We start from the raw sequence: 70913 nt of genomic DNA on the forward strand, positions 1-70913 counted from the left end.
ACACAAGATAATGACCTCTGTGCACAAAAAAATATATATTGGGGACTTCAAGAGCTCCGTAGAAATTATTATAACCATTCAATGTATCCTATTTATTCAATTCAGACTGACTGCAAGCACTGATGAGCGGTCATTGTATTGTAGCCACTAGTGCAATTCAATGTTTCCTTCAGCATCAATTAATCCTATTTGTATAACGCCAATGTATAACAAATGTTATCTCAAGACACTTTACAAAAAGAGCAGGTAAATACCCTTTGTTATATAATCTACAAAGACCCAACATTAATCCATCATGAGCACTAAAAGCAACATTTAGCACAGTTATAGCATAGACTGTAAAAAGTGGCAAGGAAAAAGTAACGACGTCTAAACCTCGAGCTGAACCATGAACTCATACAGTACAGGAGTGGAGATGAAAGTGAGGCATTGACCTATTTCTCTATTGCTTTTTTTTCAAAATGTGTTGAATAGAAGTACTCGGGGATCAGGACGTGAATCGAAATTGAGTTAAAATCATGTTACAAAATGAACTCCCCGTAGGAAGAACCATTCATTTATTGCGCGCTCGAGTGTGGCGGTGAGGGGTTGTCTTGGAGATAGACGATCTTTGGTGAATACAGTTCACACAGCAGCACGAGCAGTGCAGCAAGAAACATGTCGGAGACCGCGGCTAAACGTGAAGCTAACTGGGTTGAATCTGAAAACTCATCCCGCAAAGTTAAGAGGGCGAAAGCCGACGAGGATAATGGACAAGAAGAAGTTGGAAAGGAATCTGAAGCGGAAAATATTCTGCATGGTTTTAAAACGTGCAAGGTCCTGAGTGATTCTGCTCGGGAGAAAAACATCTTCATCCATGGAAAGGTAAGGTTAAGTTATTTTTAATGTTTCGTACTACGCTATTTGAAAGCACTAAGACAGCTTCACTCATATGAATGTTGTTAAGAGCAATTAAAGTGGCGAAAGGGGGGAAGTTTCTATTGTTGTTACCGTTCAAGGTAGGGAAGGAACTGCATAACAGGGACTTCCGGTTTGATCTTTCAAAATAATAGTCTATCTATAGTGATATAAAATGTGAAGTGTCTTTTCTTAGAAATCAGTTCGACAATGTTTTGCTCACAGTGAGACTGGCGTATGAATATGTGGGTTATCACCGCCTGTAGGCAGACATTAAACATGTCCTCAACAGTTTGCTGATAAAGAGGCTGTGGTTATCCTGGAGAAGACCCCCATCAGAGAGGACACCCTGGCGGACCTCTTCAGTGGTTCAGTGCTGAAGCTGGAGATGAAAAACGACATTTACAGCACATATCGATTACAGGCTCCCCATCATCTTAATGGTACGGTAAAAAAACAAAAAACAGATTGAAGATAATATGAATCCAGCAGCCACTTTGGTGAACTGAAGGCTAGTTATTTAACTTGTTTTATTTGTTTTTATTTACAGAGATAAAGACTACAGTAGTGTGTCCAGCTACAGAGAAGCATATCAAGAAATACCAGCGTCAGGAGAGTTTTCTTGTGGAGGAGACTGGGGAGGACTATGAGTCCATCACTCTGCCCTACATTCAGCAGCAGAGTTTCAGTCTGCAGGTCAGTCTCTTTTTTTCCTTCTTGTTTCTATTTAGTGTTTTTTTTAGCAGAGAACTTGAGCTAGATGGTAGACGTTTCTATGTAAAGAAACCATCAGAGGTAACTTACTTACACACATTCATACGCTGTTGACGAAGCAGTAGGAATCAACTTGGGGTTAAGTGTCTTGCCCAAGGACACATCAGACATTTGGCTGCAGAAGCTGGGGATCGAACCCCTGACCTTCTGGTTTAAGGAGGACCGACTCTACCAACTGAGCCACAGCCGCCCTCAAACATGTATTTGTGGTGTAAAAGATCAATCTTAAAGCTAATATCCATCTGTAGTCTATGCAGGGCCACTAGTGATATGCAGGTTACAGGAAAAAAAAAAGTAAGGTTTAGTAAATCAAAACCTTACTCATACCACATCTTATTAGTTCAAAGTGTGCAGAGCTTATTGTCCTTACAATTTTACATTTAAAATGTTGAATATTTATTTATTTAAAGTATGACTTTTAGTTTCGAGTGGCAGAAGCTCAGTCTGTAGGGACTTGGTTTGGTAACCAGTGGGTCACTAGTATAAATCCCATTATGAACCTAGTCTGGCAATTAGGCTGGTAACTGGAGAGGTGCCAGTTCACTTCCTGGGCACTTCCACTCAGCAAGGCCCCGAACCCCCAACGACTCAGTGCTCTTGTCCGTGTGCAAGCCCTCACTCTGTCATCTCTCCATTAACGAGTGTCTGTTTGTGCATGTGTGTGCATTTATGCCTATGATTGTAAAGCATGTATCAACAACATTTAATGCCTTTTGTGCTTGTTTTACCCACAGTGGGTATACAACATCCTGGAAAAGAATGCAGAGGCTGACAGGATCGTTTTTGAAGATCCTGACCCAAAGGTTGGCTTTGTCCTCCTCCCAGATTTCAAATGGGACCAAAAACAGGTGAGAGTCGATAAATAATTACCACAAGAGAAACCACAGCAAGGGTTTTTGCAGATATCTGATATGACAGTGTTTTCAAACTCAGTTTGCCAGATTGCTGATGCCAATATATGATCATAATTTATATCTTTTATATAAAGGGACGTCTTTTATATAAAGGGACAAATATTGACTTCATTTACATACAAGTCGAACTGACCATACATGAAAGTCGCTGCAGTTTGTTTTTCAATATTGGGTAACATAACATGCCATGTGTATTATCTGTCTTCTTCTTGCAGGTGGATGATTTATACCTGATTGCAATAGCACACTGTAGAGGTATTAGGAGTCTCAGAGACCTGAAGTCCGAGCATCTACCACTGCTGCAGAACATCTTTGAGAAAGGAAAGGTGAGGTTACAAGAATATTCAGGAGAGCAGAAAATGTCATTTTCATTCATCTTCAATCATAATAGTGGAGGTGAAGGTGTCAAATACATCAAAGCAGGTTAATGGCACACCACTATTCCCCTTGACTGTATACAACTGTGCACAGTAGCTTTGCAAACATGATGGCAATAAATAACTATGACTGGTTTGGCTTTTTATTGTTTTTTTGTATCTGTCTGAGAAAAGACGCGATCTGCATAAGATTAACTAATGCACAACTACTGCTAATTATGCCTTACTTTCAAATTCAGTAGTTGTTTTTCCATTATTAATAGAGTAAGGACAGAACATTACAGTAAACAAAGACAATGTGGACTTGCTGACAGTAATATCAATCACAGCAAAAAAATGACAATACCTGTTCATTGTTACTAAGGAGGCCATCATGCAGCGGTACAACCTTCCAGCCAGTAAGCTGAGAGTCTACCTGCACTACCAGCCATCCTACTACCACCTTCACGTTCACTTCACCAAGCTGGGCTACGAGGCACCGGGCTGCGGTGTAGAGCGGGCCCACCTTCTCGCAGACGTTATTCAAAACCTGCAGTCTGACTTCCAGTACTACAAAACTCGGACCCTGTATTTTCCCCTGAGGGCTGAAGACGGACTTCTCAGCAAGTTCAAGGAGTCGGGGAAGCTGTAGCATGCTGCACACAATTACTTGTTTAAATATTTTTGTAGTTTATGTAGTCTTGTGCTCCAGGTGATTTTATTATCATTCTCATATCAGTCCTTCGTCCCTTATGAAAAAGTATAGCATTGGATATAAATATGTTTTTTATATCTTTTCTTAATGGTATAGCTGAATTTTCCTGTCTGAATTAAACCTTATTGTTCTTCTACTCAACCTGTTGATGTGCCATTATTATGCAAAATTATATTATTATAAATGAAAATGGATTTTCGTCAAAACATTGTGATTGTCAGGTTTAGTGGTAGAATTGCATTTTTTATATTTCCAGTAATATAATGTGCAGAAGATGTGTTACTTGCTTTAAGTAACTAAGATTAAACACTAGATGGCAGCATTTGTAATACCATACTGATTTAATTATTGTTTTTCCATTACTGCCTAAATGCAAAATCAAAACAGACTCAAAAACATTGTCTCAGACATCTTTATTTGAGTAGGGTCAATTCATGACAAATGTTATCTCACAACACTTTATAAAAGAGCAGCACTAGACCATACTTATTGTATTATTAACAGAGGTCCCACAGGAATCCACCATTACCCATGCACTTTGCAATACGAAGAGTAGAGAAACAAATCCCCCAAAAAGGCTTTAGTTTTCCAGATACCCCTACCCGAGGTAGAACAAATCACAACCATATGTTTTCACAACTGTAACATGTTTAGTTTATGAAATGGATGGTTGTATAATTTTATTTTACTGCAAAATAACTTTTTGGGATCTTACCAAAAAAAACAAAAATAAACCGCAAGGTGCCAGAAATGGCTATCCAAAACAAAGATAAACAAAATGATTTATAATTTCATTTTTCAGAGCAGATGCCTTACTGCTTTCCCGCTTACAGCCTGTACCTATTGGGAAGATGAATTTAGTAAATTAATACCATGGAAACAATTCTTCACAACAAAATATAAAACAACAATTGACTCATAGCGCAGTCTTGGCTGTGAGGGCTGTTTCGTCATGAGCCTGGGATCCGGCTGAAGATTTCTGCCTAAGGACATAAGGCCATAAGGACGTTTTGTCTTACCACTGTAACTTTTGCTGCTTTGTTAAAGTGCTCATGATTGTTTGACAGATGTGAGAAACTGCCTGACTTCCTTGTATGATACACAGTGGCCCAGAGCATTTAGCTCGTTGATAATTGCCTTGCTCCCAAATTCATGATGTATCATAATGGCAAGCCCTAGTGTTATGTTGGTGTGCATCTTGCATCTTGCATCTTGCAGCATTGTGCCATGATGTCATGGCAGACTGCTTTTACGTAGGTTTTCCTTCAACGAAGGTTCCTCACATCTTTGGACGGTTTAATGTGCATTTTTATCCACACACCATAGAGTCATAGAGTTTGTTGGGTACATAATCCTGACAAGAACAAGAGGACAGATGTCCACTACTCGCATAGAAGCAGGAGTCTTGCCTTACCTCTTCCATGGTGTTCCTCAATACACCTGCTGCAAGGTGTAATATTTAAGTGTCAGACATTGTTGGGTCGCATTCTAAATGCACATCATCACTTTCTTTTTTGTCCTTTTCATTGAGTAGAGCAGCTTCCCTCATCACAAGGCCAATAGGTAAACTGGTTGACCCTACCATTTTACAAGCACAAGTTGGTCTTTGTCGTGATTGAGCAGCTTCTATTTTATCACATGAGTTGAGTGCATTTTCAGATTGCTCTTCAACTCTTTCTACAAGGGCACTCAGTGAGTTTACAGCTATATCATGGGAAGCATCAAAAGCATGTAGATCTTGATATGCCAGCATCCGCAGCAGAATTTTCGGCTTCAAAAATTTCGGCTTCAAAAAAAATGTTGACCGCGGACCTGTCAAAAATTTTCATTAAAAAAATGTTGACTGAGGGCCTATTAAAAAATGTCATAAAAAAATGTTGACCACGGACATGTTTAAAATTTTCATGAATAAAACATTGACCGCAGACCTGTGGAAAGTTTTCATGAACAAAATGTTGACCGCAGAAATAACAAACATTTTCATGAAAAAAATGTTGGCCGCGGACCCGTCTAAAATGTCTATGCAAAAAATGTTGTTCTCGCATCAGCCTTGGATTCAATTTTGACCTCAGCCCTTTCCTGCATGTCATCCCCACTCTCTCCTCCCAACATTTCCTGTGTCTTTTAAGCTCTACTACCTACTAAAAGTAAAAAGGATGTGTGTTAAGCCCATGTACACACTCTACACCAATGACTGCACCAGCCCGTCACCCAACACCGCAAACCGAGCTATGCTCATTGACAAAAACTTTGTCCTGGACTATCACAACACTAATGTAAACGTCACTCAGAGGTGTGAGGATAACCATCTCCATCTCAGTGCCCCTATGAAAAAGAAATTAATAATTGGTCCCCCCTCTCCCTCTCCCTCAGAACCCCCTTCTCATCAATACCCAAACAGTGGAAATAGTTGACAGTTTCAAATACTTTGGAGTGACACTAGACAATCAACTCAGTTTTGAACAGCACACCAGTGACATCCTAAAAAATAGCCATCAAAGACTGTCAGCCATCCGAAAACTGAAAGGACTTTATTGCCCCCCCCCAATCTCCTCCTGCTGCTATATCAAAGCATTATCCAGCCCATCCTAATGTACTGTTCCACCTGATTCTCCAACATGTTATCTGTTAAAAACACGGCCAAACTCATATACACAACAGCAGCCAGATTAATTTGTCTCCCCACACCCAACCTGGCAGAACTCAACAACAGGGCCATCACAGGCATTGCAACCTCAATAGAAGAGGACATCACACTTCCACTGAGTATCCACCTCACCCCACTTCCCTTAAGACGGAGGTCCAGAACACTGAGGTGAAGAAAGGCTAGCCTGGCTGACTCACTGTTGGACAGAAACTGGGCTATGAAAAGGAATTTTCCCAAGGGGACAAAAAAGTCTAATGTAATTTTGTTGCTATAGTTGACACTTTAAAATGGGTGGTGTTTGTTTGATTAACTGACTTAAATAATAATAAGTTAAAAATATATATATATATCTTTACAAAGTGTCTTGCCAATGTCTTTCCATGTGTTGTCTGGTTGGGTATAATAAATCCTCTTAGGGTATGGAACTGCAGCTTTTAAATATCTCATTGTCACTCATAGTGGCTTCCCATTTCTGATTGGTTAGAGTGGTGTGTTAGTTTTCTAAATTGAAAGACAGGCATAGATATGTAGTCATTGATGTCACTTATAAAAAGACAACTATTGAAATGTTTGTTTTAATTTTTATTCCATTTCCCCCCTCTTCCCTCCAAGTTTCTGTGACCCCCTATAGAACCCCCTGGCTATGCTCCGAGGGTCGGGAGGACCTTCACTTTGAAAAACACTGTAGGTTGAACAGCTTTGACATACTTGGTATAATATACAATGTGGCCAGTGCATACGAAACATGTGTGGTCTAGATTGGCCCTTTTTAGCAGTTCATTCCTTGTGCTCTTAAAGACGTTTATAACCAGTTGAAAGAGGAATCAAAGGTTTGAAAGAAAGCCTCAATAGAGCTAAGGGGTTTCCTTCATGGACAGAAAGGATATCTTAGATATAACAATATGTTATCTGCAATAGTTTGCTTGTGTGCACTTCTGAGATCATACCTTTATTTACTTCTAGCTAGTACATTTTTTTTCTCAGTCCAGTATTTACTTTTAAATCAGGTAGATTCTGACATCTATAGACCAGGACCTTTCATTTTCAGAAGATAAAAGTATGACGCTCACCTCTTTTAACTTAATGCCCTTGGTGGGCTATTGGAATTAAAGACCATTGATAATTACTGTATCTGGACAGAGCCATTTGGAGTTTGGTGGTTAAATAATAAAGGTGCAGCTTGCCTGCTACCATTAACTGTTTGATTTGGACAGATGTAAAGCATTTGTAATATGAACTTACTGTTTTTTTTTCAATAAATATGTAGATTGTAACAAATAACGTGTAAAATGTCTCAATATAATCACATATTTCATTATTTATTATGGAATTTAAGATACTTTCAGAACACTAGGAAAATCCTTTATTGAGGCAAGACATTTCAAGCTCTGAGTAATCTGATTATTAAAAGTAATCTGAGCTTCTTAACTGCAAAGGTCTGAAGTAAACAATCAGAATCAGAATCGGGGTTTTATTGCTAAGTTCATTTACACATACAAGGAATTTGTCTCGGTATATTGGTGCAAACACAGTTAACAAAGGAAATAAAGCAAAAATAGCAAGAACTTTAATAATGAAATATAAGAAACAATTACAAATATATATAATATACAATTAAAAAATGTGCAAATATAAGAAACAAAATGTGCAAATAAATAAAATATACAATTTAAAAATTTAAAAGTATAAGAAACAAAAAGTACAAAATGTGCAATGAAGGAGCTGTGCAGTTGACAATGAAACAAAGTGTGACAGTCAATAATTTATTAGCAGCACTTTGGGAAAGTTTAGGTTAATTTGGTTCCAAAAAGAAGAAGAATTTATTGTGCCTTTTGGTAGTGTAAGAGTTTAACTTTTTTGGATCCAGCCTACAACATAGGCCATAAGGTTCTAGCTAGATGGTTTGATGGTTTGCATTTTTTGTAGACATGAGGGTGAAAACTGAAGAACAAATACTAAATGTAGGCCTTGATGAACACAAATTGTTTATTCATTCTGTTTTTAATGCTACTCTAATGACCAAGCTTTATGTTCAGCATTTTGTTCTGACTATAGGCTAATTGAATGCAATAAAACAGCCTCAACACTAGGTGGCAGCATTAAGTCTCATAATATTCTCCCTTTAAACTATCTCCAGCAGGAACCAAATAACTTTTATTCCTTAACACCCGTCAGTAAACTTGAACTTCTGTTCGGCTTCCTTTACGAGAAGAAAGCCAAAAGTGTGTTTAAGTTCAGAAGATCATGTAACCGAGGCTTCGACTAACCTTGGAAAGTCTGCTGTTTTCAGCCTGAGTCAGTTTAGATACATCAGGAACAGAGGAATGCCAACTATGTTAGTTTGATTGTGACCCACAAGGCCAGAGTCCGCATTTAAACCCTGAAACTCCCTCTCTGCAGTAAAGTTAAAGAATCATTGTTTTAAGAGTGTATGTTTCCAGATGCCTTTGGGTTAATGTCCTTGTTAAGTTTAAACTAAACTGCAGGACTACATTGTAGGAGGATAAAATGTTAAGCTGTTCCATAATATTCATAAAAGCAGCTCACCAAGTCAAGGACCCTTGGTATTTTGTTTAATCTTAACAAAACAACAGGTTCATATTCATACTCAATAATGTTAGAGAGGTTAGCGAAGAGTTGGATGAATATATGATTGTCAGAAGATCATTTTGACATCAAGAACTCAAAGTTCAAACATTTCAATCAATCAAAAGCTAATGTTATCAACTTAATTAACCAGGCTGATGGAGTATTCCTCAGTTTATTATTCTTAGAGACAATATTCACAATGTTTCACGGAAGTATTGGACAACTATCACATAATAAGGGTGTGTTTTTTTTCTTTCTGTTATCTCAAACTTATAGTATACATAATTTGTTTCCTTGTCTAAAGATAGCTGTGGAAATGTTAAATGACCTTACGTTTATACAAAGTACCCTAATCTCAATGTGGTTCATCTTTCATAAGTTAAAATTCCAGAAATAAAGATCATAGCTCATCTGCTTAATGACGTTTCATAAGTTAAATGTCTGAACTGAAGAGGAAATTGAATCAGAAATACTCTTGGTGTTGTGGGTAATCCGTGCCATCAGAAATTGAGGCAATTCCGAGTCGCCTCTGAACGCAGCACCACAGAGCAGCGGACTCCCTGGCAAGACTGCGAAGAATAATCCAATAATAAATCCACTGACAACACCGATGTCTTGGCTGCAGGCTCTTAGGGATGAGTTCACCCTGAGACCGTTTGAGATTGAGCAGACACAGTAAGTTTTCCTCCCGTGTTCATGTTGCGCTTTAAACTTCAGCTCTTTGACAACATCTACTTTTGTGTTAATTGTGATGTTTGACAGGGGATCGATACGTGATCTACTCTTTGTCCTGCAATGCTTTTGGCTTTGTGTATTTTCTGTTTGAATCAGGGATTTATGGGGCGATGTAGGGAAGGTTTCTGAGCCTGTTTAAAGGGACAAACGATTTAACTCTGGATTCAGGGACTTTCCAATATGTAGACCTGAGACCAAGAAGTGTAAAACATTGAACTATAAAATGATCCATGCCTTTTACCATCACAAACTCAAGTCGACATAAATCAAGTTTTAAGAAGTTAGAACTCGAGATTTATTGTCTTTTAATGATATATGAGGTATTAGTTGTAAATCTGTGTTTGTTGTAAACTGGTTTTAAGAAATTTATTCATGAAAAAGCACCTGATTATAATAATCCTGAACTGCCTTGAATTTAGTGTTAAGTGATTTATTTAGGATATATTTGCACACTAGTTACTGTTTGCATGTTTAGTAGTTGAAATCTAAATTCTTAGGCCCCCTCCAACATTTCCCTAACAATGAGTATATCAGACTTATGATTTAGTGTGTTATTAATTTCATACATAAAATGTTTTTTATTGTACACATGGAAATGCATTTTAAAATATTCAAGATAAATATTCTTTACACATAAAATATGACTTGCTGTTGCTATAATATGTGTAAAGTCTGCAGGCTACCAGCCCTCATGCAATCTGTCGCTCTTTTTTAAATTATAACCTTTTCAATCTGAAGATATATTCACCATTCCTCTTCATCCTTTCAAACTATAGGATCATGCACACACAGTGTCAAAGTGTCAGAGGCACAGGGTGTTTTTTTTTTTTTTTTAAAGCAGCTGCAGTCAATTGTGTCACAACCACCAAACAATGCCATCATTATTCCTTACAATACAGTGTAACATCACATTTGACAACGGTTTAGATAGCTCGCTTTAGCAGCATATTGTTAGCCAGCGAGCCCATAATTACATTACATGGATTTCGCTGACTCAGCAGATCAGGAAAGTAAGTTCCAAGGTTCCTTAAAAAACACAATAGTAACACACTGGCGTCCAGCTGCTGCCAGTGTCCAGGTTATGTTGTAATGCAGGTGTATGATGATGTGTAAACCTGTGACTCAGGGTATTTCACAATGGTCATGACAAAAGTGTTGTAGTCCACACACACACCGAGACCAAGACATACCCGAGACCAGAGTGCTCCAAGACCAAGACCAGACCTAACACTTAACCCCAAGTTGCTCCTGCTGCTTCGTCAGTGGAGTATAATTGTGTATGAACGGGATTAATGACTTCTGATTTTTTCACTTTAGCAGCTTCTACCATCAAGACTTAAAACGCTATGCAAGTTGATTTACTAGATCACATTTGTCAGTCTCTTTCTCTATTTCAAAGCTCCTTGCTGGTTGAACATGAGCGCAGATGGCAGGAGGTAGGAAGTGGCGCTGGCACTAAGGGAACGAGAATGTTTTGCGAGAGAGATTTTTTGCTTTGGATTTAACATGGACTCAGAAAGTTGCATTATTATTCCGTTTAAATTCATCTACTTGTGTGCCTGCTCTTGCTTCAATAAGCACAATAAGAAACACACACTAGTTTCTCCTACTTTCTGTTTTAACCGCCCCTGTTACGCCTAGCCGTCAATGTAATGTTAAGGAGCGGTAATGGTGGGGTGTAGTCGTTGTGCTGTTAGCAGACATAGGGGGTAGAAACGGAGGCGTAACTGAGATGAAACCACATCCCTGTAACACAGTGTGTGTGTTTGTGTGTGTGCTTGTGTGTGTGTTTTTGTTTGTGTTGTGGCATGTGTGTGTGTGTGTGCTTGTGCTGTTTCTTAACAAGTTGTGCCTCACCTTTCTGCAGCGCTGTAACGCTTTGTAAATCAAATGCTGGAACATCAATATTACAACACATTGCTGGTTCAATGTAAAAGTACATAGGCAGGGTGACGGCAGAGCTTTGTTACGGGGGCTGCGACAGAATTTCAATGTAAAAAAAGGCTCGAGTAAGCGAGCCGAGTTCAAGATAGGTTCGTTTTATCAGCCGATCAACCTTAGCTGTGACCTAAGAAGGCAAAATGAGAAGAGATCCCAGCATTTGGAAGACTATGTTGTGTGTAAACTCTCTCACACACACACACATGACCCAGTGCAGCAGGCTTAGGGCAGAAGAATGATTACAAGGCTATTTACATTACAACAAAAAGGGACTGGAAAAAAGGGCCGAGAGAATGCACAAAGGGACAGAGAGCGAGAGAGAGAGAGAGAGAGAGAGAGAGAGCGAGGGAAGATGGTTTCCAGATGTGAGCTGGAATTCAGAGTACCACAGAGCACCTCCTCCCACTTTCTGTGCTGTGTGAGATCGGGTTCAGCTCATGCATGTTGTACTTTAGAGTATGGGAGACAGGGAGAGGCTACAAAAAGACGAGGAAAAGGGCACCGCAGGGGTGAGCGAGAGGAGATCGACATCTGAATCCAGATAGCTGTCTTTACCTCGGCTGTCTTTAAGTGGACTGAACTGTATGTGTTCATTATGTTTCAGTAGATGAAGACTTCTGAATTCAGAAAAAAGGCTGACTCAGTGCAAGGCAAGGCGAGGTATTGACTTTGACTGGATGTAATATAGGCCTTCCTATTTTTATTTATTGAATTTGTATTTTACCCGTATTTTAACAGGAAGTCCCACTGAGATCTCTTTTGAAAGACAGACCTTGCCAGTGAAGCAGCCAAACAATCATTGACACGTGAGAAGACAGCATAACACAGCGTAGAAAAATCACAACAACCACCAAAAACATATAAACAACCACATTGAAAAATCTGAAACATTTTAAAAATGTGTATTCAAATACACAAGTGACCCCATGCCTTTGTCCCCACCTCCTTAAAGACACTGGTGGCTCAGTGGTTAGTGCGCGCGCCTATGTATGGAGGCTATTGTCCTCTAAGCGGGCGGCCCAGGTTCAAATCCGGCCTATGGCTCCTTTCCTGCATGTCATTCCCTACTCTCTCTCTCCCTGATCTATCCACTGTCCTATCTCTCCATTAAAGGCACAAAAAGCCCAAAAAGAAATCTAAAAAAAAGAAAAAGAAAGAGTGTCTAACTGTAGCTCTAACTATGTGATTGTTCAGTACACACTTTTATTGTCAAACATTAACATGTCTTCCAGTTATCACTGTCTCTCTGACTTTTCCCATGACTTCCTCGCTCTCCCAGCCCCTTTCTCGTTTGTTATCATGTAGTCCAGACACAGGGCAGTTTCAGGAAATACCAACATCCACTTTTTTTTCTAAGAAGAGAAACTGACCAACATTCCTCTGAGGTCTATCAACAGAGAGCTGAACACATGCACACACACACACACACACACACACACACACACACACACACACACACACACACACACACACACACACACACACACACACACACACACACACACACACACACACACACACACACACACACACACACACACACACAATCGATCCCTCTCAATCTCTCTGTTAGCTATATTGACATCATCAGTCACATGGTATGAGAAGTAGGATAGGAATGTTATTTCAGTGTGACCAAGTAATCATTGATCAGGATCAGTGATTTAAAAAAAAATGTATAAAGAAAAATTCAACCTTAACAGTGTTTCCAGCGGCTGTGGCTCAGTTGGTAGAGTCGGTCGGTTTCTCAACCGGGAGGTCAGAGGTTTCAATCCCTAGCTCCTGTAGCAACATGTCCGAGGTGTCCTTATGCAAGACACTTAACCCCAAGTTGCTCCCGCTGTTTCGTCATAGTGGTGTTGAACTCAAAATCTAAGTAATGGAGGTATAACTTGTAAGGGATCGTGTATTAGTGGAATGAGCAACACAGCTAAACGTGTAGGTAGTGCCCAAAAGAAATGTGCCAAAACCCACTACCCACACGTTTAGCTGTGTTGCTCATTCCACTAATACAACAATATACCAACAATATATAATACAACACCGAGTAGTATTGTTAAAACGGCAAAATAATTGACCGAAATAACTTTTCCGACTTTTGAGGAGTTTATTATAGAACCACTGATTAGATAGGTTGTCTGTATCTGTCATTTAAATTATATTGAAAGACGGAAAGGCCTCCTAATCTTAGAACAGACAGAGTTGATCTCCTATAATGACATATTCTTGTTTTTAGAGGCTTCTAATTAAAAACAAGAACACTAGTAACTCCTAGTTATTTTGAGGGTATGACAGATCTATAGTGAATGCTTTACAAAATTCTGTTTCGTTTGCTCTTTCCCTGTAATCACCAGTCTGTGCTGTATTGCTCGATCATACCTGTGTGTCACTTCCTTCCCCGTAGCCTGGAAGCCAAACGTCAACTTAGTGTAATTGGATTGACCCAGATTTGGAGGAGAAGCACCAAACTTGATGTGTTTTACATTTCTATGATTTGTTTTTTTAAGCTTTCCAGAAAGACCTTGTGTTCGCAATCGCATTATAACTTTCTCTCTCATCTTTGTTATGTAGTTAACACCAATGATCCGTCCCTCTCTGAAATGAAGCCACTCTATGTCAGTTTAAGTGACTGATTTATTCAATTTCCAAGGTGTCTGACATCCTTCCTGCACTGAAGGAAGAGAGAGAGATTCAGGAAGCAAATTTGAACAAACCTGGTTTCTGAAATTAGCCACAGCCGAGGAAACACACTTTGAAGGGTCTGATGGTCACTGTGACTCGTGGTTTTTACTTACAGAGGCTTTTTTTCTTGCAGTTGCCTCAGCACTGAGATGATACTTATTTGTGTACTGGGATAGTATATTAGATGGCAGAGCAAATTTTTTTTAGAAGTAAATCTATGAGCCTTAACTTGAAATCTGACTCGTCATTTGATAAACACATTTAATTTTCTCTACTGAACAATTAAAACAAGTCAAATCGCAATGTTCTGAACAGCAACAATCCATCATTTCAGTCTGGTTTAGTATTGACTCATTATCCTGTTTGTGTCTGACAGGATATAGTTGCAGGGAGTCACTGGTTTAACCCTTACATCACCTTGCAGCCACACATAAATACTTAGAGCTGTAGTGACTGTTGGTAGATAAGCTTCCTACTTATTAGCGTGATTAGCTGCAACAGGCTGTTGCGGGTCCACTAGTCACCCTGTTCCGACAGAAAGAATGATTAACATGAGACTGTGTCTTCATGCAAGCATTTGATGATCAGTGACAGTTTGCAGTTGGCCAATTTAGCTTGAATATAAACTTCTATTTTATAGCTTTATATACAAAATGGGAAAATGTAATATTAGAGAAGTACTTATTGTTTGTTGTTTAACCTTTTATTTCAGCATCTATTTAAGCTTATAGTGGTGACACATACTGAGCATGATTTCTATTTGCAGATATAATATACCTATAGTCATATTAAAGAGGTTCCATTAAGAGCATCTGTTAACCAGGATGAAATGCTGTTTATTCTTTTTTGAAAATTACATAAAAGTTAAAGGAAGAATGTGCCACTTTTTGATCCAGTGGATGTTGCCCTTGAGCACCAGCATGGCGACACCTCAACCTTACTGAAGCCTCCGCTCTCCTCCAGCGGCACACCTCCAATCCCCACTCCACTCACATTCACACAAAGGACTTATCAGTTACAACGCACCGTAATTAAACAACGTTACTATTATTTAATCTATCTTGAATGTCTCAAAACCAGAAACCATGTTAGTAGTTTTAGTGTCAGAAATTGTTCCGTCTGTTCTCAAGATTCTTCTATGTGTGTACCGCATGTAATGTTGCTCAGCTAGGTGGGTATAAGGTTTCATTACATCCTAACATATGTTAAGTTGAAAAGTTAATGTATTTTCTCTTTTCTGTAGGAGTGTATCAATATTCAATCAATATTAGAGAATTACTTTTCAGATTGTTTGAAGATTTTATATTGTTTTACTTATTACCTACCCTGCCCTTGCACATTAAAAGTTTCCGACTGCTCAGTCTCTTTTTCATGTCCAGCCCCTCACTCTCACCCTGTCACTGTGGCTGTGTTTTACCAGCCACTTTATTTTACCTGGTAGCATTGTGTAACGATGTACAGTATAAATAATTATGGAGGCTTATAGTATTCAATCAGTAGGCTATATATAATACAATGAAGGGAAATGTTTCAACTACTGCACATGCTCTTTTTCTCCTTGTAAACAGGTTTATTTTAGTTTATTATGTTGAGGCTGGTTAGGTTTTCTTTCCAATGCAGCCATATGTCCTAATTTAGCTGCAACTAAACCTCTACTGAGAGCCAGGATTATAAACATATAGTTCATATGAGCGTATATGAGATGTTTTAAATGTCACTGTCTTCACTTTAGTAGACTGGAGAAAGATGTTTTTACAAGTCACTGTTTGTTCAGTTCTCAGTACGTTACAGCTCCAAAGTGAAACTGCAGTGGTTTGAAGTTTTGTTGCTGTCCTTTGTTTTGTTTTTTAAGACATCCGAAGTTGTGTTAATTTCTTACTGATGAAAACACTCCATGTCCTGAATCATAAGAAAGGTATTTTAAAAAACATCATAACTAGGGAGTTTTATTGTAAAGAACTTTCTGGAATTTAAATGTCTTTATAATTGTATTAACTGAAGTTTAGCATAGCTACAATTAGCAATGATTTTGTAACAGTATTTACAGATGCTGCTTTGACCACGAGTCACAGCCACAGCTGGCTTTTTTCAATCACCTTGGACTTAAGTCCAAGACGAGCAAGACATCCTTTTAAACACACCTTCAGCGAGTTGACCCGTTGTAATGGAGATGCTAATCCTTACTGCAGTGGGCTCAAGTGGCACCCAGCCAAGCTATTTCAGCACATAGCCTATCATTGTAAACACTGACATAAATACTGCCACCAGAAGGGGGCGGGGCTATGTGGTCATGAAGCTGCTCATAAAGTCGGAGGGGAACAAGCAGTAGACCTTGATTCAATTAACAGTATTTTACTCCACAAAGATAAGTTTAGCAAATTTACTCGACACAACTAAAAGTTGACCTATTATGTTGTGGTCCGTCGAAAATAGACTCACGGCGTATTTGGACCAGAGCAGAGCGTAGTGGTGCTGGTGGCCTAGACTTTAACCGGATTGAGAGGCTGCAGAACCAGACTGGGCCTCCGTACTGCAGGACACTTTGGATGGTGGAGCAGAAGAATATGTGTAAGATCGTCTCACTGGCTCCGAATGATCTGTTCTCTCTCTGTTGGACCTTGTCACAGAGGTAATCCACATGGTGTGTCCAGGAAAGAGCACTGCCTACACACACTCCCAGATATTTAAAAGATGAGCACTGTTCATCTAATATGCCTATCTTGAATGATGACTGGAGGAGGTGCATCCTGTGTGTTACCAACGATACCCTCCTCTGTTTTGATGGTATTTAATATCAGGGCATACTGTTCACACCACACGACCAGTCTGTCCACACTGTCCTGGTAGAGTTCTGGCTGCTCCTCCTCTGTCATCAGTGCTATTAATGCAGTATCATCTGAGAATTTGACGAGATGGTGATTTGGCACACTGGTAACACAGTCATTGGTGTAGATGGTGAACAACAATGGTGAGCTGACACATCCTTGTGGAGCGTCGCTACTCGTTGTGACCAGGGGGGAGTATGTGTCATTTACACCCACTGCTGTCTGTTGATGAGGAAGGAGTGGTACCAATGAATGAAATAAGGATTCATCTCCAACTGATGCATTTTTGGAGAGCAACATGTGTGGTTGAATTGTATTGAATGTGGATGAGCGGTCAATGAATAATACTCTAGCATAAGGTTTACTTTTTTGAGTGTCCAGATGCTTTGAGACAAGGTGCATGAGGGTGGCTACAGCATCTTCAGTGCTGGACCCCTACTAGTCAAACTGGTAGGGGTCCAAACTGTCCTGTACAGACTGAGAGACCATGTCAGGGATGATTTTTTGACTTCATTAAAACCGAGGTTAAAGCTACAGGCTGGAAGTCATTGAATTCCTTCGGGCATGCTTTCTTTGTGGTATTATGTGTGAGGTTTTGCAGGCGGTGGGGACAGTGTGTGTGTCCAGTGAGGTCTGGAACATGGGCTGCCACACTGGGGCAAGTTCCTTACTGTAGTTTTTCAACACAGAGGCACTGATGTTGTTGGGGCCAGTGGACTTACGTACGTTAATGCGTCGAAAGGCATTGGACACCTGACACACTGAGATTTCTACCCTGTCATCAGTCTGCACATGTACTGACCTCAACACATCACTGCAGCTCTCTCCAGTTTTAAGGACCTCAAACCTTGTGAAGAAAGTGTTCAGCTCTACAGCAGAGGCAAGCTCATCATTTGTTACAAATGACTTGTGTTGTTTTCTTGGCATACCTGCCATATTTTTCATGTTCTCCTACATTTTCCTGAGATTACCATCATTAAAAGCCTCTTCCAGGTGTCTCTTGTGTGCGTCTTTTGCCTTCTTGATTTTACCTCTCACTTCCTTGTCTCTCATTTGTAGTTCTGATGAGTCCTTTTTTTTAAAAGCTAATTTCCTCTGGTTCATTATATGTTTAATGTCTTTTGTTATGTAGGTTTTGTTGTTAGGGTACAATTTAACTGTTCTTGTGGGGATGATTGATGTAGTCTGTTGTCCCAGTACATGCAGAATCCAAAGACCTCTCTCAGCACCTCCCAGTTAGTGCAGTCAAAGCAGGCTCCCAAAGCATCCTTGCTCTCCTGGGTCCATTGTCTTAGCTCCTTGATCTGAGGTGTATTGCTTTTCAGTTTGGTTAGATACGTTGGGATGAGATACACCACATTATGGTCAGAGTTAGATATTGGTGGTTTGCTTCTGGATTGATATGCATTGCTGATGTTTATGTAGCACTTATCCAGTGTGTTTTCCTTCCTTGTTCCACATTTTACAACCTGTTGAAAACCTGGAAGCGTTTTCTCTAGGTTGCAGGAATTTAGGTCTCCAAGAACAATGGCAGGGGCATTTGGGAATTGTTGTTGTAAATTACAAACACACTCCGCTATTGAGGCAGCAGCACGCCATGCTTTGCCGCTGGGTGGGACATAAACAACAAATAACAGAATGTTGCCAAATTCCAGAGGGAGGTAAAAAGATCTTAATCCAATGCTCAGCAGTTCAAAGTAACTGTTACATATTACATGCTTGATTGAATTTTGACGGCACCACCGCTCATTTATATAAACACAGAAGCCTCCCCCCCTTGTTTTCCCGAGCCTTCGTTCCTGTCAGCACGAATAAGTGAGAATCCGTCTATTTCAAAAGGAGTCTTTTACATAACTAATCTATATTAAAAGTCTATCAGATATCACAAGTACAGCCCTTCACTTGAGTACATAGAAATCTGAGTGTGCAGTTGCTGCTATAGTCACAAGGACTGCTGGCTGGATGCCCGAGGCAGATGTTCAGATGAGACAGCTTTTGATTGAGTGAAAACAGCTATTAAGATACATTTTTTTTATCTGATGAAAAATCTTGTCTTGCTTTCTTTAACAGTCAATCATATGACTGTGAGCCTTTCCTGCGGAAAATGATTAAAAAACAGGCTGTTTCTTCTGTGTGCTGTTAATCACCTCATCTGACACCAGTATAAATACAATAAAAGCCAGAGGCACTCGATGTCAAACTATAGAAATATTCATCCTTAATGCTGTTGATCACGCTTGCTTTGTAGTAAAAGGAAACAATATTAATTCTAGTCTGTTTTATAAAAGCTCCAGAAACTCCTAACAGGAACTTTAAGGGTGCAGCAGTAGAAGAGAATATTATTCTTAAAGACTGTAAGCTCATTCTTCTCTAACAGCTCTCACATGACTTAGGTTTAGCCCTGCTTTTACTGTGCACAGCCGCACAACCAAGAGTATTGTTTTGTCAAAGCTTCACAAGGAGTCGTAAATGTATTTTAATCATGTTATGTAAAGGAGGGTGCATTACAAGAGGTCTTGAACTAGTCTCAGTTATACTGACTGTAACTGTGTCAAAAAACAACAACATTTAAGTGCTGGTGCTTTATTAAAAGTCAAATATAAAATCTCAATTTAAAGCTGTTGCACTCAATTGATTTCTTAGATCTTAGGCTCTGTCTCTGCTGCTGATTAATTGTTGTCATTCTCTGATACTTAGATCCCTTATTGATGTGGTTTACCAGTTTAGTGGGGCTTGTACGGGTGTAATTTGACAGAAGTGGTGTGAATTTGTTTTTATAGTTTCAAAAATCATAATCACGATTATTATGATTGGTTTTGAGATCACAAGTATTAAACAGGATTACTCATAGATTTTACAACATCAGCATCACATGCATTTATTGAATTTTAACACCCTTAACACTTCTTTCAACCGGAAGTTAAAGAGTTCGATCCACCACTCCTGCAGCTAGACACTTAACCCCAAGTTGCTCCCGCTGCTTCGTTGGCAGAGTTTGTATGTGTCTGAATGGGATTAGTTAGTAACCTCTGCCTTTAGTGTGTGAATGTGTAGGTGTGACCTGTGGTGTTGAAGCGCTTTGAGTAGTCACACGACTTGAAAAGAGCTTAAGTCCATTTACCATTCTGAAAAAGAGCAGTACATGAAGATAAATATGTAGAAACATATATACACTACCAGTCAAAAGTTTGGACAAATAACAGTAACAGTATTATCAATACTACAGTATTTTATGATATAGCTACTGTAAGCTGTTTCTAGGGCACACCTTATTAGAAGGGTGCCTGCTGGAGTCTCTCAGCAGGCACAGGGGGCTGACGGAGCTCAGCAGGCACAGGAACAGGAGACAGACAAGGCTTATCAGACACAGACACAAGGGGCTGATGGCATTCAGCAGGCACAGGGGGCCCGGAGTCGCTTAGCTGGCAAAGGCGGCAGACAGCGCTCCACCGGAACTGGTGGCAGACGGCGCTCTGCAGGAACAGGGAGCAGATGGTGCTCCACCGTAACTGGTGGCAGACGACGCTCTGCCGGGACTGGAAGCAGATGGCACTCCACCGTAATTGGTGGCAGAATGCGCTCTGCATAGACTGGAAGCAGATGGCGCTCCACCGTAACTGGTGGCAGACGGCGCTCTGCAGGAACAGAAACACTGGGGCACTGGGGAGCACAGGGGCAGAATCACTGGGGGGCTGGGAAGCGATGACTCTCCAGGCAGCGATGCCTCTGCCGCGCTTGGGAGCGATGACTCTGAGGCGTTGGGCAGAAAATGGCGTTGGGCCACTTCTCCTTCTTTAGCCTCCACAGCTACCAGAAAAAATGGCCAGGCGGGGACTAGTCAAAGGAGACTGCTCAATCTTAGCAGTGCTCCTGATTTCCAAGGAGGCCATGCGAAAAATGCCTTGGATATATTGTACCCTACCAAAAAAAATCCATTCTGTCCAAAGGTTCTGCTGGGTCCATTTTTGGTCATATCATTGGTCACGTTCCAGTGTGGAAAAAACATAGGAGGTTGACCCAATTGCAGAAAATCAAAGTCATTTATTTTAAACAAAAAGGCAAAACTGAAAAAATCCACAAGCCACAAGGAAACCACAGAGAAGATCTGACTCTGGGGAAAAATCTGACAAAGACTGACAACCAACAACCGACAGACTGAAACTTAACAATGATCGGACAAGAGGGAAGGAACACTGAGACTAAATAGACATGGGGAAATCAGACAAATGAGTGAGACAAATGACACAGGTGAACACAATGAGGGCAATCAGGTTTGGAGGGAAATCACAGAGGCATGAAGAAAATACAAGACAAGAAACACTGGGGAAAAGAACTACAATATAAAACACAATAGAAACTTTACAAAATAAAATAAACTTTACAAAATTAAAACAGGAAACACTAAAGACTAAACTAGGAAACATTAAGACAAAAACACACAAGGGAAACAAGCAACACTACGATAGACAGAAATAGACAGATATGAGAAATTAAATGTGTGTGTGTGTGTGCATATGTGTGTGTGTTGCTATCATTCTTTCCCATAGTAAAGGTCTGGGAAGTGTCCAAATGTAAATGTTTATCTTCACTCTGTTAGTCAATGCTCTTGCTCACTGTGGGTGGTAACAAGGTTATATCATCCGTCTAAAAAAGGCACATCTCCTAGTGTTCGGAATTCTTCTGTTTGCTAATCCATTATATAAACAGGTCAGTACACACTCACAGACTCTCACTCTGTCTAGTTCACAGGTACACACATTTGGTAAAACCAAAAAGAGCCGAAGCTTTGCCCGGAAGTTTTTTTCACTGCAGACCATACAAATCTGTAGAGGGATAATCTAAACTAAGGCAAAAATAATGAGCAATTGTGAGAAATAGTACATTGCAAAATGAAAAAAAAACAATGTAACTTGCTTTTCAATTCCACTGTTCATGACCATCAGAGGATGTTCTTAGCCCTGGATACAATCTGTGTGCACAAATGCAAGTCAGGTATCAAAAACAACAAAAACATATTTGACCTGAGATGGTGTAGGGCATAGGGCCTACCAGTGACCTTCAGTGAAACATATTTTTTAGGGGTCTCCTTTTAAATTTTGGTTGACAGGTTGCAAAACAAGTTCATATATGGGGAGAATTATTTTTTAATTATGACATAATACAGCACAGCCTGTAGTAGACCTGTTCACCTCAAAGTCCTCAGCACACTTCCTTCTTTTACTCTCCTTCAAGGAGTCGAGTTCATTAGGATGTGGGCCCCAATGCATCCATGGCCAGGTTACCCACTGTATGACTTAATCCTGAAAAACTTTAATAATTTATTGTTTATTAATCATAGAGACATATTCTAATGGAATTGTTGATCTTCAAGCTCCCTCGGTTCATTAACACTTTGGCTCAGCTTTGAACCAGGATGCAAACAGTATACTGGAAGTATTTAAAGTCACTCACATTTACACATGTCGTTGACAAAAAATATATATAGTTTGACAGTTTTGTTAAACAACAAGAACGGCTTGCTGAGCAGCCGTGTCATTGGCAAAAAAACAAATGAAAGATATTGAAAAACAAATGATATGCCATAGCCATCTGAAGTAGCAAACTGAATAGCAAATAATGGTGTGAGATGATTTATTTTATGATACACAATACCAGTAAGTTCAGAGGGATCCGTTCTCTAACAATGCAAGGGAGCGGCTGAATGTCATGCCCCTTAACTATATCATATGTTCCTCATTGGCTGATAGTTTGGATGTTTGTGTTACTCAGCCTTTTTGGTAAATTGTGACTGGACTTGAGCTTTATTTATTTTATTATTATACTTTTCATGTATAAATCAGAAAAAAAGTATGGCTTTCTATGTTGTTAATGGAATTTACTGGCCTTCAAGTATCCTGTACACATGCGTTTTAGGTGAACGTAATTCTGGTGTGTTTGTATTGATAGTTTTACCTATAGCTTGTGAGCTCATTTCTTTTTACATGTTGGCTGGTTCATGCAAGTCAGGATGGTTGTTGGCTTTCCCTCGTAGACATTATGGTGGACTGTAATAAGAAGACTTGTTATTTAAAGTTACCTGGTATGTGTTGAAAAGCCGTCAAGCCCTCACCAGAGGGACACATTGTCTACAGGTATAAAATTAGTTTTTCTGAATTGTGATTTGTCAACCATTCGCACCTCTCCAGAAGAACCCTCTCATCCAAATATGGTTATTTCTTGCTCTAGAAAACTAACATTGTTGTGGCCAAATGCTGATGTCTATGGTTCATATTCAAAGTTGAGAAACCAGTGGTTGCCATCCCGGATAACTATGATTGAAATAGCTTCAGTAGATTCTTAGGGACTACTATATTAGTAATGTACTGAACTTGCTATCTCTGTAATGCCCTTTGTTGTTTTTTTAGGTTTTTAAAACTAAACCATACCAAGCCACTTTTGAAGGTCAGAGTACAGGATCAGAGTGGATTTATAACAAGAAACTTTACAGACATGTTCTGGGGAGCTCTGAGACTTATTTAAACTTGTTGATAAGGTATATAATTTGTTGACCTTTTAATGGAAATAATTACACTATGCTTTGGTATGGTCCCTTTGTAAACCAGGGAACCTCAATACCCTATAGGCGCTCAGTTTGACATTTAGTGATAGGGCATAGAGGCTATGTAAGTTATATAAAGCAAATTACAGAGCCTGGGAAGTGCAATGAGGGAAAAAAAGTTTGTGCACCAATTTATGCACTCGTAGTTTTTGCTCTTAATGAGACGAGTTTAGCTCGGGAAATGATTCAGTAGCAAAATGTGTTTTTGTTATGTTGTCATTGCATAAAAGTTGTGTTGAGGCTGATCCTCACTCTCTCTCTCTCCCCGTTAACCAGGAGTGGCTGCATCTCCATGGCATCAGGACACCAGGATGTAACGACCAATCAGGACCCTGCAGAGGTCATGGAAGAGCTCTCAGGTAAAAGCTCCGACACATCCTCAGTTAATGTTTTCCTGTAACTTGAAAGAATAGAGGCACTTTGAATGTTAAAGGGAGACTTCAGCCATTTGCATTAACTTTCTATCATTAGAAACCTGGTAGTATTTTTGAATGGTCGCGCATCCCACTCTCATTTTCCCCTGAGATGGGAAATCTTTGTATTTCTGAGTCTGAAAAGGAGCTTCCAGTGACGCAAAATTTGTCATTTTGCATCATCGGAGGCTGTTGCGGTTAGCAGGGTGAAACTACAACGCTAGTTCCTCATATTTTCGACCACTGAAGCTACAGACCAATCACAGATCAGTGGGTGGGACCTCACTCCCAGAATCGAAACTAAACGTCCGCCATATTGCTTGGAAGCTATGCTAACAGGCTCTGTGGAGAAAGCTGATAAGAACACACAATAGCAAAAAAATTACGTTCCAACTTCAAACTGATATGGATGAAGGTGATTTTGAAGGTCTTGTGCTCGAATCAGATTTTCTTGGCTATCTCTACGAGCCGCAATATAGCAGCAAGGCAGCTGCTGCCGACAGGCGGGTATGCCTCAGCTGCTGTCCTAACCCAGCGGTGAGGACGAGGAGCCCGGGCCGGCTCGAGCTGGGGTGGACTGGTAGTGTCGGTGCTCTCACTTTTCGCCTATGGACACAGACATAGAGTCTGTTTTCTGCCAGGAATTTCCAAGATGCCAATTCCTTCTGGAAGAAATCTTGGAATCAGTTGAGGAAACGGCCGTATGTGTTGAAGTAAATATGTCTGTAAATAGAGCAGCCTATCTTCAGTAGGAGTGGCCTGCGCTGCTGTGCATTCTGGGAGTTGCTGTCTTTCATCCACATAAGCCAAAAATACACTTTCTGCCTTTTCTAGGTCAAGAAGGCACCAACTTCAAAATGTATTTCACATTTCTACTACATATATGACCCAATGTCAATACAGACTTATGTTTCAACGGGTGAAGTATCCCTTTAATAATGAGTGAAGGTAAACATGGTGTCCCTTTGACACATATCTGTGACACATATGTGTCAAAGCTGTGAGCTGACAAGGTTATCTAATGTGTTTGATGTGTGGAGATACTCTTTAAGGCTTTTGTATGGTATTGTGTATTTCACTTTTTCAATTGGGGAAAAACTGATATTGAAACAGGTTGGGTCGGTTGGGTCGTAATTATAGCCACGGTAAATTTTACACTACCCAGTTTTACATTCACTTTGTGTATTTTAGAAGCAGCTTTATTAAAACCTCTTGGTGCCAGGGCCTTTATTATGATGCCTATTTGTAGGTATTAAATACAATTTAATGTCTCTAACAATCTAATACAACGATTGTTTGTGATGTGGCCTTTTACAAATGACTAAGAAATGTAAGCAGTTTGGCTCTGATACAAGATTTGGATTTCAGGCACTTTAAGCTGTGGTTCAGCTCCAACTAGAGAGTGTGCTTTAAAGAAAGGAAAGAATCCTCAAGAGTGCTCTGCAGGGTGCAGGAGGAAAATAACCTTGTGAGTGTGAGGAGAATTTGTTATGTCACTTGTAAAGTATGCATATTGTCCATGAGGGTAAATTCTCAGTGTAGTTAGTCCACAGTTACTTTTCTCTTCTTATCACCTTCATCTCAACACTGTCTCTATGGGGATCAAGGGGGTTGTGGGTGGTATCGGCTAGTCTATGTTCTGTGTTACAAAAGTCCATTTTAAACCTCAGGTTAGCTCAAGTGGGGAGCTGGAGGGTCGTCGGTTCAGTCCAGTGCGGACCATAATATGGAAGTTGGTCTGGTAGCTGGAGAGGTGCCAGGACACTTCCTGAGCACTGCCGAGGTTGAGCAAGGCACCAAACCCCCAACTGCTCTGGTGCGCTCTCTGCATAGCAATGTGTAGCAGCCCCACTCTGACATCTTTCCACCAATGCATGTCCACGGGTCCTGTTTGTTCATGTGTGTGATTCGGACCTATGTGTGTGAGAAGCATGTCACTAAAAAAAATAAAACAACAAAGTGTAAACCTGAATTTCCCCTCGGGGATTAATAAAGTATATCAAAATCAAATCAAAATATGTCTTGCACAAGGGTGCTTGACTTGTAGACAGGAGGAGTCTTGAATCTAACCACCAGTTTTTGAGTCAGAAGATGACCCACTCTAACTCTGAGCAACTTTTGTGTTATTACTACTCCAGCCCAACAGTTGTGCTGGGCATGGCCTCTGTCAAATAATCCAATAAACTAAACTAAACTACTTTCAAGCCGATGAAGCTTAACTAGTCTCAAGAAGTAATAAGAAGTTTCTGTGATCTGGTAAATTCCCCCGAATTGCTGCTTCGTATCCATGTGTTTGAATGGGATTACTTACTTCTGATGGTCACTTTATATACTGCCATTAGTGTTTGAATGGGTTAATATGACATGCGGTGTAAAAGCGCTTTGAGTAGTCAGAAGACTAGAGAAGAGCTCTATGCTCAAGTCCAGTATCACATTTGTGTGCTAAGAGTACATCCAGGAGGAACCTTCTTTATGTTTTATCTACCACAGGGGCATCCAACAGGGCACTTTCGCAATGCTTTTTAAAAAAAACATTAAGACCCCTGTCTGAATCCACCAGTGCGGGATAAGGACTTACAGCTAAGCTGTGTGTGTATCTGTCTTTATGTAAAACTCTGTGTAAACACACACAAGTCTTTGTGTTGTAGTTATTAGTAATGATACACTCATTTGTGCTGTAAAGAGCTTTCTTTCATCGTATTTCTTCCTCTCTTCTCTGATTTGTAATCACAGGGAAGAAAAAGTCCAAGTTCCAGATGTTTAAAAACTTCTTTGCCAGGAAAAAGAAAAAGGAGCTGCCAGCCAGTGGTGCAGACGTGGGGCTCAGAGCCAGCCAATCAAGTGAAAATGTCAGCAAAGCATCTGAGAAAAACACACTCACTCGATCAGAGAGGGATAAGGGCTCTGGGTAAGATCCTGTACAAATATATACAGAGACACACATGTTAAACAATAAGGGAGGTTTTCATTAATAACCTTTACAAAAAAATGTAGTGTCAACATTGATGTTTATCCCTAAACGGTCCGATAATGGATCTGACTTACGTACCCATCTGAATTCTATGACAGTTGTTTTACTGTACAGGGCACATTTTAAAACATTTAACACATTTGTAAAAGGTGATCCAGGTTTATGACTTCAGAGTAGATCTATTTTTGTGCCCCCCAAAATTCTGTTCTTGTCAGAAAAAAAGGAAAAGGTCAATTATGTCACTTAAAACGAAGAGTCACATAATTTACACAAATTTGTTGGCAGATCATTTAGGAAGACACATTACAACTTTCACTTTCCTTAAGCCCAGTATTTGGTTTCTAGCTAATTTGTTTGGTAAATATTATTTACCAAACATTTTATGTTCTTCTGTACACTTAGATAAATAACACTTGGGGGGGAAAGGGAAACTGATAATTCAAAAAGGAAGATCAAGCTTTATCATCCATCTCCTATTCTTCCTCAGTCAAGCCTTGTGGCTTCCTGTTTATCGTTATGTTTCTGGAATTCGTCCATGGGTGTCCTAATTTCCAGTGTTTTTCCAAAATGTGTCACTTCCTGCCATGTCTAATCTCTACTCTCCCTCATATGTTTCTGTTTGACTGTTTTTATGCTCCCCAAAGAAGCAGAAGAAATAAAAGAAAAGGGCCTGTCAACATACATTTCTCTTTAATTACGTGATGTGATGTAGAGTCTTTGAAATATCACTTTTCGATTTGTTCATTTCTTTGACTTCATGTTTCCCAAAGATCAAAGATCAGCCTGGGCAGCAAGGCCTTGTCACACGACTCTGTCTTTGTTTCGGACTCATCAGAAGCCAACGAGCCTCTTGGGGCATCACAGGATAGCATTCACGTGAAAGTGAAATCACTACAGGTAAACGCAAATAAAAAACATACCTGGTCTTTTTGTGATACAGTTCAAACAGTAGATTCAAGTTTGTGTCAATGAATATCTAAGACTCTTAAGACGTTTGCACTTCTCCACATCCTGCATGTTTGGCTGTGTTTCCAGTTTTTGTTATTCTCCTTCAGGTTAAAGTATCCAAACACAGATGACACACTCACATGCATATTTTTATATGTTTTTCCTGTAGCTCCAGCTAAAACAAGCAATAAGACTGGGCTCTCCACCCTCCCTCATGTGTGTGAAGAAAACAGAAGACACAGGCACCATGTCTGAAGATGATGGCCTGCCCTGTAGTCCTCCAGAATATAGGACACTTCATACAGTCATGGTAATACATATTGTTGAATAGAGGCTCGTTCTGTAGGGCTGCACTGTGGTGCACTGGTTAGCGCTGTTGCCTTGCAGCAAGGAGCTTCCTGGTTTTGAATCCCCGTTTGACAAGGCCAAGACATGCTTGTTAGGTCAATTGGTGACTCTAAATTGCCCGTAGGTGTGAGTGAGGCTGGTTGTCTGTGTCTGTATGTTGTCTAATTCTGTAGTCCATCTGACTGCCTTTTTGCTGCAGATGATAAATACTGCTAACACTGTTATTCTCACCCTCTTCTCTTTATCTCGTCACATCTTGTAAGGTTCAAAGCCACAGCCTGAATAGCCTGGAGGGACTAGACAGTGATGATGACCAGGTAAAAAAAAATAACACTTAAAAGGCTATTCCACTTATTCAGCATTGCACTCCTCTAACTGTGTTGTATCAAACTGTTACTCTATGGAGCTGAATTTGTATTTCCAAAACAAGCTGGCAAAAAACCCAGAAAATGTGAACCATAACAAACTCTTCTGGCTCAGATGTGAGCAAAACAATGTCTACAAAGAAACTATAACATTGATTTGAACTTATAGGGACAATGGAACTGGTGGAAGTCTAATACACACTCTTCTTACCGTCTAACTTTCCAGAACTCTAAAAGTTGTGATTGGACAGAGAGTTTAGTGTTCGACTGGGTTCAGCAACAAAATTAAAGCTCTTACTAAAAGAGTCTCTAGGCCATTTCACCATCACTGTGAGACTCTGCTAGTGCTGAGTGCTCATACCAAATGCTTAAATGAATGCAATGGTGACGGTAGCATAATGTTCTGCAGAATGTTTACCATGTTTATCTTTTTAGAAAGTCACACAACAAGTAAAGCTGAGGCCGATCCAAATGTGATGGGCTTTTTTCTGTTTAGTGTACTTTAAGACTCCCAAACCCTGGAGGCCGGTTGCACCAGGTATGAGCTCTGTCCTCATTCAGGGTGTAAAGTCCACACTAAATCCTACGTTGAAACTTGTTAGTTTGTAACTTCAGTAGTTCCATTGTTTGTTTGCACCACAGGAACGTTATGATCATCTTAGCTAGTAGAGTGTAACGACCAAACTTACCAAAATATTGTCAGAGAAATTAAGTTTAACTTCATGTGGCCAATCAATGAAAAGCAGTTTTATCAACACAGTGTTGCCTCTCACAGTGCTTAATTATCTCTGAAGAGCCTAACGTCTGGAGATAACTCTCATTAACTGCCATGAACAAAAATCAGCAGTGAAAATATTTGTCAGATGTAACAAAACAATATGATTAGGTAATCATTCTTAATCTAGTGTAAAATAATGGTGACATCGAACAGTGAAATTATGAACTACAACATATAAGATAATTGAACAATACTTTATTATTTGGCGGTTGAAATTATCTCCGGCTTCACTTGTGGAAAAGAAAAGTGGGAATACAAAAGAAAGTTATCACACATTTCAGAGGGAATGCTAGAGGGATTCAAAAGGATTCACGCGTACTAAGAGCCAGGTTTAAGATTTAAGTTTCAACTCTTAGTGGAACTATAATAGCTGGTGCAACACCTTCAATCCAACAGCTAGGTGTTTGTTTTGCCCTCTGAGTCTGTCATCTCACCGTTAAATCGTGGCGTGGCTCATTTACAGAAACAGCCTGTTCTGAGCAGGGCTGAAATCCAGGGGTTTATAGGCGTGATCAAATACAGGATCAGAGTGGATTTTTGGCAGAAAACTCCACAGACTATTTTTGGGGAGCTTTGAGAATTATTTTAACTGGTTGAAAAGTATAGTATGTGACCTTTAGGTTCAAATAATTCTACCTATGAAGTTATGCATAGCTGGTGCAACCCAGAGCTGTAGCAGCAGCAGGAATTATATCTCTCCATTCCAAAAAATAATTGAATTATTCTACTTTCCATACATAAAAAGACAAACTTTGGTTCCAATTGTGTATTTGAATAGCTGTTCTCATAAACAAGGCTGAAGACCGACTTTTGATAGCCAATATGTGATGCTCATGTCAAATAGCAAGAGCACATCCACAATGCAGACAGAGGGAATTTCTTCATCTCAAGCCTTAAGTTATCTAATTGATAAAGGCCTCCAGAAAGTATTTTCCCTCATGCAAGGGAGGTAAGAGCAGCTAATGATGCAGTCCCACTTAAAAACATCACCTTTGGTTTCAAATAAAAGGCCCTAATGCAAATTCACCTCTTTAGGTTGACCCCCATGTCACTCTTATTTCACTATTTATGAACTCGGTATCCTCTAACTCTCATTCTGCTGAATTACATGTATGTCTGGTTGTCCCATGTGAGCTAAAAACCCCTTTCTGCTCCCTCACAGCACATTTATTTAAAATGATAGAGAGAAAGCAGTGCAGGTTCGTGACACGACAAATGTTCTTCAAAACCTCAATTACCCATCTGGCCTCACTGGCTAAATGTGAGCTAAACGCACAGTCAGTAAAGTATGACAAATGAGCATTTAATGATAGTTCTGTTTAAGCGATTTTAGGAGAGTTCTGGCCAGTCATACTCAAACTATAAAGAACCACAAATGGCCAGCTTAAAATGCATGCATACAAAACCTGAAAAATCCCTTTTAAAGTATGTTAGACACACAGGGATCAGGGTCAATGATTACTTCATTGGCCCTGTTTGGAAGTATCCCATTCACTAGGAAGTAAAGACCCAATCTATGGAAAAGATTGAAGGTTGATTTTTTTTCAGCAGTTGGAGGGGTTTTTCTATAACCAAATTGGATCTCATCACTTTAATTTTTGGCTGGACAACATGTCCATAGGATCCTTCATTTAACCTGCTTAAAATATAAAAAACAATGATGAACTTTAAACTTTAAATCCATACTTACCAGTATTTGTATATTCTTATTATTTCAGGTGACTATGTGGAATCTGAGAGATGTTGCTAATGATGACGAACCCCCAAAGAACAATAACTCAACTATTGGCTTTGGCTTTGTAGGGTGTTTTGCTTGGTTAAAGACAAATTATAAAGCAATAACCAAAGGCAGATGCAAGCAGACATGCTGACTGCCAGAGAAAACCATTGGAAAGCACACCAACAGAGGCACAGTGGGTCAAAGAGTCAAGACTAATAGTATTATTGCCAGAGAAACGACAGAGAAGGGGATAAGATAGAGACAAGTGGAAGATTAGGTCAAGCACAAGACCCAAGACAAGTCCAAACACAACACAAATGTCAACCCCTAAATCATTAGATCAGACCTGATCTTCTGAATTGTCTCTCCAGTGATATCTATCTTTCCATGACGCTTTGGTTTGTAAATGTTTGGGTGGTTTGATTCTGAAAATTCTGCCTCAAAACCCATATACTGAAACTGAGTACAGAGTTGAGTACAGAGTTACTGTTGAAAAATGAAGCACTTCATTGAAAAATGAAGTGCTGTTTAGTTTTACAATGAAAAGAATATTTGCTGGCCTCACTGCAGAACACACATGGGGAAAGCAGGAAATACAGAATAAAGTGAAGCCGTCCAGGGACTCCTTAGGTGTTTACTGGTTTCTTCTTGTGCTTTCCTCTTCATCATCTTGGTGGACATCCACCCTTAAACTAACGCTCCAACCCCAACAGTCAAAGATTGATCCAACCATTTATTTTTTAACACTTGTAGACAAGGAAAGTCCAGACAGAGTTGTTCGAGCGTTGGTTGTTTGAGTGAGTTATTTCACGTCTACTGTCAGATTTATGAAACCTTAAACAAACGAATCTTCTGTCTTTTCTCTTTCTCTTCCCAGCTGTCCTGTGCCGCCTCCAGTAGAGCTGTGAGCCCTCTCGTGGTTCCAGGGGACTTCAGTCAGCCGGCCAGTTCCTACGGCTGTCTGGATAACTCTGCTGCCAAACACAAACTGGGGCTGAGGCACAAAGCTTGTTACAGGAGGAAACCTCTCATTGTAAGACCAACATATGTATAGAAACAATAACGAGAGCATTTACAATTCATACACCCATTTATACATCAATTACAGAGAATACAAATGACCATTTGTGTTCATTAAGAATGTCTCATTTTCTTTGTTTCTTTGTTCATTACAACATGGAAGTCAAATGTTCATACTTTGACACCTTTGAATGTGATGAATCTTTTATGTAGAAAGTTTAAGTCAAACTTGAATTATTTAGAATATCCACTGGTCCTTTTATAGACAGGGATGCTTATTTTACATCTTATGTCAATGCAGCTTTTGTCCAACCAAAGTGTGAGATCATATGGTCAGCCAGGAAACCAGTGTTCTCCGCTAAGTTTCACTCAAGCAGGACATGTGATGATGGTGAAGCGGCTAGCCCCAGTTTCTAACAGTATCGTTTCTGGGTCCTGATGCTAATGCTAATAAAGGATACATACAAATAACACTGAAATATTGAGGAGTTCAGAATCATTGCTCATTCCTTGTGTCCATGCAGAGGCTGGACGTAAAAGCAGATGGAGAATCTGTGGTGAAACAGATACTGAACGCTTCGAGGAAGCTCGAACAGCATGTGACAACAGAAGGTCAGTAAACATTTGTTGTTTATTATCTTATATTATCTGCGTTCTTCTCCTACTCTGCATGTAGGAAATGTTAAGTGCCTGATTTCTTTATGATTGTGTTATACCTAACTGAAATTAACAAGCAAATAAAACTGTTTAATTAAGTTATCAATCAAATTAAAATTATTATTTTATGATCTACCTACTTGAAATGCCAAATTGTAATGAATAGTTTTTATATTTTCAATGTGAACTTGAAAGAAAAGTTGCCCTTTTTAAATGAAGTCTTGATTTAAGCTATTTTGTACGACGGAGTATTATGGCCCCGTTAAAAAATATATATTTAAGAGGTTAATTCAATTTGCAACTTAAATCTCGGGAATGTACAAGAATAAAGTCATTATTTTACGGTAAGAAATTCGGAAATCGATTTGATTTAGGCTGTGGTTAAAATTATTATACTAAAAGGTTGTATCAGAAGAGCAGCCGTCAGCCTGCACAAAAATGATGAAAGGGGAACCCTCAAAGCCTTTTGCTCTGCCACACACTTTCCTCAGAGTCAGTGTGGTTCTTTCTTTGGCAAAGCCCCAGTTTCTTGCAGTATCTTTTCAGGGTCCTGATACTTATGACAATGTGATGCTGATGTGCCAAAAGAATGTGTGGTTTCATATCTGCATAAGTAAAGCCCAACTAACACAACTAATGGGATATTTGGAGACCTCTTCACAAGAGGTCAAGCAGGTCAGTTAATACTCAATCTGTGATACAGAATACACAATGAAGTATTTCCTTATTTGTGAAACCTTTGCTGAAGTATAACTCCACAAAATGCTCAACGTTTGTCATTTTGGAACAGAAGTCTGCTGCTCCTCTGATATAACTGTAGACAAAATAAGAACTTTATTCTGATAAGTTTATGACTTTAATCACGAAATCTGGACCTAATAATCTTTCGTAATTTTTATTTTTGAATGCATTGAGGGAAATTTGATTATTAATCAATCAATGTATCAATATATATATACAGTGTGTGTATATATATATATACACACACACACACACCTTGATATATTTGTGCTTTTCTACGATTTAGTTGTACATGGTGATGAGCTGAAACCACAGCTACAGAGAGAAGATGAAGATAATGAAGAGGGGGGGCAAACACAGCCCCTTTTAACATATAAGGAGGACTGTGATAAGGGAGAGGATGAATCAGAACTAAAACACATTTCTGTAGACATGGATTCTTCCCCTTGTCCTGACCCATGTCTCTTAGTGGAGAAAGCACCAGACGTCCAGCCTATTCCCTCTGACAAGCTTGGCTTGGCAGCTTCCTCTCTGGACAGTCCCAGGTGATAAGATTTTATTTACCTTCCTCTTTTATTCTCCTTATTCTAAATTCCTTCTTGGCATCTCCTCCTTGAATTAATTTGTTTTTATCTTCTGTGAATATGATATTTTGATATCTTCTTCTAGAGCAATGACTCCTTCTTGTGTGAGAGAGTTCTTGCCGGACCCTCCAGGTATCCCCCATAGAGCCGAGGAGGTGAAAAGCAACTTGTCACTAACAGGAGAAGAAGATACAGACCAGCAAAACAGCGAAGAGGAGGTCCTTTTGTTAGAGGAGGTGCTGGACACTTTGAAAACTCCCCTTCCGTCTTCCTCGCTTGGCAATCATACTGAAGGAATTGTGGTGGAACTAAAAAAAGGGGTGAATGTAAAGGAAAGAGAAGATGGAGAAAAAGCACAGGAGTTGAAGGAGGAGAGGGGAGAACCTGTCGTTTATCAGGCTGATCCTGCTGGATCTCTCAAGCCAGATCAGACCACCACAGAAGAGGAGGATGTTTCCACTTTGAGCAGGAACACTCGTTCCTGTCAAGATGTTCAAAGTGAGGCCATGCTTAACGACAAGGAGGAAGCAGCAGAGGAGAAAGAAGAAGACTTAATTGTGGAAAAATTGAGTCAACATTGTGTATGTACTGTTTATTTGATATATTTGAAGTAATATGCTTCATAATTCAATTCATTATCTATATATTTTTTTTCGCTCTTAAAATAACCCTGTTTGCATCAGTGTTGTTATTGGATTTTGAGAAATTCTTCAAAAATATGAGGCTAATTTTCCTACTCAATTTGGCAACAAGGTTCATTATAGAAGAAACCATTAGGGAAAAAATATAATCACACCATAGAGCATTTAGAATTTGTAAAATCTCATTGTGTATGTCTCTTCCTTGATGCTTATTTGCTATACTCAAATGTCTACCTATTTTTTCTCTCTGCCATGTCTTCCAGCCAGAAGAGGAAGGAGAGTATGAGGAGGGAGAGGAAGTCCAACCGGAGGAACAGAATGATATGATTACAGATAACAGGATCAACCAGGCACAAGAAGAGAGAGGAGTAGAACCAGAAGAGAGCGAAGGAGGCGAGGACACATTTAAGCTCGAGAAGTCGCCAGAGGTGGAGGAAGGGAGAAGAGATAATAGAAAAGAAGGCGTTGAAGAGGTGGAGGTGAATAAAGATACGACTGAGGAAGATGAAACAAAAGAAGATGAAAGGCAAGGTTCAGAAGAGGTGACAGAGGTGTTACCTGATGCAGCCGTGGAAGAGGTTGAAATCACCAATGCAATGCAGAACATGGATGAAGGTGAAGACATGGTGGTTGAAGATGATACGGTGTTAGCCGCACAAGTCAGGAACAAGAATGAACTCCCTTTAGAACTGGCTGATCAGGCCATAGTGGATGAGATTGAAAGCTGTGTTGAGGAAAGTGTCATCGGGGAAGAAAGGGAAGTGGAAGGGGACCACTTAAAACCAAACGCAGAAGTCAAAGAGGAAGATGTTGAACCGAACAAACCTGGTTCAGATCCCACTGAACAAGATGTAGAGCAGGAAGGTGTTAAGGTATCCACTAAAAACATGATGCAAATGGAACATGAAAAAACTGAAGCCGCAGAGCAGTCTCAGACTTTCTCGAAGGCTTCTTTTTCCTTTCCAGAGCCGCAGCATGAGACACAGTCCCAAGAGAGTGGAACCAGCACTACCAGTAACACAGGCAGAACCATGCTCCACATCCATCGTCTTTCACCAAGCTCAGAGGAAACTAGCGACTGTAAACAGGATTCTGAAGTACCTTCTTGTGCTACAGCATTTCCAAAAAAAGAACCAGATGACACTGTGAAAAAAGTCAAAGAAGAAACACCTTTGTCTCCGCATGATGTTGCTCCACCTGCAGCTTCTGAGGAGGAAACAGTCAAAAAGCCATCCAGTGGTTCCTATCAGACCAAATTTCACTTCCCATCACTCTCTGTAGAAGGTGCCAAAGACAATTTAACTCCTCCCTCCTCTGCATCTGTCTGCGCCCCCGCGGCTCCTGCAAGCACAGAACGTAAGAACACTGGGCATGTTCAAGCGTAGATCATGAATATTTTTTTTTATTTGGAATCTTGGCTTTTCGTTGATCTATTCAATTAACTGTGTCATTTTAAGTTATATCTTCTCTTGTACTTTTGCTAAAGCAATCAGAGTAATTTGCCACGTCACATTAGGTTGGCTTGATGATGGAGTTAGATTAAAGTTAAACCACAGATGAGCTGTTCCATCCTTCCTCCTACAGCGGTCCCGGCCTTATTAAAGGGAAACAACAACAATCCATTTGGAGTGTGGTTGAGAAAGACGCCAGTGCTGCACCGCTTTAGTTCAGAGGAGCAAAATTCACAGGTAAAAACCAACACTTTTTTTTTGACTCTATGTATGTTGTTTGAAACCCATCTTACTTCTGCCAGTGCTACTTGATGGTTCTGGCATTAACCCTAAAAACGGGCTAAGGTGCATCTTGTGGTCAGCCGCCGGTAATGCACATCTTAATCAAAGGCCCCAAAAGCAGGGCTGGCCAGGAAGTCGCAACACTTCTTGTTGAGTTGCCCTCATTGTTTTACCAAATAACTTTTGGGCCTTTTGTTTTTGAGCCCAGAACTGTGTCAGTGACAGTGATTTGTTTACAGCTTTTACCTGCAACTCCCAAGAGGCCAAAACGTTGTTACACATTTAAGAAATATTAGGTACTGAACTTTGATTTTATATCTTTGACTTTTTATTTAGCATTCCTTTGAGGCCCCAGCTCAGCCTTACAGCAGTCAAACTGACTTGACACAGCCAATCAGTGCAAAGCCACCAAGCAACAAACCAGCGCTCCCCAAGAAACCAGACCTACATGGAGACCGAGGAGCAAAAATCAAGCACATCTCAGGTGTGTATTAAATGAACGACTTTTCTTAAGACAACGTGTACAAGTCTTCATTTTTCCCTGCTTTGTTTATTTTTTCTGTACAATTTAAAAAAAGATACAATGAATCCATTAAGTACTTCAAAATCACCTTCTTTACTCTATACAAGGAGAAAATGAATATTATTTCAAATGGGATATCTGATTATAAATCAAATCATTTTTGCATGTCATTTTTACTTAACATTTATCTTACCAGGAATATTCCCACTGAAAGACACACATTTTACAAATATTAAAAATATCTTTAGGTTTTCAATGAAAAGTAGAGAGCTTTTTTTTTCAAGCATCAAAAATTGGAGTATAACCAATGTTACATGAAGGGAACCCTGTGTCCAGTTAGTTAAAATGAGCCTATGCTATCTAAACAATTGAGATTAAGAATACAACTTGGCCGAACCATAGGGAGATGATGCCGTCATATGAACCAAGCATCACTGATGCTCACCAGAGGTTATCAGTCCACACATGAATAAATGGGCTAGTTCATGAAAGGGCTAGAATTGGGGACCCCTTGTCAGGGAGTGTTGGATCCCACTAGCAGTGGGATTATAACATTTTAGAAGTAAGTTATCAATTTATGACCTTAAAGGTTTAGGAATTCAAATTTCTAAGAATTCAAAAGTAAATCATCAGCATTTGCATAAAGTATTATCAGAAAGAATTCATCATTCAAGGCCCATCTACAGACGGGCATTGCAAATTAGCTTAGGCTTTAAATGTTGTAGTGTGTGGAAACGGGCTCCATACTTGTCCCTCTACAAATAAACATGAAGTAAAGGATCCTTTACATAGATCATAGCAGCTGATCTGTTGACTGAAGACGCTCTACATGTGGTACCTTAAAAGGATGTTCAATCATTTCACAAGAGAGAACCTGCTCTACTGGAGGATAGAGACATACATTTCTCAGCCTGGCCTTAACTGATGTAAATGCTATGCTGGCCTGGCTGAGCGTGAAGCTCAAGATCAAAAGTATGTGATCTCCTCACCCAAAATGAGAGCTAAATAAGATAAGAAAAAAGAAAGAGTTTTTAGCCCACTGATTTAGCGCCTAGTGTAACAGTCTTTTTGCTGTCTAATTGATCCAGACCCAGCTTCCACTCCTGGTGTTTCTAGTGAACCTGATTCCCCAAGCTGGATCTCTGTGGCCATACAGAAACAGAAGATTTATAAAGACAACTCCCTGAACGAGACTACAGTCAAGAAGGTAATGTGTGTTTGTGCGTCTGTGTGAGAGAGAGAGCGACTGGTTTGTATCCGTGGGGCGGCTGTGTCTCAGTTGGTAGAGTCGTCGTCTCTCAACAGGAAGGTTAGAGTTTCAATCCCCAGCTCCAGCCACATGTCCGATGCGTGCTTGGGCGAGACACTTAACCACAAATTTCTCCCGCTGCTTCGGCGACTGCGTATGAATGTTTTTGAATGGGATTACTTATTTCTGATGGTCACTTTACATAGAAACCTCTGCCATCAGTGTGTGAATGTGTAGGTGTGACCTAGGGTGTAAAAGAGCTTTGATTAGTCAGAAGACTAGAAAATATCTAGTCCATTTACCATTTAGCTTGCAGCATGCAATGACAATACATTTAATATATAATATTGAGATTTAGTTCTCTAGCAATACAGGTTTATAGGACTAGAATGGACGTTCAATGACTGTATACCCTGTATGAACAGGACTTTACCACACATTTGGAGCCGACTAATCATAACAACTGGTTGTGTTGATCTTTGTCATCAGGAGGAACCAGAGATGAAGAATTCAAACAACAGCAAAACTGCCGAGTCCACCGACAAAGGTCAGGCCACACACATGCACATCATACATGGTCATTTAAACTTGTTTTCTTCTGGGGTTTTTATCTGCTTAAACAAGTTGTATAAAAACACACCTTTGACTGATGCAAAGTTCCCCTCATGTGGACAAACCCTGCTACTGCATCTGACCCAGAAACATTAAATCCCCCTCTCATTTTTACATCCATAACCTAGATAGTTCTATTCTATTGCATCAAGAACTTTTACACTGTACATGCAATTCATTCTGTGGATAGATATCTTTGCCTTCTTTCAATCTAATTGCAGATAAATAATCATCAATGCATTTTCAAATGATTTGAAAGGTATCTAAAATTCATGCCAGCCTTCATCAACACAAACAAAGATCAAACTTATTAACTTTATTTTAAAAGAACGTCTCTTTGTGTGTGTTTACTGTGTGTCTTTGTGTCTTATTTGTTCTTTCTCAGAGATGAATAACCCTATAGAATCTGTTGACAAGGAGGTACGGAGGGCTGTCTCGCCTTCAGCTCTGATGTCACCTCAGCCGTCTAAATCCCAGTCGTATGGTCTGTCCAATCCTGTCCACCTGAAACCCCATGTTCCTGTCACCTTCAACAAGCTACCCCAAAGTTCCTTTTCAGCCCCTTCTCAGGTTCATGTTCACCAAAAATCTGTTCCTTGTGCTAGCCCACCACCACTCTCCAATGTTTCTACCTATTCCAAGACGCCCGACCCCATGGGCTCAACACTTATCTCCCCTCCTTTTTCATCAAGAAATGCCCCAGAAAAGTCTAGTTCAAGAGCTTCAGGGCTCTCGAACCAGATCCCTTCCTCCCATCGCTTCCTGCCTCCTCCGGCATTCACACAGGACGAGCCACCTTGGATGGCCTTGGCAAAGAAAAAGGCCAAAGCATGGAGCGAGATGCCCCAGATTGTCCAGTGACAAGCGAAAAGGCTCAAGAGGGGTTGGTCTTATTGTGTGGCTGGACCAGTATACATTTGCACACAAAGAGTTGTTTTTCTGTTTTACTTATCTTCTAATTTTTTTCACCTTTGTTGTTTTAGAAACAATCTGTTCCACATTAAAGAGGCTCAGTTAAACTCTTCCTTAATATTGCACAGTCATACTTTTCAAAACGACAGGGTAGGACCAAATAATGTTGTGTCTTTTTGAAGTGGATGATTTTTATAAAAGTCTTTGTAAGTTATAAAGTGCCTTAATGTGAAAAGAAACTTGTAGTCTCGCAGACGTAAATGTTGTGTTTTTCATGGAGTCAATCGCAGATTCCACCTGGTATCAATGAGCATTTCAGGTAAGCAATAAAGCAGACTTATAAAGAGGATTCTTTCATTACAGGAAGTGGTTATAAAATAAACATAAACTGACCAATGATTCTCCGGATGAATAAAAACCCTTTCTCTTAGTCTTTGACTTTTTTATTATCTGACATTGTGCTACTGTGTGTTTCTTCTAAGGCCGTCATACATGCTCACATTTTGGAAGAATGTAAGGAAAATGGTGTAACGGGAGGAATCCAATGGAAGCTGAAGGAAAAGGAGCTAAACTGAAGGTGCATTCATGTGGTCTCGGACACATCGGAAAAACGAGTTCCCGAGTTGTAAAATGCAAATGAACACCTGCTCAAGTTGGAACAACAACTCGGAAAATAATCAGGTGGCCGACTTGCCAACTTGACGTCAGAATCCTGATCACATGGGGGGCAAAATATGTTTTGTTAACATATCCTATTTTCTATTAATTCACGTATTGCACATCAACTTTTTGCTCAAATATAACTTGTAACAGTTACATTCAACTGATCTTCGTAGAATCAACTCTGTTTTTTGCCTTCTCACCATACAGCTACAGACACAGAAACAGCCTGTTCTGAGCAGGGCTCTACATATTTGGAAATAACTGATGAGATATTATTTGACTATAAAAAATACGCCGAAGATAACAACAAGGTTAAATTAAAATTGAATGAAGTATTGAAGTATATTTATGAAGCTTTGTGAAATCTAGGAAACAAGCTGTGACATGGCTGGAGGGTGGAGCGAGAAGGGGGACTCATGGGAGAATACAGGACAGGGTCTAATGTGAGGTGTGTGTGTGTGTGTGTGTGTGTGTGTGTTTGTGTGTGTGTGTGTGTGTGTGTGTGTACATGTTTCATGTGATCATGATACCACTCTTAAATAGCGTAAAGTAAACTGTATGTTATGAGATCATTTAGATCGGTAGAACATTGTATCTGAGAACCTGTGGTGGAAAGCATGAAAATGACGGATAATAAAGATAATTCTAAAAAAAAAAAAAAAAAAATGAAACTGTAGAGCATGCTATCACCAAATGCAATAGAAACACTTTAGGACAGGATGTAGAGAATGCAAAGATCTGGGATGAGAAGAAGAAGACTGAAGACCAAACTAGAATTGAGTACAAGTAAAGAGGGTAGGTACGGTGTTTTATCAACTTCTCAAGGAGATGATGGACTGTGGGGAAAATTAGATATGGGGACAATGTATAGGAGATGACTAAATCCTATAAAAGGCAGTAAAGCAATACTTAGATGTCTGCTACCATTAAACCTGGCCCTGTTCGAGGACAAAATGACTTAGGGTGCACCTGAGATCAAAGGGGGTGCAGCTACAGAGGACGGCAACAGGTGTTATTGTTCCTGCATGTGGCCCCCAGTGAACAGAAAAGGTCATGTGCATCAGAACATGGATGTAGTAAACACAAAGTGAGTCACTGTTGTCATTTGAAAGCCTTTATCACTTATTGTATTGTTTGCATCCATTCCATTGAGGATGCAGAAATGTAAAATGAGGGTGCAATGCATGCTTTTGCACCCTCATAGAAGGAGTATGGGAGGAATACTGGGCACAGAGGGAGAAGGAGAGGGGATAAGATCTGTCAGGGGGGGATTTCTTTTTTTTCGTTCTAATATTAGACAAGATCGCCAGGCAGAATTTAAAGTATACATTTCATGATGCTACACACGCTTGTACAGTAGATGGCGGTATGCACGTTCAAGCTGTTAGCGAGCCGCCAAAAAAAAAAACACGAGAAGAAGAAGAGATTGTAGTCGTTGGAGCCTGCCAAAAATTCATCATCAGAAGAAGAAGAAGAAGAAGAAGGCTTGAGAAACATAGATGCTAGCTGCTTAGCATCGCGGCCGATATGAGCGACTGCTGAGCTCTCATTTTAAAGTCGCAGTAATAGGTCGCCCAAAACATTTGACTTACAATCCATCTCGTGATTTTGGAGACCGCGAAGCTGCCACTTCAGTCCCAGGACGACCAAAGTGCTGTCGCTGACGTTATGACCGATTTATTGTCTCGGTTCAAGTTGTTTTCTTAGCATTAGCCTCTGAGCAAAGACTGCTAGACATGGAGACCCGGGGGGCTGAAGACATGTTTGACTTCCGTCGGTAAGTCAGCAAGTTACTGTGATCTTCAACACACACACAAGTTAGACACAGACTCGTCTCTGTTCAGGGTTTACTCTGATTTATCAAAGTGAATACAGGATACTCGTATCATTGTCTGACATTTGAGTTAACTACTTAAAGCTAAGGCTGCTAAACGACTACACAACAGCTTTATAAAACATGAAGCTATCTAACTAACACAATAAGGCTGGTTTTTATTATAAATGTTTATTAAGCATCAGTGTGTATGTTAATTCAAGTGTGCACCTATCTGTAGATGGTTACTAAACTTACGACATCCTCTATTAAAAGCTTAAATTAAAGTTTACGCAACTTGTTTGTATTGATATTAGAGGCTCATGCAGCATGTGTGTCTGTGTGTGTCTTTGTGTGTCTGTGTGTGTCTTTGTGTTGGCTGAATAACTTTGTCATAGCAGTCACTTAATCATAAAACGAGTCCTTCATTAATAAAGACACAGATTGGTTATGAGGCCTGTACATGCAGCGGGGCTGTGTTGGGTTTTTAAAAACAGAACAGGTTTTATTTTAGACATCTCTTGTCTCTGCAGCCAAACATGTAGTGACACGTAATGTTTAGAAACTGAAGCTGCGGATGTTGTGACTCTACTGTGGACTGCAGATGTGTGCTTTCAGTAAATGAATCGTGTTGATCTTCGTGACCGATGAACTGAGCTGCACTTTGAACTTGAAGAAAAATTCCTCAGAGTCTTAATAGCCTTCACCCCCCCTGCTCCCCCCCGCCCCCCCCCTGCTCCCCCCCCCCTAAGATATCTGCATGTTAGAGGACATTTCATGTTGGGCAGTATTTCTTTAACAACTAGTATCTTGCGTCTTTGCAACACAATGACTGAATGTGGAGTAATCCTTAGTCAGTATATGTATAATCTTGGTGCTGAAGTGGCCTTCTGTTGCCCCAGTTAAAGCATATATTTGAGTCTGGCTTAATACTTTATTTTATTGTTAGTAGTATTGTCTTGTAACAAGAAGTTTCTATTTATAAAGGGATCACTTTGTATGTCCTAACAACTAAACAAACAAACAAACTAAAAGCTTTTTTTCTTCCATGGCAACACTATGCTCCTGTACTTACATCTCTACACATGTCACGTTGCTGTTTACTAGTTAAACATAGCTACATGCTGATTGCATGAACAGTGGCTGTGGGCTCACCTAACCTTAGCTTTATGTGGGGTGTTTAGAACAGGTACATGAACAATTGAATGACATGCAGTTGGTTTTGTTTGTTGTTTCTGATGAAATGTCATTCATTGCTTTCGGTTACTTCTGATCTGATCATGATCTTTGGTAACTTTCATTGACTCTTTTTGTGTTACTCTGATTCTTTCTTTGCACAGGTTTCCCAAAGACACATTAATCCTTTTGCTGTTACTGGTTTACTTTCCTGTGGGCGTTTGCTTGATGTTAATACGGATCTTTATCGGTGTTCACGTGTTCCTGGTCAGCTGTGCACTTCCAGAAAGTTTTGTTAGAAGGTAAGTATTTTATGTTTTCATATTATTTACACAACTCTTAGCAGAAATAATAGATTGTGACAGCTTTGCTGTTGTGATAGTCATGTGTTTTTCATCTAAATCTATTAGAGCCCAACCCATTAATAAGCCAATATTAGTGTATCAAGTGACTATTGGTATCGGCTAATATTATTAGATTTATTCACCAGTCAAACAGCATTTCATTTGAGTATCATTGTATTACACTAGCAGTTCTCTTTCACCAGCTGAGTGTGCTATAAAGATTATCAAAAGCATTATTACTCTCCAGAGTCAAGAGGTGACGCACGTACATGCACAGTTACTTTCCAGTTGAGTGACCATCTTGTCTTCATATATTATTTAAGTGTTAAATAAAGAAATAAAGAAAGAAAAGATATCGGCCGTTTTATCGGTATTGGATTTTTCCTCTTCCTCATATCGATATTGATATCAGCCCCAAAAATCCCAGAAAAAGTAATTTTACACATTTATAAAAACGGTGGTAGCAGTAAATGACAGTTAATGCTAACACACTTCAAACTGTGTATCCCATAAAACACCTTCAGTGTGACTGCTGCTTACAGATATGACTACAGTCAATTCAGTCAGTCAGTTAAGAACTGTTGCAGTGTGTGGCTCCTTTTTTATAAATGGTAAGGTTTGTGCCTGTTAAGCCATGATACCTTTTAAATGTGTCTGGCTCCTATTTATGTTCATGTGTAAATAAAGTTAATAACCGATGGATCCATGAGTCTTGATACACACTGAGCTGGTCCTCTTAGAAGTTTATGTTATTGAGAATGATTCACTGTGTGTTTCTGATCACACCTATCCATATTTCTTTTCTGTCTTTAGATTTATTGTTAGGATAATGTGCTCAGTCCTGGGGATGCATGTGAGACAAAAAAACCCTCGCTCCAGAGACAAGAACACCAAGCTGTACATATGCAACCACGTGACAGACTTTGACCACAACATAATCAACCTCCTGACCCCCTGCAATACTGTGAGTGTTTGACTTTTTTTTTTTTTAAATGTGTCTGTTTGATTTTGATAACTACCACGTTCAATTGTTTTAGCAAGTTTTAATTAGTGTGAATGTTATAAACATTGCAGTTTCTGAAAAGGTCAGGTACTTCTCAAAAGTTTCAAGTCATGTGCTGGAAATGGCACAGCATTGTTTTCCCAAATATAGACGATACTTGGTCGGGCCGCCCGGGTATTTTTATGACTATACAAACATTTCCAACCTTTTTTTTATTTATGCATAAAATGTATGCGCTGATGTGCTGCATGGATTGATAATTGACAACATCTGGATGCTCTCTGAGTGCGTGCGTGCAAAATAAAATAACAATTTTAAACCTGATATTAAAATATCTAAGCCTAACAGATTTGTTTAGATTATGTGTTGTTTTATTTGTGTTAACTGGTGCACAATGGTGGAGACCTTTTTTCCTGATTACCGACATGTGAATGTTTCATTTCAACAGTGTGAGCTGCAAGCATGACGCATTTTATTTAAAGGTTTATTTTTGTGCTTTTTAATGCCTCTATTCTAGAGACATGACAGTGGATAGTGTCATAAACTGGGGAGAGAGAGAGAGTGTGGAATGACATGTAGGGAAGGAGCCACAGGTCAGATTCTAACCTGGGCCGCTCCACTTGGAGGACTATGCCTCCGTACATGGGGCGTGCGCACTAACCACTAGGCTAACAGCGCCCCAACATAAAGCAGTTAAAAAATCTCATTTCAGGTCTCATTTAGAATTGGTCTGAAATAGGAGTTTACCACTTTGCACGTAGAATAAGTGATTTATAATATATTTAAGACTACATTATGCTTTGTTGTTTTTATATTCAGTGTTATATAAGGAACGCTTGCTTTGTGTTTTTCCGCTTGTTAGCCCCAGCTAGAGGGCTCAACAGGCTTTGTGTGTTGGGCCAGAGGCTTCATGGAGATCCATTCAGCGTCTGTCCAAGGAGTGTTAGAAGACTCTCTTCAGAGATACTGCGCCAGTGAAGGTATCCCGCCTTTGCTCCTGTTCCCTGAGGAGGACACCACAAATGGCCGCGCTGGTCTGCTCAGGTTCAGGTTAGTGTGAATATTTCTTACAGAGGATGAAACTACTTATAAAATAATGGAGATGAATTACTGTCTCGGCTGTTCCTTCTGTCAGATTTATCTTTGTCAGCCGTGTTTGCCTTGTTACAGCGTACATTCTCGACTAATGAATACATGTTTTCAATCTCAGCTCCTGGCCTTTCTCCCTGACTGACTCCATTCAACCTGTGGCCTTACGGGTGACCAGACCGTTGATTGCTTTGGTAATGTTCATTTACCTTGTAAACAAATATGAGGAGGGATAGATCATTCAAATGCTATTGTGTGTTTACAGAATTGACTTTTTAAATCTTTACCGCTCCGTAAAATATTGTGAGTCATTTGTGACTGGTACAAGGAGACCATGTAACGTTGACCTTTTGTCAAGCCTTAGTTACTGTTACTAGGTAAGACGAAATCTCTTGTCGCCGAGCTCTTTCTCATTCAAAAATGATGATGCCCCATGATTTAACAGACTTTTTTTTTGTGCGACACGCTGAAAGACTTGTCCCATGCGAAGGTCAAACTGGAAGTAGCCGAGCAACGGTTGCTATGAGTGTTGTGGGCCCTCTGATTGGCACCAATCAGACCAATCATTCTCTCTGATTGGTGGGTCAGCAGGCCAATCAGAGAGCTAAGAAAGGGTCAATGGTACTGCCTGTATTATAAGACTTAAATGTTCTTTACTACAAAGGAAGGAGGGAAGTTATTAGAGGTAAATAATGTATTTAAAATGCCTTTTCAAAGTAGGAGTAAGTAGGAGTAAGCAGATGAGTGTGGGCTGCTTCAATATAATCCAGTCATCTGAGCACCAGGAATAACATGTAGAACTCAGTGTCGTGTTGCTGTACGCAGCTGCAGCTAAAAGGAGGACTTTCACAAACACTGGAGATATTTTTAAACGCTGGAGAGATTGTTTGGATCACCAGGGCCCCATGCCATAACTATTAGTATTCATACACTCTCTTCTGCTGTCAGTTCATACATATACATACACTGAAATGTAACACTATGGCTGATATGATTGTGTTTTGTCTGTCCACAGAGTACACCAGAGTCAAGTTGGCTGTTGGAGCTCTTGTGGACATTTTTCGCTCCATGTACAGTGTATCATGTAAGGTACTAAATAATTTGTATCATTTATTTCCATCCATCGGTTGAACCCTGATACTCTGCAGATAGATGATCGATAGAAACTAAAATACTTTTGTAGAGCTTTGAGTTACTGAAACTGTATCCATAACATTGAAAAACAAGGAGATGAACTGTTCACTGTGGAACATCCCTAAGTGTTCAGTATCGTCTCTCGCCAGTACTGTTGATTAGTTAGCATGTTTCAATAAGTAGATAGTCTCTTTATGCGTTTGAACATTTGTGTTATCACCGTTGTTTTCAGAGTAACTTTTTGTGTTGCTTCTTTTTTTCATTTCTATCCCAGTTGGCTCCCAACCATATCCAGACAAGAAGACGAGTCGATGCAGGAGTTTGCCAACAAAGTCCAGGAGGTAAACCAATGGTGTTCAGTTGGCTAGAATCATCTTTGGGTAACGGCACTAAGGAAAAAGACACGCTTAAACTAATGCAACTTAGGCGAGGTAATGGAGCACAGGCACTGGACACAAACTCGCCTCAGACCCCTACCTACACACGCTAAAATCACACATGCAGTGTGTGTGTGTGTGTGTGTGTGTGTGTCCTCCTCAAGCATACAGAGTTTGGCTGCACAATAACACCGGGCAAACTACAACCACACAGCTCGTATTGCGTTATTTATTGTTTAATAATACTAAAATAACCCTGTGAGGATTCTTCACCGGAAAAAAAATGAAATGATGAAATGTTCACTTTCTGTTGTGCTTTGAAGTCATCGCGCAATCTTAACAGGTCAAACAGTCGACAAAATGTGGAACTCTCTCCCTCATATTATGACTCACATGAGCAGGCTCTCAAAGTGAATGTTCATTCCTTACTTTTATATTCCTGTACAAATAGTTTGTAGTTCCAGTTGTCACGTGGCCTGAAGCTCACTCTCTCGCTCATGCTCTCTCGCTCTCTCCCTGTTTCATTGACTGTCCCTCTCCTTCCCTGAAAAACCAGGGCCCTGGGCACTTGCCCACTTTGCCCATGCAGTGATCCGCCTATGCTGTACAGGGAACTTACTAATCTCCCGATTGTTCCCTCAAAGCAGAACAGTAGTATATTTGTTATAACTCCTGTAGAATCTGACTTGTCCTGTCTGCTCTTCACCTGCAGCTGTGCATTAGAAGTTTGAATCTATCTGACTTTGATTACAGCTACTAGCCAGTGAACTTGGCCTGGTATCCACCAAGATCACAAAAGCTGATAAAGCAGAGCACGTCAAGAGGAAAAGGCACACTTTACCACAAGCTTCAACAAGTAAGTAGATACAATGTAGACACAATGTGTAGAATTCTCTTAAAGGAATTCAACTGGTAGGATTTCAATTTTGAGTCGATGTCAGCTCGTCTGTTTCCTGCCTTAGATGTCAGACCTGCTTCTATCGGCCTTGGCTTCATGGTCCAGAGTTTGGGCACAGATGATCGTAGGATTGCCAAAATGGCCCAACAGGTGAAGGACGTGCTGCCTCATGTCCCTCTGAATGTAATCACAAAGGACTTAGGTAGGCCTGGTTTCCATTCCTATTACTGCCTCATAACCCTGCCATGTTTGGTCTGTTCTTCTGTTATTTACCATCTAGATGGTGTATACTTTCAAATGATAGCACTAAGGCCTGGGTCCACCTAGCATTTTTCTTTCCGGGCAGAAAAGTGATGGCAAAAGCATGAAGTGTGTGTGCTCTGACAAGAAAAGCGCTGCATGTCCGTCTTGTCTCTATGACGACAGTCTGTTGACAACGGCCGCTGTATGACGGACACTGCTCTGTTACTTTTTACTTTATGATTTATTTTAGATTGTTTATTTCCTGATTAGACCCGGAGATAAGAGGATGTGGGTACAAGACATGATCCCAAGGGGGGCAATAATACATGGAATATCATACATTTGGAAAAGAGCGTCGGTGACATCAACAGCACCTTTGTGAAATGTTGAAAGAGTTACAGTTTGAGCTCTCAGAGGGGACGCACAAAAAACGGGTTGCACTCAGAAAAAGCTGAGTTTTTTTTCCAAGCGGCCGCCTGCTGCAGCAAACGCTCTCTACTCATTGTAAACAATTGAAAAAAGACGCTGGCGCTCAGAAAAAAACGCTGGGTTGACACAGGGCTTTATAAAGCGTGGCTGCGCTGTGGATGATCGTGCACTTACTATTTCTTTTGTAATTGTGTGCAGCAAAAACCAACTGTGTTGACACAACCATAACAAACCTGCTTGAGAACAAGGAGGAAACCCAAATGGAAGCAACTGGGACGTCGACATTAGGGCCTTCAAGGAACAGCTCCTACTCCTCTGGTTCTGCTCCCACCATTAAGGTTTGAGATTCATCGTGCTGAAACACCTCAGCTCCCTCACTGTAGGAGGTGTCATTAAATGATTGCTAGACATTTAGGAGGGAATTGTGAATTACATGTAAATACTGACATTTAGGGATTTGAGGTCAACTTCTTCATACCTCAGATGAAAACAAATCTAAACTAATTTAATCTCCACAAATGTGTGAATATTTGTCTTTTCATCCACAGCCTGCCGCCAAAGCTTTCGGGAGATCGCCAACTGATAGACATTTGTCTCTCCAAGAGAGAAAAGAGGCACTGTATAATTTTGCAAGAAGGTAAAGGTTTTACTGTTTTAAACTTTAATACATGATTAAGAGATTTAATAATATTCAAGAGGAGCAAAATCTTGTTAAAGGTTGCAGCAGGAATGCAACAAAGGTCAGCCTGACTTGATTGGAAAACAATCAACTGTTGTTTTGATGAAACATTTCAAGACTCATCGACACAACCCCAGTTTCTAAACCATTGAGATAATGTGGATGAAGAATGTGATGATGTGCAAAACATTGAAACCCCACGTTTAATTAAAAATAGCAAAAAAGTTGGGACAGGGTCATATTCATCCCTTTTAACACTTTGTATACATTTTGGGAACTGAAGAGATGTGCATGTGGGATGTTTCACCATTCTTGATTAAAGGACCAATATGTAAGAAATCTACTGAATTAAATCATGAGTGACCTTTCTATATCATGACACATTAAGGAACATGCTATGATGAAGTGCTGACTTCTCTGACAACAGTGCAGCAGCCAGTATGTCCTTCTACATTTAGAATCCGGTCCAGAATGGTCTGTACCTGTTCGCCTGAGAAGTAGGCGGTTTTAAGGCACCCCCACACACCCGTGTTGGACGCCCCTCGGTTTTCGAGGCAAAAGGCAAATTAAAACATTTTGCAGCGATGGAGAGGAGGTTCAGATATAAATGATTCTCCCCGACCCAAAAAGCCTCTGCATGGTTTCTAATAAACTCCACGAGCAGAAACGCTCCTAAACCTGTATATACTGTATGGTTAAGCATAAATGGGGCCTTTGCAAATGTGCAGGTTACCCAGGCCATGTCCACCAATATATCCCCATATCATCAAGGCTGTACGATTATGAACTGTGCACTGAACAACCCAGATGCTCCTACTCCTCTCAAGCTGAAAAGGTCAAATGTTGATGTTGTGCGATGATCATGCAGGAAAATGAATTCAGATGTACTGTATACTTTGTGAAACCGTCTTGAAACAAGACATACTATCTTTACAGTTTGAAAGTGTAATAGAGAGTGTGTGTGGCACATTTACCAGGTGTGTGTCAAACAGAGAATACTTAATTATTATAATAAACTGAACACTGACTTCTTGTATTACTTTTTCTCTCTCATCTAGACGCTACATTGAAAAACATGGACTGGATCAAGAGGACACTCATTAAGCACACTTTGGGTCAAGCCATCAACTAGTCAGAAAGAAGACTATTCAACTTGCATAGCATTCTAATTTGAATGGTGATTTTTATATACTGTCGACAGGTTTCATTAAAAGACAGATTTTGTTTAATGCAAATGACGGAGAGAAGTATTTAGAGCATAAACATTCATGGAAAGGTGATACTGCATGTGTTTGGTTCTTCATTCTGACTGATACATAATTTTGATATCAATTTGTATTATGATCCACTGACTGTGAATCATCTATTTATTTTTATAATGTCCAGAAATGTCAAAGAAAATAAAGTTCAGCTTGACCGTAGACATTTGCAAGTGATGCTGTTTTTTTTTTTTTGTTTGTTTTTTTAGCAATTGACTCCAACGCCAATTTATGGAAAATGAAATTAATACGACTTTGGTGTAAATTAAATTTAATCTGTAGGCTGAATATTTCGGTTTTAAACCTGACGAGTACTTGTTATTTGTCGTTTAAGTTTCCAATGCATATGTACATTACCCCGAAAACAAAACAAGCAGATTGTGCCGCTAGAGGGAACCAGAGGGTAAATATTTAGAGGTTGTGCATCCGTACTGAGTAGTGTACATAGACTGTAAATATTAGGTAGAGTACATTAAACAAAAAGAATAAGTAAATGAACGTATTCACTGATTTTATTGTTCAAAGAAAGACTGAAGAAAACTTGTTTAAGACAAGACTACACCAGAGAGACTGCACCTCGATCGATGAGTAAGTGGTTTGATTCGGGAAAATGAATAAAGTGCTGTCCTGAGTTTGGACAAACCCTATTCTTAAAGACATAATTGTGTCTGGGCGGTATTTTGATACCACCTTTCAAACAAAGCCATTTGGGTTTTAAAAGCCATATTTCCTGCAGTCCCTAAAGGTAACGTTGTCGCTACACCGGATGTGACGTGTGTTCCCTCTTTCTAGCGGCGGACTAGCGAGATTAAGCTAACAGACTGAGCTCATAATGTCAGGTGTTGTGGAAACTTTGGACGAACCTGTGGACGTCAAAGATGATAAAGAGTTTGACATAGAGACAGAGGACCACTTCGGCGATGATTTCATGAACGACCCGACTCGATATTTATTTTACAGGTACTTGTTCTGTTCTACTTTCTGTGAATGTTTGGCTGCTTAGCTTACGAGCTGCTCGGACCTGCAGAGACAGACATGTCATGAGATAATAACTTAAGTTTACAAACACATGGAAACATGTTTGAGAAGTTCTTATTTCATGTGTATTTTCTTAGTGAGTGTACTTGTATAACGTTACCACTAATTTGACTGGGATCAAAAACAAACACTGTAAAGGTGGTCAGGTAAATTCAGATTTGTGTTGTAAGTGACTTAATAATGCTCTTTGGATTGTATCACTTTATTCAACATTGACTCACTAAGTACCATGAGCAACCAAGAAATCCATCCCAGGTGTTTGTTGTTGTTTCAGAGACAGAAAGGAGTGGGCTGACCTGCAGCCTGTACCCCAGGATGATGGACCAAATCCTGTGGTGAAGATCGCCTACTCTGAGAAGTGTGAGGTTTTTTAACCTTTATTTTACCAGGCAGAATTGCTTGAGATCAAATTACCTTTTTTTCGAGCAAGGCCTGGCCAAAGTGGCAGCAGCAGAAAAGAAATATAAGACAAACCCAAAAAGAAAGCACAGACATAAGAAAAAGAGACAAATACAGTCCAGAAGAAGAAGGAGGAGGAGATCATGTTAAACAAAGCACAACACCACAATACACACTGAAAGAACAATTATGTGATGATGATAAAATACTATGCAGTGAAACATTTACACACTCCAAAATTAGCCTTTAAAAAACTTGTGAGCCGAGTTTGTTGGGAGAAAGAAATGATAGAGTTGTAATGTATTGGTATCGTTTTTTCTTCTTCCTGTAACCACTGATATTAGACCTCACTAATAGTCACTGGTTCTGTTTTCCAACAGTTGCAGATGTTTATGACTATTTCCGTGCTCTCTTGAAGAATGATGAAAAAAGCGAGCGGGCCTTCGCTTTAACCGCAGAGGCCATCGAGCTGAATGCTGCCAATTACACCGTTTGGTGAGCAATGCATCGACTTTTTGTCGTTTTTGTCTTTCATTTTGTAAACATGTTGGGGAACAAAAGGAGAGAGGCAATTTCCTGTTTGAAATGTTCAGTAGCCTGTGGTATTTTGGAGAGGATTCAAACATACATCGATCCACTGATTGATTAGAGATGTATCCAACTACTAATGCAGGAAGTGAACACAGTCTTGCAATTTGTCGTCCATTCTCTACCACTTGTGAATGTGCCAACGCACTACCTCAAACTATCAACAAAAAGTACGTTGTTTTGGAAATTTGCAGGCACTATAGACGAGTACTGCTTCAAGCCCTGTCTAAGGACCTCAGAGAGGAAATGAGGTACATTACTGCTATCATTGAGGAGCAGCCCAAAAACTACCAAGTCTGGTGAGTGCTGGCAAAGTATGTTTAGATTGTTGTTGTTTGCCATTATCGTATAAATGCAGCAATTATTCATGATCAGGTCATGATTAATGTCACTTTGGATATTTTTTTATTGTTTGTTTTTATCAAATGTAAAGCAATGAAATGTGACTAGTTGGAGATGCTTCAAAAACAAGAGCGTACTTTTAAGAACTCTTCTCTCCCAGGCATCACAGACGGATGGTGGTAGAGTGGTTGAATGACCCCTCAGAAGAATTGGAGTTCATTGCAGACATTCTCAGTCAAGATGCAAAGAACTATCACGCCTGGCAACACAGACAGTGGGTCATCCAGGTAGGTCTTTCACTGCAGTATCAATGTCCAGATCTTAAAGAATATGTCACTTACATCGACTCAAATCTGCCCACCAATAAAGGCCTACTCATAGTAAAGACTGAGGTCTGGCAGTCGTATCTTTCCAGCAGCACTGCTGCAGACACACAGCCTGTTTGGATGCAGCAGCAACTCAGCAAGGCAGCTATCATCCACTGCTCAGCTGTGAAGTGTCTCTCTAACTTCAGCAGAGTATGAGACTATGATGAAAGAGTTAGATCAACTCTGTGCCCCTCTCCTTCAATGCCTCACTGAATGCTTTACTTGTAAATGTGATTGTTTGTTGCTGTTCTGCTGAAGTCATGTCGACAGTATTTGTCTCATCCATTATGGGACCTCAACTAAAAGCACAGCATGATGAACATAACAAGATCGTTGCCCATACATGTTGTATTTATTTTTGATTCCAGGAGTACAAACTGTGGGACGACGAGTTGGAGTTTGTGGAAAATCTTTTGGAGGAAGATGTGAGGAATAACTCTTCGTGGAACCAGAGACATTTCGTCATTTCTCACACCACAGGCTTCTCTGACCCAGCCATAGTAGAGAGAGAGATTCAGTAAGTATATGTTGTTTGGACGATTAGTTTGTCAAATGTTACAACCCCATTTCCTCAAAAGTCAGGAGGTTGTGTGAAACATAAAAACAGAATGTGATGATGTGCAGCAGATTGAGATCCTCTTAAGTTGATAATAGCACAAATACAACTTTTCAAATGCCTCTTGGTCTTCAGTATGTGCACGTGTGAACTAGCTCCAAGCTATCTCTGGTGCAATGCATCAAATGGCAACATTTATGTTTAATATTGTATTCTTTACTAAAAAGAGATTGAGTTTTTAACTGCATGTATTTGTGTCAGGTACTGCCTGAAGCAGATCCGGAAGGCTCCCCACAATGAAAGCGCATGGAACTATTTGAAAGGGTAAGGTGTCATTTTTCAGTAGTTTATTTAACAGGGATTTGATCCTTCTGAATTCCGGATCTTCCGACCTGAAATGTAAACCCATGAGACTTTATTTTAGGGATGGCACTATTTCTCACACATAGGCTGTCACAAATATTACAACACATATGGTCTAAGTATATTTTCTGACTCTTTTAGAATTTATTTGTATCCTTATAAAACCGTCGTGTAAGATCAGTCAACTAGCGGACTTCTGTACTTGCTCTCTACCCACCCTGTTAGTGTCTTGAGTTCTCTACAGGGGATCAGAGAGAGAGAAAGACGTCTGCTGTTATGTTTCTCTTATTTAGATGCAAAACTTTAGGTTTGATGTCTCATAAAACATTGTTGTTTTAATTGCTCTGTGCTGCTGATGTTATTCTGCTCTCTCTTCGTTTTGCTACGTCATTAATAAGCTTCTAACATGAGGCTCACTTATTGTGATTACAAAATCAATGGTGAAACTTTTTGGAAATAGGAGTCATGTTCTGGCCACTTTGTGAAACAATACAGTTCTTTTAGGGCACCCTCACACTGAGCAAAGTTGATCCCCCGCCGGCCTGCACTCACACTGCTCCAGGACTAACCGGGCCTGTGCATGGTTACCTCTTATATAACGTCAAAATATACAACACATGCATGGCTTTACGAAATTATGAAGCGTGCTTTGTTTACACATGAAAACTCGAAAATAAAAATAAAAATGACGCACGGTCGAGTCCGTGTCATTGGTGAACAACACAGAAAACATGACAGATACTTTACTGACTTTGTGGCTGATTTTGAGTCGATACAGCTTTAACACTCCAGGATTTCTCCATAATGAATGCTGTCCACGTTGTGTACCCGCATGCTTGTGCTCGTGCATTAACTGTATCGTGCTGAAGCACACGTCTTCCAAGCGTTCCAGGGGTAAAGTGCTCAGGTAGAGAACTGATTGCCTAGTGTGAGTGCTCACTAAGTAAAAATGAAGATTTTAAATGAAAGGTAAAATAAAAATAAGGTCACCTCTTCTCTGCATGTTATTTGTCACAGAGATGATTTAATTCTGGATTTCTTTTTTTTTTCCATTCTATAAAGTGCAAAGACAAACAATGTCTCACAGCAGTAAATATGAACTGTACATATGTCTCTTATATTCACCTAAGGCTGGAGGAATTCTGCAGGGCTAAAGTGGTGCAAAAACACAAAATCTTCAAATGAATGATTTATCATTGTGTGAAAATGTACCAAATAAACAATAAAAGAGACAAAAACAGGACACAAGGCTAAACATGGATAAGAGATGGTGCAGAAAAGACATTTACTGGTGCATTCAAATGTATCATAATTCAGGTAAAGAGAAGTTTAGTGCTAAAAAATTTGGGGGAAGACCCTCAGATCCCCCTACATGATGTGTCCGACTAGAACATGGCTAATATTTCCCGATTAGGTGTTGAACAACAGATTTTTTCTGAAGACAAAGACATGTTTTAAGATAACTTAGAGGCATAGCATTTGTGCATTCAAACATTTAGTTTTACTTTGTTGTACGAATGGGTATGTATGTGTTGTGAGCATCCTGTTTAATCTGATATTCATTAAACGAAACAAGTGGGGGGAAAAACAAGTGAAGATTGTTATCATTAGAAAACCAATCCCCCCCTCTTCATCTTTACAGGATGCTGCAGGACAGAGGTCTGTCGTCTCCACCAGGTCTGCTGCAAAGGATCCTGGAGCTGAAGGAGACGCATTGTTCAACTTATCTTCTCGCTTTTCTGTTTGATTGCTATGAGGACGCTTTGGAAAGCAGCAACCAAAAAGAGAATATGGAGGAAGAGGAACAAAAGCAAACTTTACAAAAGGCTCTAGCAGTAAGTTAACTTTTTTTTTTTTAAAGGAAAAAGAACCTTGAAAATGTTGACTATTCAGATTCCAGACACTAACTGGTTTATTTTTCTAAGATGTGTTTTTATTTTTGATCGTGTAAACTTTGCATCTATTATTTCCTGACTTTCCTTGTGTTTGCCCCCATCACCACCACCCTGCCTCCATGAAGATTTGTCAACTTCTGGCACATGAGAAGGACACCATCCGCAAGGAGTACTGGCTGTTTTTGGGACGTTCTTTAAAGAGCAAATGTGGAGTTCCCTCCAATGAGCCCACAGCAGATGTTCCTGACCCAACAGTCCCTACATCTGGGAAACCGGCAGTGAGCTAGACCTCCACAAGCCTTGCAACATTTCCACTTCTGCTCTGCTTCATGAATCTGTCAAGAGAACCAGCCTATGAGTTTAATATGACTGTAATTTGTTACATCGTATGAGTGAAGGATAATCACTAACAAGAGATCAGCTAAGAGAAGTGAGCATTGTTAAAATAAAGAGATGGACCTCTTAGCATAAGTCCTTAACATGGAACAGGAGAAACTAGGCTCTGTTTTAACTTCTGATAGAAAAGTGTATCATGTTACATTTAGTTTGTCACCATTCTCAGTAGAAAGAACTGCATACTCATGAGCTGATTTAAATGTGTCTTATATCACCTTTAGAGTTGTAAGAGAAGTCACTCTTTGTTTAGATTGGTAATAAATGTGTTTGTCTTTCACACTCACACATCGTTCTTTCTTTTTTTGACCCAAGTCCCCTCGCCATGACTAAACCGCTGTTCTTCAAATGAATGTTGTCACTGATATGAGGACACATTTTTAAATTTGAATAAAATAATCCCTAACAGCAGGAGCATTGAGAAGGTTATGATTTATGAGTATTTATCAGTCAGTCTTTTTCGTTCAAAGTTGAAGCACATTAAAAAAAGAAGTACGATGTCATGTTGTGTAGATTTGCACACTGACTCTGAAACTTTCTCAGAAATTTAGGATTGATTTTCTGTTTTTCGTATCCAGCCCTGTGTGGGTGTGTGTGTGTCTTTAGTGTCCCCACCATACTGCCAATGGCTGTTCAGTAATCAGGAGATTGGTATTCTTATTAGTATGTGGTTCCAGTATAGAGAGCAGCGTATCAAATTGGACCATTGACATCCTGAAATACACCTGGGAGCGATTGGAATAGTTCTGCAGCTCTTTAATCGACATTGGAAACTCTCCTCGCTCTTGTCATGTTTACATGCAGACAGACCCCGTTGTTTTTTTTTTTCAGAGTGAAAGAACCACAAAATCATCTTCACTGCTTGATCACACAAATTTTGGGAATCAAAAAAAGAAACACGATCGAACTCCAGTGTGCAATGTGTCTGTGCGTAACGTTTTATATTTGGGGATAATGGATCCAAAAAAACGCATCAAGTGTGCAAAGACCTTCTTTAACATGAAATGCAACTACATACATTTTTAAGAATCAACGTTATTTTGGTCATTTAAAGGTCACGTTATGCAAAATACACCTTCCATATTTGTCTAATACTAATATGTATCCCTTGGTTGTCCTCCCAATGATGAGAAAAGTCCATCCTCTTTGTCTTTTGCCTGCTCCACTTTTCAGAAAATGTGTGATGAAACAGGCCTTTTGGAGATTTTCCCTTCATGACATCACAAAGGGGCAGTAACCCCTCCCCCAGGTGGGTGACACTCCCACAGCTATGTGTTTGTTCTGCCCTCTGAGTCTGCCTTCTCACTGTAAACAATAGGACATGGAGCGAGAAAGCCCGAGCCACCCAAGCCCTTCCAGAGAGGGGTGTGGTCTAACAGATCATTTGCATTTAAAGCTACAGACACAGAAACAGCCTGTTCTGAGCAGGGCTGGAACAGAGGGGTTTATAGGCAGGATCAAATACAGGATCAGAGTGGATTTAGAACAACAAGCGTCACAGACATGTTTTTGGGGAGCTCTGAGACTTATTTAAACTGGTTGAAAAGGAGGAGAATATGTGACCTTTAAATGTTTTCCAAACTCAAAGTCTGAAAAAGTATAAAATTGTGTTGCAATCAAATTCTCATAAATCAATGTTTCATTCATGGTTTATTGGAAGTATCAGAATATTAGTGTTATAGCTTTATTATTACAACCAAGCTGTTGGTTTGACAGCAGTTGTGATTACAGCTCCTCTAAATACATTATATTAGAGTGGGGAGTGTTACCTTCACTGATTGAAGACCCTCCGACTTTCAAGTACACATCATCATTAAATGTGACCTTACTGAGCATAAAGGTCAGAGGCCACAGTGATTCTGATTCTACAGGGCATAAAGGCAAATAATAATTCAGTGTTAGGCTCTAAATATTTCCACCATACTTATTTAAAACAGTTGGTAGTTTTGTCTCAGTGACTTTGGATCAGTTCTGCATGATTATGAAACAGACACTTGTGTTGATTATGAGCCTTAATGTCAAACAGGGCCTCAACACAATCCAGCCTGTTAAAGATGAATATAAATACTGTTTCAGGCTTCTAAACTAAACTAATCAAGTACCTGCTGCATCACCTCAAGCGCTGCTTGAACCACAACGTTCCCTAGTGGTAAAACCAAGAACAAAAAGGGTCCCAGACAGTGTTGTAATTAAAATACTGATTAAATACAGCATCAGTCCAAACATCTGTCAAGGATCCATTTCAGTCTTCAGGCTAGACTGCCTGCAGCCAAAAAGCTGTCCTGTGTTTTGGTGCTAGTATTTGATTTCTTTGACCAACAGGGTCGGGATTGCTTGTGATGCCGTTGGCTGTTATTTAGGATGCATTCACAAACGAGGTGGATTACAAAGAGAGCAGTGTATACATGTGGACTCTTGGAGGAGGTCCATCTTGGTTCTGTGACATCTGTTTCTTATAAACGTTGAAGGCAGCTCGACTGTGTGGGATTTGTAGCTTCTCCATTTACAACACTGAGACACGGTGGTAGCATTAATACCATTAATGTGCAGAACATGCAATGGGAAATCTGCTTTCCCTAAGTTATGAAATAATTAATAAAGAAAGTAGAACATCAGATTGTAGAAGTTTTTTTTTTCTTGTAGGGCAGAAGCAGTTTGACAGTATACTCAAAACGTATATTACCTGTTTCACCGTTCTAACACCGACATTCAGTTTATAAATTGTGTATGAATATCTGCTCTGGCAGCTAACAAAATAATAACATCCTATGTTGCGCTTAAAGTTGTGTTTTATCATGTAACCAAAACCCTGCCCTGATTTGCAGAATAAAATGAAGCAAAAAACTTGAGCTAATAAATAAGGATCAGTTCACAGATTTGAGGACTCACAAAACAGTTTTTTTACTCGTTACATTTTTATAGAGATGAGGTGATGAAAACTATACGAAAAAGCATGCATTGAAAAAGCTGCAACTTTATTGTCTGAAATTAGCCCAAGTTTGAAGGCAAAAACTGCTGTTTAAAATTAGACTATTTTAGGCTAGGTCTAGAAGCTAGCACTCCATAGAGCCCCTTACAAAATTGCCAAGCTTTCCTGTGGACATAAACATGTCTTTAACAAAAGAAGAAATTTCATTTTTCAATAATTTCCCAACTGTAATATTTCCATATCCTTAAGGTATTGTGCTGCTAATGGTCATAAAGTACTGCTTTGAGGTTGGGCAGAATCTTTCCTAAAGATTTTGAAGATGTAAATGGTAAATGGACTTCAGTTTGTAAAGCGCTTTTCTAGTCTTCTGACTATTCATGGAGCTTTTACACACTTACCCATTCACACATTGACAAGGCTGTTAAATAAAGTCTCCATCAGTGTTAACTGATCCCATTCACTCAGTTGGTAGAGTCGGTTGCCTCTCATCCGGGTAGTTGGGGGTTTGATCCCCAGCTCCCTTAGCAACATGTCCGATGTGTCCTTTTTTTTTTAACCTTTATTTAACCAGATAATTAACCTATTGAGATCAAGATCTCTTTAACAAGGGTGACCTGGCCAAGAGGGCAGCAGCACACGTCATAATGAATATTACTGTACATTACTGTTATTTTTTCTCGGCTGTTCAAAGAAAATTTCCTAGTCATGAACCAGGTTCTGTTGAATGACACTGGCCTGAGACAATGTGGTCCACCTTAATTAAAATAAATATCAAATCTACATACACGACTCTGATACAACTTTTAGTTTTCAGTAACAGATTTGTCATATACATGCAGAATCAATACTTAAGTCACTATATTGTTTGGTGTCAGAGAAATTGTCCCTTTGCAGTCCTAGGAGAATTCTCCACTCACATTTCAGCAGGCTTTGGCTTTGCAAGGAAAACAGTCAGTGTCACAGAGCAGTTGCCTCAAGAGGAATAATTGTTGTCACATGATTGAGATTCTGTTTGCAGTGGTAATTTTTCTGAAGGAAACTTTGTAAATTATTGATGGGCCATGTTGACACAACCATAAGTACATATAGCTCTCAATAAATACATTAAATGACTTACAAAACAACCACCAAAGTTCTCTCTTTAAAACATTTGTATTTGCTATATTGATTGTCTTTGGTATTGTACAAACAGTGTGAAGGGAGAGGGCCGTGTGACAGCATGGTGAGTTAGTATAATTATCCTAAATAAAGTGTACACATTGATTTTTAAGAGGGAATTATATAGTTGACTAAAACCGTTTTTCTTGTGGCCCTATCCACAGCACTGCTGATCTTCTGTTTCAGCAGCTGTCTGACTGACTCAGGATGTCCACCTTAGCCCTCGTTTGGCTGTATCAGGTAAAATAATGATCGGTAATGCTTTCATCTGCAACACAATCCATCCTCAATGATGCCTCTGTAGAGACAATGTCGATCTGCTTCAATGGACAGTATCCGCAGTCAATTTCAGCATCCTTTGCACTTCTCACCACTGCACTATTGTCTAATGTAGGCCTATAAATATATATATAAAGGTTTAATAATAAATGTTTAATGTCTGAAGAGACCAAAGTGAACCCTGTATGTGTAAACATAACTGGCCAATAAAACTGGTTTTAAAAGGATCATGATGGGTCAAGATTTGAAAAAACGTTGTCAATCACATAGTGACAGAAGATGACCTGTGGTTAGAGGCTCAAATAACAAATGGTAAGAAGTCCATCTATATGTGACTCATACCTTCTCTATGTTGTTTCTCTCTGGGGACTTTGGTTTGCAAATGGATAGTTAGAAAGAATTCCTCAAAGCAACAACATCTCTGACTAAGAGCTTGGAGCAAGCGGGGGCTGCATGGGAAAGCTGTTTCTTTTCCTTTGGAATCAATAACCAGGCTGTCCGTACTTAGCCTCCAATGCCCTCGTGGATATAGATTATGGCTAGTTTCTAGATGTCAGCACTGGCCATTTTTGTGCACTTTAATAATTGAGATGGCTTTACTGGCTGATATTTGCGTTGCACTGAATGATGCATAAGGTAACAAAAAATCATCCAAGGTCATATTCAATAAGAGGACGTTTGCTAAATGTGTAATTATACTCTCGGGACGGGCTAGTCTTGCGTGTTTGGTCTTTTATTGTCCTAGAGTGAGTTTTTGTTCTTCTTCCTGCTGCTGTTCATAGAGGTCACTCAGCTCCATCCTTTAAGTTTCTCATTCAGTCCGTTCAATTTGAAAAGTGTCCAAAACCTCTCTCAAGGACAAGACAGTCTCCTCTCAAGGACTGACTACAGCTTCTGCTCTGCAACACCAGAACGTGGAGCTTAAAGACATCATTATAAAAGAAGTGAGGCTCTAGAGGGGAAGTGAGCAGACATGGAAGCCCTTCAACAGGGCTAGTGGCCCTTTTCCGAATAGCCACAGTTCAGGATGCAATTTTTTGGGTATACTGAACATTTCATTATGGATACTAACTTCCGGGGATTGTGTACAGTATACAGTATACAGCAGAGGATAGTAGGTACTGACGGATTGTGTAGGCTTTTTGCAATTCGGATGCACCCACACACTATGACATAGAGAAACAAGGATAAGAAATCACAAAATAAAACAGGAAACAATAAAGACTAAACTAGGAAACATTCGTCTTGTCTTGCTCAAGGCAACTCAGCAAGTGACCTCTCCAGCTACCAAAACAATTTCCAGACTTGGTCCAGACTTGAACCAGCGTCCCTCTGGTTCCCAACCTAGGTCCCTACAGACTGAGCTCCTGCTGCCCCCAATCCTTTGGAACAGAATACAATGTCAACGTTCATTAGGAGAGTGATCTGTGAGGGGTTGATGGGCGAGAGAGTGGAGAGAGAAATAGAAGCTTACTTGATTTAACTTTCTTGTGTAAGCGTTTACAGTGCTCTTTTTTCCACATTTTTCCAAAAGCATGCAATCACAGGGCATTGCCATATAAAGTGAAAGAAAGTTCCCACCTCCTTCTGACACTTTTTACACAGGGGAGTTTTGTTGGAGATGTACGTTGTGTCTTATGAAGTATTCAATACTGGCTTTCCTTAAACCAATTACCTTTGACCACTCTTCCTGGCTTGGTTGGATTTCGAGGTCTTTCCCCCCATGTACTGGTGATTTTATCAATGCTTTATTGATCAAGGGACTGCAGCTTTTTTTGTTAGCATTGTTTCAACACCTTTTACAAACCATGTTTCAAAAACACATTTCCCTTGCCCAGGTGCAGAGAAGAGAGAGTTACTAATGATTGGTTGGAGGGATGATGAGAAATTCCTGTGGCAAATCAATTTAGCAATCACGTCATCATTATGTTTTAACTGTGTTATATACAAAAGAAAAACGTTTTAATATCCGTCGAGAGCTGGTCATTACTTGAGAAGAAACTTAACAGAGAGTGTGGGTGACAGCACCGGGAATCTCTATGAGGTGTTTTGGCTTCTAAAAATATATATAAATTGTTTGCATTTCCAAACTGAAAGTAATGAACAAGAAGGAAATGTTCCTATCTTACAGTATCATCATGCATTTCAAGTTTGAAGTATCGTAACTAAGACGATGGTTTGTTTGAAAATGCACACAGAAAGCTGTTCTATCCCTCTACACCTTAGATTATTCCTCCCTCTCTGGTTGAGGTAAATACGGGGTAGAAGTAAAAGTTGCCCATAAGCATTTGTTACAGAGGAACAGAAGGCAATTTGAATCCTTTGATTGAACAAGTTGCACTAAACTGTTATCTGAATTACTGCTGTTAAAACGGAGGAACAAAATGGGACAACAGATGAAATTCCCGGGCAGGCTGAGCTCCCATGGAAGCTGTGAACCATTAAAGGGATCACAACAGAACAAACGTTTCACCCAAAGGGACATATTAGTTTGTTTGTCTTAGCACAGAGTTAAAAAGAGAAATGCAAATACATCAGAATCACAAAAGAATATAAAAGATTCATTGTCTAGGTCAGTCTCTAGAACAGTTATTTTGGAGGTCCTGAGTTGAAACGTTTGGGAACCCCTGCTCTAAGATACAACATGATGAAAAATAACTTGACTCACACCAGCAGTTAAAAAAATAATATTCATCATCTTTCTGCAAGCTAAGCTTTTCATCTCTGGCCTGTATTTAAAGAGGAGCTAATGAGCTTCAGGCTGGAAGCCACGGATAGAGGAGGGATCCAGTACATTTATTTTGCTGGTTGTGGTTTCTCACATGACAAGAGAACATGCATGATAACATCTGCTGTGTCCCTGTTGTTCACCTGAAACATTAAGAACTTTATATTTGATTTACTGCTGAATACTTTGTGAGATACTAATTGTTCTAATCCAAGTAACCTCACTTTCCACTTTAGTCGCTCATTTCTTCAATACTGACAAAAGAAGACTGTGGTCCTCCCCTGGGTACTTTAGACCAGCTGGAAGGAGCTCTCCACAGTCTGCATGTTTAAACTCACACATTCTCCTGTCTGTGAAGCACTTTGTACTTGTGTGTTCAAAAGTGTTTTACAAGAAAGGTTTTATGATGGTTATTATTATTATGTCTACATTACATAAACTGGATCTTCGTGTTCACTGAAAAAAACACGTATATGAAAGTGAAGTGTGAAGTATTATTGGGAAAGTGATTGACCACAAACACAATAAAAGCACACAGAACAGGGACCTTGTTATATGTCATACCCATCGCTTAGTCCCCCGACATCTCTCTATATTTACACTGTCTCTCATTCATTTAAATGGTACATTTTCTACGCCACATGTCACACCTAAACATTCACACACTGATGGCAGAGGCTGCTATGTAAAGTGACCATTAAAAGTACCTCATCCCATTCACACATATTCATACACCACCAACAAAGCAGCAGAAGCAACTTGGGGTTAAGTGTCTTGCTCAAGGACATGTTGCTGCAGGAGCAACCCCCAACCTTCCAGTTGAGAGACGACCGACTCCACCAATGATCCACTTTGTCCCTTTGAAAAGGCAAAAGCTAAAGAAATAAAAAAAAAGAAGAATAATGCTCTTTTTAAACGTTATTTGAAACAATCCTTTTCTTTACCCTTCTTACTTTGTAGATAGTTTCATCTCGTCATTTCTTTAAAAAAAAAATTTCATCTCTGCTCCACAGGTCCTGTTTGTGCATGTGTGTGATTCAGAGCCTATGTGTGTGAGAAAGTCTCTCAACAAGTGTTAAACAGAATTTTCCCTCAGGGATTCATAAAGTATGTAAAAAAATATCAACACTTAGTTCATGGTCAGTGTCTATTAGTCATTACAGCATGGACTTCAAGTGACTAGCAGTATTTACTTCTTCGTTTGTTTTGTGCCTTTGTTTTCCCCTCTCTGATCAACTGTGGTCTTCAAAATGTCCATTAATCCAAGACCATCTACACTAAAATACAAAAAAAACAGGTTAACTGTAACGCACAAGTCATCTGTTCTACAGAAAAAGCAAGAAAGTAGTTTCTCCTACGTTCACAAACCTGTTGTATTAGCTGGGAGGTTGGCTAAGAGGAGAGCTGCAGAGGAGTCCAGTCAGCTGCCATCTGGCCCGGGCTGCTTGTTTCAGCACCACGGACAGCGCACAAGCCTCACGCCATCCCAGCAGCTCTGGTCTATATTTAATGCTTTTGGTTTTTGATTTCCATAAAGAGCCACCCTCAACAACAACAACAACAACACTAATTCAGAAGTTATGCAAGGATGGCGATATGAGGCTACATTATGTGTGTAGCCCACAAAACCACCCTTAGAAGTTGACAGAGTTATATTATATCCTTGTAGAAATTAGAATGAACTTGAATCTCAACGAATATTTGCAGGATACAGTTTAATAGGCTACTAGTATCAGTTAAGTTCAACTTTAAAGGGCTGTGAAAATAATCCCCCCTAGAGTCATTAGCAAATAAACTTGTGCTTTTCTTTTTATGTTTCCCTCATTGTTAAACTCACGACGAGTAGCCTCCTTTAGACACATTCAAAGCCTTTGTAAAGTGTTGCTGAGATTTGGAGTCATTGTGGGTCAGAGGACCCTCCAGCATCTCTAATTCAAGCAGCCAAAAACCGCGACACACTATTTGTGTGATATGTTTAGTCTCTCTGTTCAAGAGGGTGCTGAAGGGGCAACAAAAAACTTTAGCCTAAGGAAAGTCTTTCAGGAGTCTGACAGTGTTTGCATGATCATTGATTAATGAGGACTTGACGCGAAGACGCCACAATAGGAGTGCGTTGTTGGAATTGGTTATCAAAGCGGCGGGGATGTAGGAGGTACACCTCAGCTGCCTGCGACTATCCCTTGCCCGGAACTGGAGGAGTCACCGGCAAAAGATGTCCCAATGTGAGAGGGCCTCCAGAACAGACGAAGGAGGATGAAGACGAGGGGAGAGGGATCGAGAGCGGAAGAGGTGGAATATAATGAAGTTGAGTGGGAAAGGACTGTGCACCGTCTTCTCCAGCACCCTCCTCTTCGTGAGCGCCCTGAGCGAAGTTGTCGTTGGATTAAGATGCGTCTCGTTGGGATCTACAGTGAAAGCGCAGTTCCACCTCGGCGCCGCGGCAGGGGCTTTCTACTCCGGGCTACTTGTGGGAATCGGGCAGGTCCTGCTGGGCTCCGCGCTGCTCTGTTGCAGGGAGAAGCCCGGCTGCAGGAATTTCTTTCTCCTCTGTGTTGTCGTCTCTTTATTGGGAGTGCTCACTGCCTTCTCCGGCGCGGTAGTAGACGGGGACACGGCTTCTCTGGTAGAGAGGAAATATTCTCATTACTGCTTCCACTCAGTTGTTGGAAACCCTGCCTGCGAGAAACTGAGGGAATATCAGCGGACTCTGGTTATCTCCACTGTTCTGAGCACCTTGGAGTGCATTCTTGGGCTCATCAACCTAGTGGTCATCAAAAGCTACAAAAGGGCACAGGTTTCAAGGGGCCGACAGGCTCAGAGACAGCGCGTCGGCGCGATCATCTTCAGTGAGGAGCGGGACTGCGCCTCCACTGATTTCCAGCCTGTGTCTTACATCAACTTGGGTGTTTTTCATGTGTTTGACGAGACAGGTGCAGAGGTGCAGTGCGGGGGACACCCGTCAAGCGAGCTGCCGGGATACTCGCCCACGGACCCAGAACTAAATCACTGCTTCCCTTTCTCCTACCCGCTCCCTGCCGAACTGCCGCCCGCATACGATGACATTTTCCCCGCTGAGGCATGCAACACATAGCAGCTCTGGATTTGCCTCCTGCAGCACTTTCCTCTGCCATGACAATCAATTACTTTTACTCTGCTCTTTTTCTCCAAATCCCCATCAAAACCAGTAAGTTTCACAGGAGGGCGACAGAAAGTGAATTTTAAATGACCGATCCTTCAAATCCAGATGGTTTTCTTAAACCTCTGCGTGGTAGTTCAAATAGTACGCCACCAGTCAGACTGATGTGAGCAGATCAAAGTGATGCTGGCCAAGACAGTGAAGGCAGGTGAAGGTCCAAAAGCAACAGCTTTCGAGTAGCCTGTTATTAAGGCAGAGTTTGTGACTATAACATTTTTACTGGTGAATAAAAAGTGTATTTAACCTCATCAGATGTCTTGCTCCTGTCGATATAGCTTTCCAGGGTTCAACCACCTTTATCTGATTGTTGTGTTTCTGCTAGTAAATCAATATACCTTTACATTTCTCAAACTGTTTCAACCTATCCCAAGATCTACTGACTTTGAGTCTTCAGTGAGAGAAAAGCTTCAACGTTATTGGTTCCAATAATTCCCATAATATAGCAGGATGAGGACCACATTAATGATCAGGCCACACTTACACATTTAAAACATCCATTTGTCTCTCAACATCCAAAGTGAGGGAACAGTTATAACCTCACTGTGACATCATACGTGTAATTATTTCACCTTGCAACTTTCCTGTCAGAGAAGAAAACTACCTGGTTTCCCCTGATGAGTAAAAATAAGTTGGATTGTGAAATCGTTGAAGTTTCCATTTTTGTATCAAAGATAAACATTTTAAAGGGTTATGGTTTATATAACTGCTATAAATAATAATGTGCATTTGGAATATCAGAGTAAGCACAGGGACAGTCTGAGCCTTAATCAGCTTTTTGCTTAAATTACTCAGAAGCAGGACAGGGAATCATGCAAAACCCCTCTAACCCCTTTTATAATTTTACCCGATCATGAAGGTGTGTCCATATAATATTAAAATGTTTAAGATTGGAATTTTGTGTGTGTATGTGTGTGTGTGAAGTTTATGTGTGTGTGTGTGTGTGTGTGTGTGTGTGTGTGTGTGTGTGTGTGTGTGTGTGTGTGTGTGTGTGTGTGTGTGTGCGTGCGCGTGTGTGTGTGTGTGTGCGGTTTCTGTATGTTTGGTCAGTTTTAGTTTTGTTTTGGACATTTTAGAAACATTACAGTAATAATCAGAGTTCAGGAATGATGATGAAAGTTTTTGTTTGTGCTCCTAGGTTGTTGAATAGTTAGCATCTCCTAGAAGAATTGATCTTATTAGGAATTGTAAAGAAGGCAAAACGGCGGTTCAGAGATTTCAGGGGGGCGGGTGAATTTTAGTCACATTTTCTGTCAAATTGGGTAAACTTTAAAATCTTAACAGGTGGTACGTGAGGTCTTTGACCCTCTCTTTAGTAACATAACAAAGAGTAAGATCTTGTACCTCCTCTTTTTATAAAGCATCTTGAGATAACATTTGTTATGAATTGGCGCTATACAAATAAAGATTGACAGGGACTTTTCAGAATTACAGAATGTAAAATTATCTGTTTGCTAAAAAGAGCAAACATGAAGACATTTATTGGATGAAGGAATAAAAGAGAAAAAAAAACATATTGGAAAATTTGATTTTGTGGACCACTTTATGCCATTCTTTACATCAAGATAGTTTGGCAGCAACATAAAATCTACTTATTTATATTCTTTCTTTGATTGAAACATCCCTTTGTTTGCACACTAACATTATATGCTTAAAAAAACAACCTGAAAATCTTCCAGGCAGAGAGAAGGTTCGATTTAGCCAAATTCAAATGTCTGTGTAAATATCTGACGTCTCAAAGTACATTCTTCCACATGAGTGAAGGATCAAGTTTCTAAAATCAATCAATCAATCAATCAATCAATCAATTTTTATTTGTATAGCATCAACTCATAACAAGTGTTATCTCGAGACACTTTACAAAAAGCAGGTAAAAGACCTTACTTATTGCTATGTTACAAAGACCCGGCCTATCCATCATGAGCACTTTAGCAAAGCAGCAAAAGTTACAGTGGGAAGAAAAATCTTCCTTATTAAAAGGCAGAAATCTTCGGCCGGATCCCCGGCTCATGAAACAGCCTTCACAGGCCTAGACTGCGCCGGGCTTGGAAAGGGATAGGGGGAGAGATAAAAGTCACTGCTTTTGAAGTAGTTCATACCCTGCAGACATGACAAATGTATCTCTTCGGTCATTAACAGAATGTCAACTGTTAACAGTAATGAAGACGTAAGATTACACATTAACTCTATAGTCTGTATTTCATCCAGCGGGGGTGGCCTGAGCTGATTCCTTATTTCCAGCAATTCACATTCAAGTTTTTTTCACACATCCCCACTGTGAATCCATGACAGCCAGTGTCTTCTTCTGATAGCCATGTCAAACTGCTACTTGAAAGGAGACAGGGTGAAGTGCCTTGTTACTGGGGGAATTAACATGGTGACTTTTCTGCTCATGTGCTTTCGTTCAAAATCAAAATGACATCATCTGAGATGTTGTCTTCTGCTGTAAAAAGTAAAAAAAATTAGTGTTAATTTAATTGGTGTACTGTCCCTTTAAAGACTTCCCATTACATGCATTCTACAATATAAAATAATCCTGCTACTTCAAACAACTAATAGTCAGTGCACATCTAGAAACAACAAAGACATGTAAGGTTGTAAAGTAGAGCAGTGAACTATCTGTATTCTCCGCAGCCTGTATTTTTCTCTTGTTGGACAGCAGTGCTGCATTAGTCTAATGACAGCCTCCGGCCCTGGTCACACAAAGTAAAAAACGCTGACTTGCATTTCTAAATTCCTCCCTCTGAGGTAGTGGGAGTCTTTGCACAAGTGATTACACTGCAGATATCTGGATGAATGATATACGTGGACAGTACAGTACACGGGGGTTAAGCGGATGAAGCCTTGAGGTGAGATCAAACATTTCTTTGGTGCTTGTTCAGACTCAGTGACACAATTAGCTCTTTAAAAACTATGTTCACTTTTTAAATGCTGAAGCGCTGTTCACACAGATAAAATAAGGGTTGTTCTACTGGCAGGCGCAGGCACAAAGGGCTCAAGCAAACAAACATTGAATACAATTTCTTTCCATTTGAATACATGTCCTAAAGTCTTTCAAGGACATAACTCTGGCTGGTCGAACCTGGGAGGGATCAATCAATACCTAAAAGCCTCTCATCAAACACATAACCAATTACCTGTGTGCTGCATGCTGCCCACAAATTGTCTGGAAAAGCTACACATTTGCTTTTAAAAGCCAACAATCTTTTCAAACAAAATTATAGTGCACTGCTTAGTGCCTACGCTTCCAAGCTATTAGACCCAAAACTCAGATTCTTCTTTGTACCTCCATTAAAGATTCTGATCATCATTACCTTCTACAGAAGCAGCAACCTTTGAGCTTTTGTTATGACTGAATGCACAACTTAAAAAAGGCACCAGAGCAGTGCTTTAAAACCTTAAAGTGGCCAAACAGTGTCTTTAACATGTGTTTGCATTATTTGCAGATTATGAACGAATAACTTGCTGTGCTGAAATCATAACCAAAGCTACTTTAGAATGAGCTAAATTTACTGTGCAGATGTGTTATACCAGTGTGCACTGGTGTGACTGATGGTTAGAAATAGAAAGAAAGTCAGTTACCGATAATGGCAAACCGAGCTGGCACAGAAACAGATCCGTCACACAGACAACTTAGGGAACTCCATTCACTAACACAGATGTGACTGCCTGTGAATTAGTTACAATGC

The 70913-nt window shown here is 39.9% G+C and overlaps 5 protein-coding genes across 7 annotated transcripts; all 5 read left to right on the forward strand.

Annotated features, from left to right (window-relative positions):
* Positions 1–572: 572 nt before the first annotated feature.
* dcps (decapping enzyme, scavenger) lies at positions 573–3797 on the forward strand. Its single transcript, XM_065958908.1, has 6 exons — positions 573–864; positions 1190–1340; positions 1448–1593; positions 2406–2519; positions 2801–2911; positions 3327–3797. Exons 1-6 carry the CDS (start codon positions 658–660, stop codon positions 3591–3593), a joined length of 996 nt encoding a protein of 331 aa, XP_065814980.1. The 5' UTR covers positions 573–657; the 3' UTR covers positions 3594–3797.
* Positions 3798–9411: 5614 nt separating this feature from the next.
* zgc:66433 (uncharacterized protein LOC321250 homolog) lies at positions 9412–40318 on the forward strand. 3 transcript variants are annotated; one of them, XM_065958432.1, is made up of 16 exons: positions 9412–9567; positions 23950–24032; positions 26820–26994; positions 27828–27954; positions 28175–28315; positions 28617–28670; positions 32094–32249; positions 32761–32848; positions 33921–34179; positions 34304–34799; positions 35123–36215; positions 36444–36547; positions 36929–37076; positions 38204–38322; positions 38854–38911; positions 39198–39253. In XM_065958432.1, the coding sequence occupies exons 1-16, from the start codon at positions 9503–9505 to the stop codon at positions 39203–39205; spliced, it is 3174 nt and encodes a 1057-aa protein (XP_065814504.1). In that variant the 5' UTR covers positions 9412–9502; the 3' UTR covers positions 39206–39253. The 3 variants fall into 3 exon arrangements, with proteins under 3 accessions (XP_065814504.1, XP_020490052.2, XP_065814503.1); XM_020634396.3 differs by lacking the exon at positions 39198–39253 and adding an exon at positions 39362–40318 and having other exon boundaries at positions 9413–9567; XM_065958431.1 differs by lacking the exons at positions 28617–28670; positions 39198–39253 and adding an exon at positions 39362–40318 and having other exon boundaries at positions 9413–9567.
* Positions 40319–42013: 1695 nt separating this feature from the next.
* aup1 (AUP1 lipid droplet regulating VLDL assembly factor) lies at positions 42014–51157 on the forward strand. The gene is made up of 12 exons (XM_020634403.3): positions 42014–42328; positions 43705–43842; positions 44698–44848; positions 45750–45937; positions 46098–46170; positions 46992–47065; positions 47385–47451; positions 48241–48343; positions 48450–48587; positions 49256–49395; positions 49606–49694; positions 50795–51157. The coding sequence occupies exons 1-12, from the start codon at positions 42288–42290 to the stop codon at positions 50838–50840; spliced, it is 1248 nt and encodes a 415-aa protein (XP_020490059.1). The 5' UTR covers positions 42014–42287; the 3' UTR covers positions 50841–51157.
* A 611-nt stretch (positions 51158–51768) lies between these two features.
* fnta (farnesyltransferase, CAAX box, subunit alpha) lies at positions 51769–57223 on the forward strand. Its single transcript, XM_020634380.3, has 9 exons — positions 51769–51955; positions 52308–52393; positions 52813–52927; positions 53215–53319; positions 53523–53649; positions 54099–54247; positions 54548–54610; positions 56292–56484; positions 56670–57223. Exons 1-9 carry the CDS (start codon positions 51828–51830, stop codon positions 56829–56831), a joined length of 1128 nt encoding a protein of 375 aa, XP_020490036.2. The 5' UTR covers positions 51769–51827; the 3' UTR covers positions 56832–57223.
* Positions 57224–65833: 8610 nt separating this feature from the next.
* Positions 65834–67475, forward strand: LOC114920321 (transmembrane protein 271-like). Its single transcript, XM_029277447.2, has one exon. It carries the CDS (start codon positions 66331–66333, stop codon positions 67120–67122), a length of 792 nt encoding a protein of 263 aa, XP_029133280.2. The 5' UTR covers positions 65834–66330; the 3' UTR covers positions 67123–67475.
* Positions 67476–70913: the final 3438 nt, after the last annotated feature.

The sequence above is a fragment of the Labrus bergylta genome, chromosome 9, assembly GCF_963930695.1.
Source record: "Labrus bergylta chromosome 9, fLabBer1.1, whole genome shotgun sequence".
Classification (NCBI taxonomy): Eukaryota; Metazoa; Chordata; class Actinopteri; order Labriformes; family Labridae; genus Labrus; species Labrus bergylta.

Bases quoted from the DNA above. Each gene is read 5' to 3' on its own strand.
- aup1 (XM_020634403.3), top strand. From the start codon at position 42,288: ATGGAGACCCGGGGGGCTGAAGACATGTTTGACTTCCGTCG. The intron at 42,329-43,704 runs GTAAGTCAGCAA...TTCTTTGCACAG, and splicing joins GACATGTTTGACTTCCGTCG to GTTTCCCAAAGACACATTAA. The intron at 48,344-48,449 runs GTAAGTAGATAC...TTCCTGCCTTAG, and splicing joins TTTACCACAAGCTTCAACAA to ATGTCAGACCTGCTTCTATC.
- LOC114920321 (XM_029277447.2), top strand. From the start codon at position 66,331: ATGAAGTTGAGTGGGAAAGGACTGTGCACCGTCTTCTCCAGCACCCTC.
- fnta (XM_020634380.3), top strand. From the start codon at position 51,828: ATGTCAGGTGTTGTGGAAACTTTGGACGAACCTGTGGACGTCAAAGAT. The intron at 52,394-52,812 runs GTGAGGTTTTTT...GTTTTCCAACAG, and splicing joins GATCGCCTACTCTGAGAAGT to TTGCAGATGTTTATGACTAT. The intron at 53,320-53,522 runs GTGAGTGCTGGC...CTTCTCTCCCAG, and splicing joins CCCAAAAACTACCAAGTCTG to GCATCACAGACGGATGGTGG.
- dcps (XM_065958908.1), top strand. From the start codon at position 658: ATGTCGGAGACCGCGGCTAAACGTGAAGCTAACTGGGTTGAATCTGAA. The intron at 2,520-2,800 runs GTGAGAGTCGAT...TTCTTCTTGCAG, and splicing joins TCAAATGGGACCAAAAACAG to GTGGATGATTTATACCTGAT. The intron at 2,912-3,326 runs GTGAGGTTACAA...ATTGTTACTAAG, and splicing joins ACATCTTTGAGAAAGGAAAG to GAGGCCATCATGCAGCGGTA.
- zgc:66433 (XM_020634396.3), top strand. From the start codon at position 9,503: ATGTCTTGGCTGCAGGCTCTTAGGGATGAGTTCACCCTGAGACCGTTT. The intron at 32,250-32,760 runs GTAAGACCAACA...GTGTCCATGCAG, and splicing joins ACAGGAGGAAACCTCTCATT to AGGCTGGACGTAAAAGCAGA. The intron at 34,800-35,122 runs GTATGTACTGTT...CATGTCTTCCAG, and splicing joins AAAAATTGAGTCAACATTGT to CCAGAAGAGGAAGGAGAGTA.